At 38.8% G+C, this 72,089-nt stretch overlaps 3 protein-coding genes and 1 pseudogene across 3 annotated transcripts; all 4 read left to right on the top strand.

Annotated features, from left to right (window-relative positions):
- The first annotated feature begins 18,013 nt into the window (after positions 1–18,013).
- On the top strand, positions 18,014–18,946 carry LOC128048786 (olfactory receptor 6C2-like; annotated as a pseudogene).
- Positions 18,947–29,695: 10,749 nt separating this feature from the next.
- Positions 29,696–30,640, top strand: LOC128047686 (olfactory receptor 6C2-like). Its single transcript, XM_052640023.1, has one exon. The coding sequence runs from the start codon at positions 29,696–29,698 to the stop codon at positions 30,638–30,640; it is 945 nt and encodes a 314-aa protein (XP_052495983.1).
- A 10,058-nt stretch (positions 30,641–40,698) lies between these two features.
- On the top strand, positions 40,699–43,344 carry LOC128048154 (olfactory receptor 6C4-like). Its single transcript, XM_052640579.1, is given in 4 exon segments — positions 40,699–40,759; positions 42,368–42,442; positions 42,445–42,583; positions 42,615–43,344. Coding segments are annotated over 4 exon segments (1,005 nt in total).
- An 11,325-nt stretch (positions 43,345–54,669) lies between these two features.
- Positions 54,670–55,599, top strand: LOC128047470 (olfactory receptor 6C4). The gene has a single exon (XM_052639682.1). The coding sequence runs from the start codon at positions 54,670–54,672 to the stop codon at positions 55,597–55,599; it is 930 nt and encodes a 309-aa protein (XP_052495642.1).
- Positions 55,600–72,089: the final 16,490 nt, after the last annotated feature.

Here is a 72,089-nt window from a genome sequence, read left to right as displayed (position 1 = left end):
TTGAGGTTAGTTGTATGTCAGTTGCTTCATTTGCTATTATTTTCTCCCATTCAGAAGGCTGTCTTTTCACTTTGCTTATGTTTTCCTTTGTTGTGCAGAAGCTTTTAATTTTAATTAGATCCCATTTATTTATTTTTGCTTTTATTTCCAGAATTCTGGGAGGTGGATCATAGAGGATCCTGCTGTGATTTATGTCTGAGAGTGTTTTGCCTATATTCTCCTCTAGGAGTTTTATAGTTTCTGGTCTTACAGTTAGATCTTTAATTCATTTTGAGTTTATTTTTGTGAATGCTGTTAGAAAGTGATCTAGTTTCATTCTTTTACAAGTGGTTGACCAGTTTTCCCAGCACCACTTGTTAAAGAGATTGTCTTTACTCCACTGTATATTCTTGCCTCCTTTGTCAAAGATAAGGGGTCCATAGGTGTGTGGATTTATCTCTGGGCTTTCTATTTTGTTCCATTGATCTATATTTCTGTCTTTGTGCCAGTACCATACTGTCTTGATGATTGTGGCTTTGTAGTAGAGCCTGAAGTCAGGCAGGTTGATTCCTCCAGTTCCACTCTTGTTTCTCAAGATTGCTTTGGCTATTCGAGGTTTTTTGTATTTCCATACAAATCTTGAAATTATCTGTTCTAGTTCTGTGAAAAATATGGCTGGTAGCTTAATAGGGATTGCGTTGAATTTGTAAATTGCTTTGGGGAGTATACTCATTTCACTATATTGATTCTTCCGATCCATGAACATGGTATATTTCTCCATCTATTAGTGTCCTCTTTGATTTCTTTCACCAGTGTTTTATAGTTTTCTATGTATAGGTCTTTAGTTTCTTTAGGTAGATATATTCCTAAGTATTTTATTCTTTTCGTTGCAATGGTGAATGGAATTGTTTCCTTAATTTCTTTTTCTACTTTCTCATTATTAGTGTATAGGAATGCAAGGGATTTCTGTGTGTTGATTTTATATCCTGCAACTTTACTATATTCATTGATGAGCTCTAGTAATTTTCTGGTGGAGTCTTTAGGGTTTTCTATATGGAGGATCATGTGATCTGCAAACAGTGAGAGTTTTACTTCTTTTCCTATTTGGATTCCTTTTATTTCTTTTTCTGCTCTGATTGCTGTGGCCAAAACTTCCAGAACTATGTTGAATAGTAGCGGTGAAAGTGGACACCCTTGTCTTGTTCCTGACTTTAGGGGAAATGCTTTCAATTTTTCACCATTGAGGATGATGTTGCTGTGTGTTTGTCATATATACTTTTATTATGTTGAGGTATGTTCCTTCTATCCCTGCTTTCTGGAGAGTTTTTATCATAAATGGATGTTGAATTTTGTCAAAGGCCTTCTCTGCATCTATTGAGATAATCATATGGTTTTTATTTTTCAATTTGTTAATGTGGTGAATTACATTGATTGATTTGCGGATATTGAAGAATCCTTGCATCCCTGGGATAAAGCCCACTTGGTCATGGTGTATGATCTTTTTAATGTGTTGTTGGATTCTGATTGCTAGAATTTTGTTGAGGATTTTTGCATCTATGTTCATCAGTGATATTGGCCTGTTGTTTTCTTTTTTTGTAGTATCTTTGTCTGGTTTTGGTATTAGGGTGATGGTGGCCTCATAGAATGAGTTTGGAAGTTTACCTTCCTCTGCAATTTTCTGGAAGAGTTTGAGTAGGATAGGTGTTAGCTCTTCTCGAAATTTTTGGTAGAATTCAGCTGTGAAGCCGTCTGGACCTGGGCTTTTGTTTGCTGGAAGATTTCGGATTACAGTTTCAATTTCCATGCTTGTGATGGGTCTGTTAAGATTTTCTATTTCTTCCTGGTTCAGTTTTGGAAAATTGTACTTTTCTAGGAATTTGTCCATTTCTTCCACGTTGTCCATTTTATTGGCATATAACTGCTGATAATAGTCTCTTATGATCCTTTGTATTTCTGTGTTGTCTGTTGTGATCTCTCCATTTTCATTTCTAATTTTATTGATTTGATTTTTCTCTCTTTGCTTCTTGATGAGTCTGGCTAATGGTTTGTCAGTTTCATTTATCCTTTCCAAGAACCAGCTTTTGGCTTTGTTGATTTTTGCTATGGTCTCTTTTGTTTCTTTTGCATTTATTTCTGCCCTAATTTTTAAGATTTCTTTCCTTCTACTAACTCTGGGGTTCTCCAATTCTTCCTTTTCTAGTTGCTTTAGGTGTAGAGTTAGGTTATTTATTTGACTTTTTTCTTGTTTCTTGAGGTATGCCTGTATTGCTATGAACTTTCCTCTTAGCACTGCTTTTATAGTGTCCCAGAGGTTTTGGGTTGTTGTGTTTTCATTTTCATTAGTTTCTATGCATATTTTGATTTCTTTTTTGATTTCTTCTGTGATTTGTTGGTTATTCAGAAGTGTGTTGTTCAACCTCCATATGTTGGAATTTTTAATAGTTTTTCTCCTGTAATTGAGATCTAATCTTAATGCATTATGTCAGAAAAGATGCTTGGAATGATTTCGATTTTTTTGAATTTATCAAGGTTAGATTTATGGCCCAGGATGTGATCTATCCTGGAGAATGTTCCATGAGCACTTGAGAAAAAGGTGAAATTCATTGTTTTGGGGTGAAATGTCCTATAGATATCAATTAGGTCTAACTGGTCTATTGTATCATTTAAAGTTTGCGTTTCTTTGTTGATTTTCTGTTTAGTTGATCTGTCCATAGGTGTTAGTGGGGTATTACAGTCTCCCACTATAATTGTGTTACTGTTGATTTCCCCTTTCATACTTGTTAGCATTTGTCTTACATATTGCGGTGCTCCTATGTTGGGTGCATATATACTTATAATTGTTATATCTTCTTCTTGGATTGATCCTTTGATCATTATGTAGTGGCCTTCTTTGTCTCTTTTCACAGCCTTTGTTTTAAAGTCTATTTTATCGGAAATGAGTATTGCCATTCCTGCTTTCTTTTGGTCTCTATTTGCATGGTATATCTTTTTCCAGCCCTTCACTTTCAGTCTGTATGTGTCCCTTGTTTTGAGGTGGGTCTCTTGTAGGCAGCATATATAGGGGTCTTGTTTTTGTATCCATTCAGCCAGTCTTTGTCTTTTGGTTGGGGCATTCAACCCATTTACGTTTAAGGTAATTATTGATAAGTATGATTCTGTTGCCATTTACTTTATTGTTTTGGGTTCAGGTTTATACACCCTTTTTGTGTTTCCTGTCTAGAGAATATCCTTTAGAATTTGTTGGAGAGCTGGTTTGGTGGTGCTGAATTCTCTCAGCTTTTGCTTGTCTGTAAAGCTTTTGATTTCTCCTTCATATGTGAATGAGATCCTTGCTGGGTACAGTAATCTGGGCTGTAGGTTATTTTCTTTCATCACTTTAAGTATGTCTTGCCACTCCCTCCTGGCCTGAAGAGTTTCTATTGAAAGATCAGCTGTTATCCTTATGGGAATCCCCTTGTGTGTTATTCGTTGTTTATCCCTTGCTGCTTTTAATATTTGTTCTTTGTGTTTGATCTTTGTTAATTTGATTAATATGTGTCTTGGGGTGTTTCGCCTTGGGTTTATCCTATTTGGAACTCTCCGTGTTTCCTGGACTTGGGTGATTATTTCCTTCCCCATTTTAGGGAAGTTTTCAACTATTATCTCCTCAAGAATTTTCTCATGGTCTTTCTTTTTGTCTTCTTCTTCTGGGACTCCTATAATTCGAATGTTGGAGCCTTTCATATTGTCCTGGAGGTTTCTGTGATTGTCCTCATTTCTTTTAATTCGTTTTTCTTGTTTCCTCTCTGATTCATTTATTTCTACCATTCTATCTTCTATTTCACTAATCCTATCTTCTGCCTCCATTATTCTGCTATTTGTTGCTTCCAGAGTGTTTCTGATTATTATTTATTTATTTATTATTCATTATATATTGACTCTTTTTTATTTCTTCTAGGTCCTTGTTACACCTTTCTTGCATCTTCTCAATCCTTGTCTCTAGGCTATTTATCTGTGGTTCCATTTTGATTTCAAGATTTTGGATCATTTTCACTATCAATATTCAGAATTCTTTCTCTGGTAGATTCCCTACCTCTTCCTCTTTTGTTTGATTTGGTGGGCAACCCTCCTGTTCCTTTACCTGCTGGGTATTCCTCTGTCTCTTCATCTTGATTATATTGCTGCGTTTGGGGTGGCCTTTTTATATTCTGGTAATTTGTGGAGTTCTCTTTATTATGGAGCTTCCTCACTGTGGGTGGGGTTGTATTAGTGGCTTGTCTAGGCCTGGTTAGGGAGGCTTGTGTTGGAGTTCTGGTGGGTGGAGCTGGGTTTCTTCTCTCTGGAGTGCAGTGGAGTGATCAGTAATGGGTTATGAGACATCAAAGGTTTTGGAGTAACTTTGAGCTGCCTGTATATTGAAGCTCAGGAGTGTGTTCCTGTGTTGTTGGAGAATTTGTGTGGTATGTCTTGTTCTGGAACTTGTTGGTCCTTGGGTGGAGCTTGGTTTCAGTGTAGGTATGGAGGCATTTGATGAGTTCCTATTGCTTAATGTTCCCTGAATTCAGGAGTTCTCTGATGTTTTCAGGCTTTGGACTTAAGCCTCCTGCTTCTGGTTTTCAGTTTTATTTTTACAGTAGCCTCTAGACTTCTCCATCTATACAGCACCAATGATAAAACATCTAGGTTAAAGATGAAAAGTTTCTCCACATTGAGGGATACCCAGAGAGGTTCACTGAGTTACAAGGAGAAGAGAAGAGGGAGGGGGTAGTTAGAGGTGACTGGAATGAGATGCGGTGAGATCAAAAGAGGAGCGAGCAAGCTAGCCAGTAGTCACTTCCTTATGTAGGCTCCATAGTCTGGACCGCTCAGAGGTATTTACGGAGTTATACAGGGAAGAGGAGAGGGGGGAAGTAGACAGAGGTGACCAGGAGGATAAGAGAGAGGAATGAGAAGGAGAGAGACAAATCCTGCCAGTAACCAGTTCCTTAGGTGTTCTCCACCGTCTGGAACACACAGAGATTCACAGAGTTGGATAGAGAAGAGATGGGGGAGAAAAGAGACAGAGGCCACCTGGTGGAGAAAAAGGAGAGTCCAAAGGAGGAGAGAGTGGTCAAGCCAGTAATCTCGCTCTCAGGTAAACTTGGGTAGTGAAGTTTGGGTTTTTAAATGTGCAAAATTGACAACAAAAACCGAAGAGCAAAGATTAAAAATCTAGAGAAGAGGTTGGATTTTCAAAAATACAACATTAAAGAAAAGAAGCAGAAGGAAAAAGGAAAAACGAAAAAAAAAAAGCCACAAGAATTATTAAAAAAAAACACACACACACACAAACAAAGAAAACAAACACCAATAACCACCCAAAGACTATATATGGTGTTTGCCTTAAAAAAAAAAAAAAAAGTCTTTTTTTTGAATATTAATAATAGGTTATAGAAATAAAAATTAGAGGAGAAATAGACTTAACTATTTAAAAAAAAGTCAGAAAAAAGAAAAAAAGAAAAGAAAAAAAAAAAGGAATGATTTTAAAAATAGTAAAAATATATCTGGCCCTTCTCTGATATTGTGGGCTTTGTGGGGTCACTTCCAAGGCAGTTCCCTCTGTTTAACTTCTTCTTTATGCTGGTTTTTTAGGATCACTAGTTCAGTCGCGCTGTGGGGAGGGGGGATGCTGCAAACAAATAGCGCTGTCATGTGCACACAGTGTCTCAGCCCTGCTGGACCTGTCCCTTCTCTCGGTGTACAAACCGCTCCGGCTCTACGATGCTCAGCTGGGAACCGTCTGAGGCCGGCCCTGGGCTGAGTGCACTTCCCAGGTCTAAGCCGCTCAGGTTCGGGCTCAGGTAGCCCTCAGAGGCACAGATTCGGTTGGGACTGCGTTTTGTGCCCTTCCCGGGTCCGAGCAGCTCAGGAGTTTGGCGAGTGCGATAGCTGCAACTTGTCGCCTTTTCTGCCTCTGCTGCTCAGTTTTCTGGGTGGACCTCTGGCGCCCCTTGTGAGGCAGATGATGACTGTCCAGCACCCCCAGAAGTCTTAGCAAAGAAGCCTGCTTGCAGTTAGGTAAGTGAATTCTCTCCGGGTCTGCAATTGCCCCTTTCCAGCCCTTACGGCTCTGGCTGCCTGTCCTCGGCGGGGGGATGGTCTGCAGCCGGCTTTTTCCTTTCCATCCTTTGTTCTGTGCTCGGTCCTGGAGGTGTCTTATGTTCGAGCTTTTCGCGTGGTAGCTATCCCACAGTCTGGTTTGCTAGCCCAAGTTAGATCGTTCTGGTTGCGCATGGGGCGTTCCTGCCCGATTCTTACAAAGCACTGCAGCCCGCGCCTCCCGCGCGTCCCTGCCCTGCCCCCACTTCCCAGTGGCGGATGCAGGCGTCTGTGCTGCTTTTCCGCTGGGGGAGTTACTGTTGGGCTTGTAATCTCTTGGTTTTAATTATTTCTTTATTTTTCCCTTCCTGTTATGTTGCCCTCTGTGTTTCCAAGGCTCGCCACAGACTCGGCAGGGAGAGTGTTTCCTGGTGTTTGGAAACCTCTCTTCTTAAAATTCCCTTCCCGGGACGGGCTTCCCTTCCCGGGACAGAGCTCTCTCCCCACCTCCTTTGTCTCCTTTTTCATCTTTTATATTTTTTCCTACCTGTTTTTGAAGACAATGGTCTGCTTTTCTGGTTGCCTGATGTCCTCTGCCAGCCTACAGAAGTTGTTTTGTGGAGTTTGCTCAGTGTTGAAATGTTCTTTAGAGGAATTTGTGAGGGAGAAAGTGGTCTTCACATTCTATTCCTCTGCCATCTTAGGACCGCCTCGATCCATCCACTTTTGAAAAATAATTGCTTCTAACATAAAATTGTAAATCAACTATACCTCAATAAAAAGAATTTTAATAAATAAAAAATAACAGCTTTATTGATACGTAATTCACAAACCATAAAATTCATCCTTTTTTATTGAATGAAAGATTCTTTAAATTGCATAGTGCTTTACAATTTTCAAAAATTCCACACATATGCTTTCATTTAATCCCATAATAACCTTTCTTTTCCCTTTCCCTCTCCTTACTGGTAACCACTAGTTTGTACTCTAGATCTCAGAAGTAGAAAACAAACATATGACTCTACCAGGGTGAAAAAAGAGTAGGGCTAAATTGGGAGATTGTGATTGACATATATACCTTACTATATACATAAAATAGATAACTAATAAGGACCTACTGTATAACACAGGAAACTCTACTCAAAATTCTATAATGACCTATATGGGAAAAGAATCTTAAAAAGAGTGGATATATGTATGTATATAACTGAGTCACTTTGCTGTACAGCAGAAACTAACACAACATTGTAAATCAACTATGAAAGTGTTAGTCGCTCAGTCGTATCTGACTCTTTGCAACCCCAGGGACTATAGCCCACCAGGCTCCTCCATCCATGGGCTTTCCCAGGCAAGAATACTTGAGTGGGTTGCATTTCTTTCTCCAGGAGACCTTCCCAACTCAGGGATCGAACACAGAGTCTCCTGTGTCTCCTGCATTGACAGCTGGATTCTTTCCCTTCTGAGTCACCAGGGAAACCATAAATAAATCAGTCTGGCTTCCCTCAGGGAATTCTGAGCAGCTTCTCTCCTAAATTCATCTGAACTATCTCTAGGCCATGTGGAGTGAATCAAGTCTTTTGACTTTTCATCTGATTCTTTTTGTTTTGCAGATGACCTGTTGTTGCATCTTCCTTTCTCCAAAGACTCGCCTCCCACTGATGTATGATGAAAACTTCTATTTCAAAGAATTTCTTCAAGTTCAATACCCTGTAGATTAATTAGTGACTTTTGAACCTGGGCTCCCAATGGAACCTTGAGTTTGTTTGGTCTGTTTTTCCCTCCACATCTGTGGTGGACTCAGCAGATATAACTAATCCTGTTCTTGTAAATTTTAGGAGGAAACCTGTCTCCCTGTTTGAAAAGGCCAAAATCTCAATTTCTCAAACTGGAGAGAGTTCCAATCAGTTTCCACAGTCTTTCCATCTTCTCAGTTAACCATAATTCAGTTCGGTTCGGTTCAGTCACTCGGTTGTGTCTGACTCTGCAACCCCTTGAACGATAGCACGCCAGGCCTCCCTGTCCATCACCAACTCCCGGAGTTCACCCAAACTCATGTCCATTGAGTCGGCGATACCATCCAACCTTCTCATCCTCTGTTGTACCCTTCTCCTCCTGCCCTCAATCTTTCCGAGCCTCAGGATCTTTTCAGAATACATGAACATTTTTTGCTACTGATAGAGTGGAACCATAAAACTGAAATTTGTTTCTTTAAAATTTCTTAAAAGGAGAGGTGACTGGAAATTAATAGGCATTGGTTACTAAGGAGAACATTCTCACATAATTTTTGTGAAATACTAATGTGAGGTGCACACAAATAATGTGGTGAAATCTACACTTATTTGCCTTCAGTCATCCATTCTTGTCTAGCTTTGAGTCACACGAAGGACTTTTGTGATTAAAGTGCACTCAGAAGCCATGAAGGACCATCAAAGAGGTGAGTATATTCAAGCTGATATTTTTATCAGCATAATGAGTTTAGCAGAAGACTGTAATTTGGAACAAGCTGCTATAGCAAAAATTATAGTCAAGTCTAACAAGCAAATAAGAGAAACATTACTTTGTAGAGAAAAGAGTGGAAGTTGGGAGGGGTTGTTTCAAATGAAATTCCTTGGAAGGAAAGTGAGAGTTTATTTTTTTTATTTTATTGAAGTATAGTTGATTTACAATGTTGTGTTAATTTCTTCTGTACAGCAAAGTGACTCCATTATACATATATATATATATTCTTTTACATATTCTTTTCCATTGTGATTTGTCAAATGATATTGAATATAGTTCTCTGTGCTGTAGAGTTGGTCCATTTGTTTATCTGTTTATCCATAGGTCCATTGTTTATCTACCCTATATATAATAGTTTGCCTCTGCTAATCCCAAATTCCCATTCCTTCCCTCCCTTACCCACTGCCCTTCAGCAATCACAAGTCTGTTCTTGGTAAGGAAAGGAGTTCAATAAGTAAATAAGTATAGTGCAGTAGTTTCCATTGGCTGGGCTTGTTCCTGGGCAAGGAGAATTCTTCCTGTCAGGGTCTGTGATTGATGTCAAGTTGTAGTGCATGAAGGTTCTTACTTCTGGCCTTCTGCCTCCATTTTAAATGAAGTTTCCTCACCTTATTTCACAACATCCTGTTTCCTTCATCCTGTATCATTGCTCTCCTCTGCTGACATATTTGTTTTTGAATAATTAAACTTTACAACTGTGAAGTATAATAAAATTTGTTCTGTAAGTTTTGATTTTGACAGATATTCACCACTCAAAACTAATAGACTCAAATTTAGGTACTAAATAATGTTGATAATATTCCAGAAGAAGAATCAACAGATAGTTCTGAGATATTGCCTTGTCCTATGACATGTGACATGATTTTGCACCAGATCTTTTTTTAATATAAATTTATTTATTTTAATTGGAGGTTAATTACTTTGCAATACTGTATTGGTTTTGCCATACATCAACATGAATCCACCGCAGGTATACACGAGTTCCCCATCCTGAACCCCCCTCCCTCCTCCCTCCCTATATCATCCCTCTGGGTCGTCTCAGTGCACCAACCCCAAGCATCCAGTATCATAAAAGATCTTTGAATAGTGTTCATGAAAGGGAGAAGGGATAAGAACAGAGACAGATGATTTATAGAGGATATACTCAATAGGAAAAGTTCCAAGAAAGCCCTTTCCTCTCAATCTGAGGACAATGTCTCCCTCACGGTTCTCCACTACACAATCTAAATCTCCAAACTAAGAATATAATCTTCTTTAATGAGCTTTATATTTTATAACACATTTGTCCGCATGTATGTAAACACATTAAGCTATTGGTCAATGAATACATTAAGTTAGGACATTTCTATGCTATTGCACAGGAGTTTATTAATTTATTTCCCAGATGAAATTGAGATATGGAAAAAGTAGCTACTGACAGGGAAAAATAAGGAAATTTTCAGGGACCAGACAAAAGTCCAGGGCAAGGTATCATATGAGGGCACCTGAAGCCAGAATCAAAAATAAGAGATAGAATCAAGTAGATAAGATGGAAAGACAGTTGGAGGTCAGAGATTTGACCTTGCACATGAAGTCTCCTATGATCAGTCCCTGAGTTACTGTATTACCTAGAATGGCAGCATCTAGCAAATAACAAAAGCCATTCCACTTCCCTATAATGCTATCTGAAAATTAGATGCATCTGAAAACTCTGCAACTGGACACAGACCATTCCCTCACCGTGGTGGGCAAAGCCATGTTTCCTTAGACTCAAGGGAAACCCACCTCAAGGCTCTTTGTGGGAAATATTTTCCAACAACCAAGTGAAAACCATTCTTGCAAAAAACTAGTTGGTGTTCACTGGGAGGATCCTGTTCTAAAAGGGAAAAATCAAGAGCCCTGGAGATAGAGTACAGATGGGAAACATTTGAATAGCTATAGTGTGATTAATCATAGTTTTGAAAGAGCAATTGTCTGCCTACTACTGGTCCTAATTCAGATACAATTAGTTAACTGACATTTACTTTGGTCAAATAGGCAGAGGTGGCATCATATAAAAGATTGATTCTCTACTCAAAAAAACAGGGGAAATGAGAACATGGAGAAGTCAGTTATCCATGTCCTCCCATCTACCCAATAATGAAAAGCTATACACAGGCAATGGCACCCCACTCCACTACTCTTGCCTGGAAACTCCCATGGACGGAGGAGCCTGGTAGGCTGCAGTCCATGGGGTCATGAAGAGTCAGACACAACTGAGCGACTTCACTTTCACTTTTCACTTTCATGCATTGAAGAAGGAAATGGCAGCCCACTCCAGCGTTCTTGCCTGGAGAATACCAGGGACAGGGGAGCCTGTTGGGCTGCTGTCTATGGGGTCGCACAGAATCAGACACGACTGAAGTGACTTAGCAGCAGCAGCAGCAGCATACACAGGTAAAGTGGAAGGAAGTTTCAATGGCAGTATTCTTAAATGTTTAAGAACTGAATTTCTGGAATCAAATTATTTGTCTTCATATCCCCGCTTTACCATACCCTTGATGGACGGTAATCTAGATGGATAATTTAGGTTCCCTAATACTTATGAGGGGCTTCGTTCAAGGCTCACTGGTAAAGAATCCACCTGCCAACGCAAGAGACACAGGTTCAATCCCTGGGATGGGAAGATCCCTTGGGGAAAGAAATGGTAACCCACTCCAATATTGTTGCCTAGGAAATTCCATGGACAGAGGAGCCTGGCAGACTACACTTCATGGTGTCACAAAGAGTTGGATACAACTTAGCAACTAAACAATACTTACTCCTCATCTTCAAAGTGTGAATTACAATGCTACAGACCACAAAGAGTTGCTACATTCAGTTCAGTTCAGTTGCTCAGTCGTGTCCGACTCTGCAACCCCATGAACCACAGCACACTAGGCCTCCCTGTCCATCACCAACTCCCAGAATCTATCCAAACCCATGTCCATTGAGTCGGTGATGTCATCCAACCATCTTATCCTCTGTCATCCCCTTATCCTCCTGCCCTCAATCTTTCCCAGCATCAGGGTCTTTTCAAATGAGTCAGCTCTTCCCATCAGGTGGCCAAAGTATTGGAGTTTCAGCTTCAACATCAGTCCTACCAAAGAACACCCAGGACTGATCTCCTTCAGGATGGACTGGTTGGATCTCCTCACAGTCCAAGGGACTCTCAAGAGTCTCCAACACCACAGTTCAAAAGCACCAGCTTTCTTTTTTTTTTTTTTTTTACTTTATTTTACTTTACAATATTGTATTGGTTTTGCCATACATTGACATGAATCCGCCATGGGTGTACATGAGTTCCCAATCCTGAACCCCCCTCCCACCTCCACCCCACATCATCTCTCCGGATCATCCCCACTAACCACCCCAAGCATCCTGCATCCTGCATCGAACATAGACTGGCGATTCATTTCTTACATGATAGTATACATGTTTCAATGCCATTCTCCCAAATCATCCCACCCTCTCCCTCTCCCTCAGAGTCCTAAAGTCTGCTCTACACATCTGTCTCTTTTGCTGTCTTGCATACAGGGTCATCATTACCATCTTTCGAAATTCCATATATATGTGTTAGTATACTGTATTAGTCTTTTTCTTTCTGGCTTACTTCACTCTGTATAATCGGCTCCAGTTTCATCCATTTCATTAGAACTGATTCAAATGTATTTTTTAATGGCTGACTAATACTCCATTGTGTATATGTACCTCAGCTTTCTTATCCATTCATCTGCTGATGGACATCTAGGTTGTTTCCATGTCCTGGCTATTATAAACAGTGCTGCGATGAACATTGGGGTACATGTGTCTCTTTCTATTCTGGTTTCCTCAGTGTGTGTGCCCAGTAGTGGAATTGTAAAGACAATCTCTTTAACAAGTGGTGCTGGGAAAACTGGTAACCACTTGCAAAAGAATGAAATTAGATCACTTTCTAACACCACACACAAAAATAAACTCAAAATGGATTAAAGATCTAAACGTGAGACCAGAAACTAGAAAACTCCTAGAAGAGAACATAGGCAAAACACTCTCCGACATACATCACAGCAGGATCCTCTATGATCCACCTCCCAGAATACTGGAAGTAAAAGCAAAAATAAACAAATGGGATCTAATTAAAATTAAAAGCTTCTGCACAACAAAGGAAAATATAACCAAGGTGAAAAAGACAGCCTTCTGAATGGGACAAAATAATAGCAAATCAAGCAACTGGCAAACAGGTTATCTCAAAAATATACAAGCAACTCCTATAGCTCAATTCCAGAAAAATAAACGACCCAATCAAAAAATGGGCCAAAGAACTAAACAGACATTTCTCCAAAGAAGACATACGGATGGCTAACAAACACATGAAAAGATGCTCAACATCACTCATTATTAGAGGAATGCAAATCAAGACCACAATGAGGTACCACTTCACACCAGTCAGAATGGCTGCAATCCAAAAGTCTACAAGCAATAAATGCTGGAGAGGGTGTGGAGAAAAGGGAACCTTCTTACACTGTTGGTGGGAATGCAAACTAGTACAGCCACTATGGAGAACAGTGTGGAGATTCCTTAAAAAATTGCAAATAGAACTGCCTTATGAACCAGCTTTCTTTATAGTCCAACTCTCACATCTATATATGACTACTGGAAAATCCATAGCCTTGACAAGACGGACCTTTGTTGGAAAAGTAATGTCTCTGCTTTTTAATATGCTGTCTAGGTTGGTCATAACTTTCCTTCCAAAGAGTGAGCATCTTTTAATTTCATGGCTGTAATCACCATCTGCAGTGATATTGGAGCCCAGAAAATAAAGTCAGCCACTGTTTCCCCATCTATTTGCCATGAAGTGATGGGACCGGATGCCATGATCTTAGTTTTCTGAATGTTGAGCTTTAAGCCAACATTTCACTCTCCTCTTTCACTTTCATCAAGAGGTTTTTTAGTTCCTCTTTACTTTCTGCCATAAGGGTGGTGTCATCTGCATATCTGAGGTGATTGATATTTCTCCCAGCAATCTTGATTCCAGCTTGTGCTTCCTCCAACCCAGCTTTTCTCATGATGTACTCTACATATAAGTTAAATAAGCAGGGTGACAAGATACAGCCTTGATGTACTCCTTTTCCTATTTGGAACCAGTCTGTTGTTCCATGTCCAGTTCTAACTGTTGCTTCCTGATCTGCATACAGGTTTCTCAAAACGCAGGTCAAGTGGTCTGGTATGTTAAGATAAATGTGATGTGTAATGTAATGTGTTTAACACTACATCTGGCACCTAGTTTAAGAAATGTTAGCTGTTAGCCTAATAAAATTTGAAAGTTAATTTGAAGGAAGAAAAATGGACTTCCTTATCCAGAAGCATCTTTTCAATGATTAAAATTTATTATCAGAAATGTGCTTTCCAATTAAAACAAAATATCTCTAGAATCAATAGTTCAAAATATTTTGAGTTTTTAAAAACTTAATGAAGCTTTTGAAAATTTAATATTGAACCATTTTCTGACTCTACAACAAGAAAGCTATTAGAAAGAAGCGTTCTGAATAAGAAGACACCCTCAGTAAGCGGTTAACCTTTCACATAGTAAATAATTCACTTATTAAGTTTTCCAGAGAATTTTAGAGACCAAGAAACAGAAATAGGTGAACTAGTAATTGTTGGAAGCTAGAGAACACTTTAGAGTTAGAAAATCTGAATATCACAAAACAGATTCCTAAAACTTTTTCCCCTATGCCTTTATAGGAAAGAAAATATATAATTAAGATTCAGGAGACAAATTTATTTTCTTGCCAAATATGAGACAGTTATACATATACTTCCAACAATTTGTTCTCAACATCAAAATCAGGGGACTGAACAAAACGGTTGACAGTGTCAGCTGCATTTAAAATTATATCAATCTGTTCATAATTTATAAATAAAAATTTTATATAAAGGGGACTGGTATTCATTAATTTTGAGTGCTTTTTTTAATAAACAAAGAGATAAAAGGAAATAAAAAAGAGTGTGGAAGAGAGAGCTAAGTTTGCAGCACAGTCTGAACGAGGTATTCTGATTTGGCAGAAGGTTTTGAAAGGTCAGGGTACCAGGATAAGTCAAGAAGGAACTTAAAGTTATGTGCATTTGTGTGAGTTCAAAAAGAGGTGAATGGATTAAGAAATATGGTCAGCATGTTATGCCACAAACTGCAAACAGTAAATGACAAACCTAAGTACTTCTTTCTCTCTTGGAAAGAAGAGATCGTACTGTGTGCTACATATACAAAGAGCTCTATTAATAATTAGACTTTCCAAGGAAGCACTACTTGTGAGATTCCAGAAGTCCTCAAAATAAAAGTGGATAGAAAAGTTTATGGAAGTCTGGGAAATAAGGAGGATAGAACTATGATCACAGTGAAGGAAAGAATGGAAAGGGTACCAAACTTCACTTAACCAAAGAGGGAAAGTAGGAGACTTCCCTCGTGGTCCAGTGGTTGAGAATTTGCCTTCTAATGCAGGAAATGCAGGTTCAACTCCTGGTAAGGGAACAAAGAGCCCATATGTCATTGTTGTTTAGTTGCTAAGTCATGTCTGACTCTTTTGCAACTCGCCAGGTTCCTCTGTCCATCAGGCTTCCCAGGCAAGAAGACTGTACTGGAGTGAGTTGCCATTTCCTTATCCAGGGGATCTTCCCAATTCAGGGATCAAACCCAGGTCTCCTGCATTGGCAGGTGGATTCTTTACCGCTGACCCACCAGAGAAGCCCAAGATCCCACATGCCACAGGGCAACTAGGCCTGCATGCCACAACTAGAGAGGCTGAGAGCCACCAACTAGTGAGCCTGTGTATTCCAAAGCCCGTGTTCTGCAAGAAGAGAAGCCTGCAGGCTGCAATGAAGACACAGCACAGCCAAAAACAAACAAAGCCAAAGAGAGAAAGCACTTAGCACACACAACTCCTTTTTAAGGGAAAAAGAAGAGTAAAAATACTCAGGCTTTATTTAGTATTAACAATGTCCCTAAAACTATGCTAAGAACCTTGGGTTTGCTGCTAAATCACTTCAGTCATGTCCGACTCTGTGCGACCCCAGAGATGGCAGCCCACCAGCCTCCCCCATCCCTGGGATTCTCCAGGCAAGAACACTGGAGTGGGTTGCCATTTCCTTCTACAATGCATGAAAGTGAAAAGTGAAAGTGAAGTCGCTCAGTCGTGTCGACTCTTAGCGACCCCATGGACTGCAGCCTACCAGGCTCCTCCGCCCATGGGATTTTCCAGGCAAGAGTACTGGAGTGGGGTGCCATTGCCTTCTCCGAAGAACCTAGGGTTTAATCTTAATTCTCACCATAATTCAATGAGGCATATGATATTAATATTTGCACTTTTTGAGTGATGAAACAAAGAAAGCAGAGGGCGGCAGATCCATTATTTGGCTCATTACCCTGATCATTACCCTAATCCAACTGATTCCAATACCTCAGTCCTTCACCATCACCATTTACAAAATGACCCAGGTAACTGAACTCTGCCTATTCAGGAATTACCTTTCCTGAAGTCTCAACCAATCTCCTAGAGAAGAATTGGGAATGGGGGTAGACTCAAGGGCTGGAACAGAATTCAGTCCTATAGCAGCTCATTTCCACAAAACATTTCCACACATTAATCTATAATAATGTAAAAACTTTTGTCTGACTTACTCTTGAGCCAAGGCAAAGACACCTGGTGTCAGTTGAGGAGAGGGGCTTCCCAGGTGGCTCAGTGGTAAAGAATCCGCCTGCCAATGCAGGAGCCATGGGAGAGGTTCAGTCCCTGGTTGGGGGGATCCCTTGGGGGAGGAAATGGCAACCCACTCCAGTATTCTTGCCTGGAAAATCCCATGGACAGAGGAACCTGGTGGGCTACAATCCATGGGGTCACAAAGAGCCGGACAAGACTTAGAGACTGAGCGAGCATGCACCCACGTCAGTTGAGGGGACTCAGGTAAAAGTGATCTCTTTACCCTTGGTGCCAAAAATAGCTTCAATAAGTTTCGAGACTGGCAGGTAAGAAAGATTATATGGAAATAGATGAATGATGTTTCGATTAAAGGGAAATCAGCCAACTTATTTCCATGTATGAAACGCTTGGTCCTTCTTATTGACTTGAAAAATGTTTATTTAACTCTTCCTGAGTGCCAGGCGTGTTGCAAAGCAATCCACCGAGAATAGTGAGCAAAATAAACATGATCTGTGTTCTTGTGGGTCTTGCAGTGGGGTAAGAGAACAAAGATGAAGAAGTTTAAAAGAAAATACATAATTGTGAATAGCAATGGTGTGCCATAAGATAAACAGTGATGTTCGAAAACCTCAAGTTGACAGGTTTGTTTAGGAGAGCATAGGACCTCCTCTCTGAAGCTGGAGGAACTAAAAAAGGGCGTGCTAAATGGGACCTGCCGAGTGAGAGAAAGAGTAGAAAAACTGAGGTTGGAGAGAGATAAGGGAGCCAGGTCACATGGGAATTTTCAGACCAAAGTGAAAATTTTTCTTTAATTCTAAGTTCAGAAGGAAACCATGGAAGGAACTGAAACCAGGAAATGACATAGTTCAATGTATCAGCTTAAAAGAGCATTCTAGTTAATATGTAGAAGATGCCTCATTTTGTTGTTGCTAGTTTTGAAAGTAAAGAGAGTAGAAAAGCTATCTTTTTTTTCTTTTTTTCTTTTCTTTTTTTTTTTTTTTTTTTTTTTGCAATTGTTAAATGAGCATATTTGGCTGTGGAATTCAGAAAAGACAGAGAGTGATAGAAAAAGCTTTAGGAACATCCCACCTTTCATTATAGTCAACTCTGTTTGCATTCCACTGAAAGAACATACACAATATTTATGACCTATTGGCATTCATTCTGAAGTCTTGTATAGAATAATAATAATAATAACATAATCGTATATGGTGTTGATTATATTTCAGATAATTTTCTAAGTGGTTTAAACATATTGACTCATTCATTCCTTTAACAACACTATGCAATAAATTCAGTTATTCTCCATGGAATAATTTTTCTATGTGAAGAAAAAGATATACAGAGATGAATAGTTTCCCTAAAGTCATGTGCTAAATAATCATAATTTGAGCCCAGAAAATCAAGCTCCAGAGTCCATTCCCCAAGACAATGTGTTGTGCTGCCTCTCTGGTGTCTTTATATGATTCATGATAAATAATGCTTTTGCCTTTATTATTTCCTTTTCTACGTGACTGATGTCATCTGAAAGAGGTTCGTTCTCTAGAGGGCTTTATCTGGGAGTCCTTGTACCACAGACTTATAAGTATAATGATAAGAATGTTTAATACCAGCTTTTGGCCACACTATTGTATGAATCTTGGAGGAGCATGAGTCACCAATGCAATCACATTATCAAATACAATTATTATATTGTCTTCCTGGCGTTCTTACTCTACTCACATTTTTAAGCCATTTGAACCCTACGTATATCCAATTTCTACCTTATTTTAACCAACGAAAGGTGCAAAAGTCAGAGGTCAGTGATGAAAAATTACACTGTGTTAACAACATTCATCCTGGTGCGACTGACAGATGACCCAAATCTAAAGATTTTGCTTTTTATCTTTTTGTTCATCACCTATCTATCTGCTGAGTATGATTGGGAACCTGACAATCATCACCCTCACCTTTATAGATTCTCACCTTAAAATACCTATGTATTTCTTTCTCCGGAATTTCTTCATTTTAGAAGTCTTTTACTGCTGTCTGTATTCCCAGATACCTGTATACCTTGCTTCCGGAGACAATACAGTTACCTATAATCTTTGTGCCACTCCATTATTTTTTCTTATTGTCCTGGGTGTGCCTGAGTTTTTCCTCCTGACGGCCATGTCCTATGACCACTATGTGGCCATCTGCAAACCCCTGCATTACACGACCATCAGGAACAACATGGTCTGCATCAAGTTCCTCATTGGCTGTTGCATGATTGCTCTAATCATCATAATCCCACCATCTGGCATGGGCTTTGAGCTTGAGTTTTGTGACTCTAATATCACTTTGGCTGTGATGCTGCTCCCATCCTGAAGATTACTTCCTCAGACACAGAGTTCCTAGAGTGATTCTTCTTGGTCCTGACTGTGTTGAGACTCATTTTCACCTTGGTGTATGTAATCATGTCCTATACATACATCATCAGGACCATTCTCAGATTCCATTCTGCCCAGCAAAGGAAAAAGGCTTTTTCTACATGTTCTTCCCATATAATTGTGGTTTCTATCACTTATGGAAGCTGCATTTTCATCTACATCAAACTACATGCAAAAGAAGTGGTTGCTATGAATAAAGTGGTGTCAGTGCTAACAACTTCAATTGCCCCCGTAATGAATCCTTTCATTTATACTCTGAGGAACAAGCAAGTGGTACAAGCTTTCAAAGATATGATCAAAAGGGTTGCATCTATTTCAAAGAACTAAGATTAGTGAACTTAAAAGATCAAAGTGTAAAACAACTTCTTATAATTTTACCAGTTTTATTAAGATGTAATTTAACTATTATAAAATTCACAAGTTTTAATTGCACCATTGAATACACTCAGATAAGTTAATAGAGCTATCCAATCACCACTATAATCCATTTTAGAACATTTCCATCACCCCAAATACTTTTCTGATGACCATCGGCAGTCAGTCACCACTTTCATCCCCTCACCTCCAGTACGAACACTGATCTCTTTCCCTACTCTATAAATTTGCTTTTTCTGGACATTTCATACAAATGGAAACATATATGTATTTGTGTCTAACTTCTTTTATTTGGCATAATGTTTTTGAGGTTCATTCATATTGTAGCAGTTATTAGAAGCTTGCTCCTTTTTATAGCAAATAGTATTCCATCACATGGATATATTACATTCAGTTTTTCCTTCACCAGTTGAACATTTGGGTTGGTTCCATGTCATTGTGAGACATATGTTTTCATTCTTTGTACCTAAAGTGGAATTGTTGAGTTGTATGGTACCTATAGAGCTGTTTTCTAAATCTGTAACATGTTAGTCCCACCAGCAATGTGTAAAGGGTCCAGTTTCATCACATACTCACCAACACTTGAATTTTGACTCTTTTTATAATGGCCATTCTCATGAGTGTGTAATGGCACCAGATTATGGGTTTGATTGGTATTTCCCTAATGATGAATGATATTGAGCATCTTTTCCTGTGTTTATCATCTGTTTATATATCTTCTTTGGTGAAATTTCTATTCAAATAATTCGCCCATTTTTAATTGGGTTGCTTGTCTTTTTTTTTAATTTTTTATTGCACCACATGGTATGCATGGTTCTTAGTTCCCCCACCAGATATTGAACCCATGCCCCCTGCATGAGGAACCTGAAGTTTTAACCACTGGAATGATAAGGAAGTTCCAGGTTGCTTGTCTTCTTACTGAGTTGTAAGAACTCTTTGTATATTTTTTAATATAAATTTATTTATTTTAATTGGAGGCTAATTACTTTACAATATTGTATTGATTTTGCCATACATCAACATGAATCCAAGTCCTTTATCAGATATTTGATATTCAAAAATGAAATATTTTCTCCCAATTTGTGGTATGTGAATAAATCTGTGAAGTAATATTCATTTAAAGTCATTCTTTTCAGCATTGCTTGTAATAGCAAAAGGCATTAAGTGCAATGTTTTTCAATAGAAGACTGCTCTATTCAACAGAAGTTCCATTCTGTAGAATATCTTATATCTATTTAAAAAAATAAAGTAAGCTTTTTGTGTATTGACATAGAAAATTTTCCATTATGCTATATATTTAAAGTAAGAAAGATGCAAAACAGTGCATACATCCTTTCTGTTGAGAAAAAGATGAAAATTTATCATCTAATTATGCATATGCCTAAAAATGCATTCAGTTCAGTTCAGTTCAGTCGCTCAGTCATAACAATGGAAAAATAGTGAAAATATATGGATAGGTAACCAAGCATATAAGGATAAGGTGATAAAAATGAGCTTTAGCTGAATATCTTTTTATACATTCTGCTGTTACAAAGCTTCAAAAACTCATATAATGAATATGAGTATTCATCATGTAAGTATATAAAAGTACTATATACAAGTACAATTTATACAATATATTCCATCAAAAATGAAATTATAGATACTATATAAAATACACTTATATTTCATTAATATTAAAATCTTATATCTACATTTTATTCACATCTGTATTTAATTCATATTCATCATTCATGCAAGTTCAGTCATAATTCATACAATTTAAAATATGTTTATATTGAATGTATCTAACATAAAACTGAATACCAATATGACACACTCAAACAGGTATCATGCTCTGAAAGTGTTAATTTGAGGCATTTTTTAAAATGAATATTTCTGTTTATTTGAAATTTAAATGTCACTGGAGATCCTGTATCAGCAGCCAAATTTTAGGGGTGTTTTTAAACTTAAATGCACATATTTGGAAAAGATGACCAAAGTTAAACTTTCAACTTTAATGGAATTTTTTTAAACTCTAAGTAAATATATTAAAATATAAAGATAAGATATAAAGACAGGATCAGAAATTAATGAAATGAAAAACAAAGATACAGCATGAGGGAAATTAATAAAGTGAGCTCCCAAAAAACACACCTAACAAGGGTTTCATATTCTGGTAAAATTGTTAAGTAAATAATAAGGGGGATATAGATAATATTAAAAATGGAGAGACTTTGAAAGCTACAACTTAGCAAAGATAAAAATGTCATAAAAATAGTATATCAGTAAACGTAAATCTTAGTAAAATGAACTACTTCTTTTTATTTTTTTTTATTTTTATTTTTACTTTATTTTACTTTACAATACTGTATTGGTTTTGGCATACATTGACATGAATCCGCCACGGGTGTACATGAGCTCCCAAACATGAACCCCCCTCCCACCTCCCATCCCACAACATCCCTCTGGATCATCCCCGTGCACCAGCCCCAAGCATCCTGCGTCCTGCATCGAACATAGACTGGCAATTCGTTTCTTACATGATAGTATACATGATGCTGCTATTTTCAATGCCATTCTCCCAAATCATCCCATGTTTCAATGCCATTCTCCCAAATCATCCCACCCTCTCCTTTTCCCTCAGAGTCCAAAAGTCCGCTCTACACATCTGTGTCTCTTTTGCTGTCTTGTTAAAAAGAATACATTTGAATCAGTTCTAATGAGATGGATGAAACTGGAGCTGATTATACAGAGCGAAGTAAGCCAGAAAGAAAAACACCAATACAGTATACTAACTACTTCTTTTTAAAATGACCTGAAAAAATAAAAAGCCTAAATAGTACTCTAAAATTTAAGGAAATTAATCAATAGTTTTGGTTTTTCCAGTTGTCATGTATGGATATGAGAGTTGCACCATAAAGAAGGCTGGGTGCCAAAAAATTGATGCTTTTGAACTATGATGTTGGAGAAGATTCTTGAGAGTCCCTTGGACTGCAAGAAGATCCAACCAGTCAACCCTAAAGGAAATCAATCCTGAATATTCATTGGAAGGACTGAGGCTGAAGCTGAATCTCCAATACTTTGGCCACCTGATGCAAAGAACTGACTCACTGGAAAAGACCCTGATGCTGGGCAAGACTGAAAGCAGGAGGAGAAGGGGATGACAGAGGATGAGATGGTTGGATGGCATCACCAACTCAATGGACATGAGTTTGAGCAGGCTCCAGGAGTTGGTGATGGATAGGGAAGCCTGACGTGCTGCAGTCCATGGGGTCCCAAAGAGTCAGACACAACCAAGCAACTGAATTGACTGAATTTTGTTGTTGTTCAGTTGCTAAGTCTTGTCCAACTCTTTTTGACCCCGTGGACTGCAGGATGACAGGCTCCCCTGTCCTTCACCATCTCCCAGAGCTTGTTCAAATTCATGTCCATTGGGTCTAATTACTAGATATTTTTAAAACTGATAAAATTCAAAATTCATTCTTGATCATTCTTAGTGAGTTATGAATGGAAGTGAATTGTGGAGTGTCCAAGTAGACCTGAAATTGTTAGTTTTGCTCTTTCCTACCATGTTACTTACAAAAAAATAAAACCATCTGATAGTGAGGTATATTGTTTTACTTTAGAATTATGAGTGTGCAGTCTCCTAAGTCCTTGTAATAACGAGTTGTGTAATTGGGCAAAACACACATGAGATGAATGGTGCCCAAAATCAAGGGAAGAGCTAATTCTCCCACAATAGAAGAAGGTGTGGTTTCACCAAGAGCAGCAACTTTGCATTCCTGAGAGCTTCTTCCCTGAACTCAGCAGAATTCCTTAAACAATGAAAAAAAAAATGGTGAAAAGAAACCACACTTATGATTCATCAACAACAAACACTTACTGTTTTGCACCTGACCTATTTCTGATTCTATTGTTGCATCTTCCTTTCTCCAAGGACACAGTCCCAATTGAGAACAGTATTTTTTCTACCCAAAGTTAATTACACTATAGGTTAATTAGTGACTTTTGAACCTATGATCCCAAGGCGTCATATTGTTTCAGATGATCCCTGCTAACCTGTTGAGGACCAGATATAACTTATACCATTCTTGTTAATATGTAATTGGCAGAGAGTGCTCTCTTTCTGTGCAGAGGTCAAGATATCAGTTTGCCCAAACCAAAAAGAGCTTCTCACCAACAACAAGAGTCTTTAATTCTTTTAACTATACAGAACATATGAGCATTTTTCCTAGAATTAAATCAGAAAATATCCTTCATTTGGTATCCTTATAAGACCATAGAAGATAAAAGGACATCTGAGAAAAATCCCTGGGTAACTGTGGGCAATGGGACTCTAAGAGATCTCTGCTCACTCACACACTTGCCAGTGAGTGCAAGTGTGTGAGTGTGTGAAAAACATTGTAGGACACACCATCAGCTAACAAAGTCTTCTCAGCTCTGAGTCACCCTAAGGATCTTTGTGGTTAAATTGCACAGAAGCCATGAGCAGCTATCTGAAAGGTGAGTATGATTTACTTGGTTCAAAGTTACAAGACAGAAAGCTTTGACCTAGGTGTTTCAAAACACAGGTCCAAAAGAATTAAAAACGTGTTTCACAATAGAAATCAATAGTTATATCCAATGTTATTCTATTCTCTGTAAAGTGACATTTGAATTCTAATAAAACTTTAGAAAGGTGTCCTCTGGAAAAATTTGAAGGCTAGGACAGTAAATTTTTAGGGGAAGAATATAGTCTCCCATGTGGGAGACCCTAAGACTTCCTTTTCTCTTAATCCAGCAAAAATGTCTCCCTAATGTTTCTGTTTTGCTCAAAAGCTTGAATATCTACCATTGGAGATAATTCCCTGTATTTAATGAGCAGTACCACAAAATATACTTGAGAGGGTAAAATATTGTGCCATTAATAAGTGTGTGTTAGTCACTCAGTCATATCTGACTCTTAGTGACCCCCTGGACTGTAGCCTGCCTGGAGTAGGTTGCAATTTCCTCCTCCAGTTCAGTTCAGTTCAGTTCAGTTCAGTCACTCAGTCATGTCCGACTCTTTGCGACCCCATGAATCGCAGCACAACAGGCTTCCCTGTCCATTACCAACTCCCGGAGTTCACCCAAACACATGTGCATTGAGTCAGTGATGCCATCCAGCCATCTCATCCTCTGTCGTCCCCTTTTCTTCCTGCCCCCAATCCCTCCCAGCATCAGGGTTTTTTCCAATGAGTCAACTCTTCTCATGAGGTGGCCAAAGTATTGGAGTTTCAGCTTTAGCATCATTCCTTCCAAAGAACACTCAGAACTGATCTCCTTTAGAATGGACTGGTTGGATCTCTGTGCAGCCCAAGGGACTCTCAAGAGTCTTCTCCAACACCACAGTTCAAAAGCATCAATTCTTCGGCACTCAGCTTTCTTCACAGTCCAACTCTCACATCCATACATGACCACAGGAAAAACCATAGCCTTGACTAGACGGACCTTTGTTGGAAAAGTAATATCTCTGCTTTTGAATATGCTATCTAGATTGGTCATAACTTTCCTTCCAAGGAGTAAGCAGGCATCTTTTAATTTCATGGCTGCAATCACCATCTGCACAGGGGCTATTAATAAGATGCCACAATACATCAGTGAACTTTCGTATGTTATTCTGCATGAGTTTACCCAATATGTTTCAGGTGAGACTAAGATAATAACAGATATTTGCAAGGAGAGAAGTTAGAATATTGTGAGTTCACAGGGCTTATCCCAGGTTGAGGAGAGTTTGGTGGACACCATATGTGAGCACTGGGATTCTAGACCAGAAGACAAGGAAAGATAATAGGAATGCTACCCAACTTCAACATCTGGTCGGGTGTGGTCACTCCCTGAGTGGTTCCACAGTACCTGAGAAATAAGCAGTTAATTGACCAGCCATTTATTACACACCCAATTCAGACCCCTGTCCATCAATGCAAGACAGTGGACTCTGAAGTGAGATCTGAGCACATATTGGAAAGGGACGCTGCACCCCCAGTGGGAAGGGAAAAGCCACATTTCCCTAGTCTCAGGGGAAACTCACCTGAAGATCATTATGGGAAATAGGTGGAAACATCCAAGAGAAAACATTCATGTTCTAAACTAATTGAGCTCTCTTAGGAAGATCTTGTTCCATCCCAATGATGAGAGAAACCAGAGGCCCTAGAGACAGTGACTGCAAATGGGACACATTCCATTGGCTGCAAATGTGTGCATTAGTTGCTCACTCTGTGTGATTCTTTGCAACCCCAAGGACTGTGTAGCCCACCAGACTCCTCTGTCCATGGGATTTCCAAGGCAAGAATATTGGAGTGGGTTGCCATTTCCTTTTCCAGGGTATCTTCTTGACCCAGGGATCTTCCTGGGAATCGAACCAGCATCTCCTGCATGGCAAGCAGATTCTTTTACTGTCCGAGCCACCAGGGAAACCCTACAAATGTAATGAATTATTACTGTTGAAGACCAACTATCATTCTACTATAACCCTTAACTCAGAAATAAATACACCCTTGACACTGATTTATTTCATTCCCTGAAAGTTACTTGACAGCATCACAGAGAAGATGTTGGTAATTTTCTGTTTCTCAAAAGATAAAGAGGAGAAATAAATCAGTCAAATAAAGAGTTGAGAAGGCAGTGTCTTATAGTGGTTATGAGCTGGGTCATATAGACAGATGGTTAATATTCCTGCTTTACCGCATCCTAAGTCATTGGCCCTGGGCACAATTCTAAACATTTCTGGACTGTGATTTCCTTAGTTGTAAAATGAGGATTAAATTACAACCAGCCTCAGAGAGCTGCTTTGAGAATTAAATGATGTACTCTAAATGTTTAACGTAATTATTGACATTTAGTACCTGCCTTATTTGAATTAAATTGAATAAAATGAAAAGGGGATTCTCTACACTGGTATCTCCATTAAAAGCCTATTCTTATCCCAGGAATTTCTTCATAAGAAGTTTATTCTTCAATTAAAAACATAAATATGCCTGAAGTGAGTAACATAAATATGGCTACCAGCTTATAAAACCCTAGGTGAACTTATTTCCTCCCACAGCACTGACGGTAAGTGTTCCCTGAAGTAATATAGAGACTGAGGAATCAGCTAGAATGGACTGAGTACCCTTGGAAGATTAAAACACACACACATTAAAAGTGGCAAACTTCCTAAGGGGTGAGTGGAAATCAGGGAAACCAAAAAAAACCCTAAAATTCTCTCCTAATTTTGGCACAGTGCAAAAAGAGCATAGAAATCAGATTTAGAAAACTGATATTCTTCCTTAGACTTTGCTCCTAGTGAGCCTGGTGACTGCTGACCCTCTGATTTCTATCTTTAAAATTAGAGGGTTGGCTAAAACAATTATTAAGGTGATTTGTATCGCAATTTACTTCGCTCTCTTAAGTCCTTGACCATTTCATTTACTGTAAGCTGGCATCCATTCAACTAAGGTTTTGTGGTTTTTGTTTTTTGGGTTTTGTTGTTTTTTTTTTTTTTTTTTTGCTTTTTTTTTTTTCCTCTCTTGTTCCTTTGCAATAGTTCAAAGAGAAAGACATAAGGCAACATGTAGAGGTCATAAAAGAGATTTCTTATAAATTAGTGGGGGGAATTTCTGGGGACTTCTCAAGTACAATGAAATGAGACAAGAGGACCCTAGGAAAAGGAGAGAATATGAAAGCTGCAGTTACTGAAAGGAAGTGAATATCCAAAGGAACAATGCTTAAATTAAGAGACTTGGGCAGGAAATCACATTAGAAAGCATAAATAGTGTAGATCATGAATGTAAGAAATTCAGAGAGAATAAGTCACATGTTACATTGTATACAGCTGAATTACTTCCATGTAAATAGGCTTATCAATGAATATTACATTTGTGGAACTTAAGAGGACCTTATAGTTTTGTATTTAATCTCAAAGATAGCAGCAAACTTAAAATATGTATACAGAAAACAATAAGAGGTGAGAGGTAAATCTAGGGATAAGGTGGGGAAAAGTATGAGACAGTATGTGAACACAGAGAAAGGCAGTAGGTCCTGGAAGAAGAAATGGAGTGAATAGAGTGTCTTTGATATCTGTTCTATGCCAGGCAGGATGCTAAGAGCCAGAAGAATTAATGCATTTAGTCTTTATACTAACCCTTGAAAAATATACAATTATTATTTGCATGTCACAGACCAGGAAACAGAGCCCATTACTGAAATTTCCAAAGTTTCATGACCATGTGTGAACCCAAGTATCAAGCCCTGGTATCTATTTTATTCCAGAACTTCCACTCTTAACCCCTACCTCTTTTTTTTAAGCTTCTCTGGGTCTTCATTGCTGTGGGTGGGCTTTCTCTAGTTGCACTGAGCAGAGGCTAATCCCTAGTTGTGGTGTGTGGGTTTCTCGTCGTGGTGGCTTCTCTCGGTTGTGGAGCACAGGCTGTAGAGCCCATGGGCTTCAGCAGCTGCGGCTTGCGGGCTCTAGAGTGCAGGCTCAGTAGTTGCGGTGCATGGGCTTAGTTGCCCTGCAGCATGTGGGATCTTAGTTCCTGAACCAGGGTTCAAACCCATATCCCCATATCTTGGCCACCAGGGAAGTCCCATACCCTCCTGCTGGACCACCAGGGAAGTCCCATCCCTGTGTCTTATAATTAACCCAGGTGGGCTCTCTCAGAGGAGACCTAGGACTGGGTGGCAATTCTCCTCAGCCAAGTTCCTTCTGAGAAAATGAGGCAAAGAGATGAGCAAAGTGAAAACCTTACCACCAGGCCACCTCCTTCCCTCTGCAATCCTTCCTTCAAGACACCACTGTTAACCCCAAGTAGCTTTAAAAGATTAACTCTGATTCAATCTTAGGTATAGATGATGTAGTTTCGTGTAATCATGGGAGATGATGCCTAAAACTGATCACTTATCTTTCTGATTTCTAGAATTGCCTCAATACACTGAGATCCTTAAGTGAAAATTAAAACCTAAAATACAAATGAATGCTGTAACTTTTCAGTTACACTTTAAATGAAACGAGTCAATCAATTATCAAGGACAAAATGCCTGGCCTCATTCACTCAGTAAACTTATATTGCATATCTGCTACGTGCCAGGAAAAAAATCTAGCCCTGGGTTTACAGTGGTTTACAAAATAAAGCCATCTGTGTTCTCATGGAACTTGCTATCAAGTAGAGGATGAAAGTAAAAAGTAAATGGATAATAAGGATGCTTGGGGCTGGTGCACTGAGATGACCCAGAGGGATGGTACAGGGAGGAAGGAGGGATGGGGGTTCAGGATGGGGAACACATGTATACCTGTGGCGGATTCATGTTGATGTATGGCAGAGCCAATACAATATTGTAGAGTAACTGATCTCCAATTGAAGTGAATAAATTTATATTAAAAAATAATAATAAAAGAAATAAACAGAGAGTGTGCTCACAACACTGGAGGTAGAAACAATACAGATAGGATTCTCAGAGATGCATCTTTGAGGGGATTATGTTTAAGTTGGCACCTGAAAAATAAGATCCAATCACACAAGAATGCAAACAGAGCATTTCTAGAAGAGAGAAAACTGCAAAAGGTCGGGGATGGAAAAGAATTTGGCATCTTCAAGGAACAGATGGAGAAGGCGATGGCAACCCACTCCAGTACTCTTGCCTGGAAAATCCCATGGGCGGAAGAGCCTGGTGGGCTGCAGTCCATGGCGTCGTGAAGAGTCGGACACGACTGAGCAACTTCACTTTCACTTTTCACTTTCATGCATTGTAGAAGGAAATGGCAACCCACTCCAGTGTTCTTGCCTGGAGAATCCCAGGGACGGGGAGCCTGGTGGGCTGCCATCTATGGGGTCGCACAGAGTTTGACACGACTGAAGCGACTCAGCAGCAGCAGCAGCAGCAAGGAACAGAAGACCCAAACAGCTAAGCTGGAGACAAATTAGGAGCATTTCACAACAATGAGATCATGAAATATCTTATAAACCAAAGTAAGGAGTCTGACTTTTATTCCAAGGGTTATGGAACTCCAGTGAGTGATTGTAAACAGAGAAATGGATCTTATGCAAGGTTTTGAAAATTGCTCTGATTCTATCTTTCGAATAGACTTATGAGCGCACTTCTGTGTGGTTTAAAAGGGAAGAGAGCAGAGAGATGTGAGGCACCTTAGAGGAGAATGTGGATTATCATCAGAAGCAAGGAAGCAGAGGCAGAGAGGAGAAAAAATTTAATTTCACAACCTTAATTGTAGTCACCCCTGTATCCCACATAGAACCAAGATGACAGCACAGCTTGAAGTTTTATTGTCGGGAAATTACAAACCATGTGTATTTTTATGACAGTGTTTTTCTGTTCATTAACACTGATAATAAAGCCTGGCTTCCTTTCCATTTGGTTGTTAACCAAATAATTCCTTTACTATTGAATTAATACTACATTGATATAGTAATAAGAATCTTTAAGTAGAGCCTTCTGACTAGTATCCAATATAATGCTCAGCAGTGAGAATCCAGTAGCAATAATGATTAATTAACCGCTGCTCCAATAGCATTCTTTATTAACAGGTAAATAAAATAGCATTTTTGATTCACAGGTAAATAAAATAAAACCTTGGCTTATGTAACTAAGTTAACATTAGCTAGGAATTTCATGTCATCCCTCTGCTAACTCATGTAACAGTCTAGTTCTCTGATCTAATTTCTCTCTTTTTTAACACACAGACACAACCACAGTCAGGAACCAGGGATGAAAAATTACACAGCAATAACAACATTCATCCTTGTGGGACTAACCGACGACCCAAATCTAAAGATTCTGCTGTTCATTTTTTTGTTTCTAACCTACCTCTTGAGTGTTGTTGGGAACCTGATCATCATCACTCTCACTTTGGTAGGTCCTCACCTCAAAACACCCATGTATTTTTTCCTCCGGAATTTCTCCATCTTGGAAGTGTCATTCACAACCGTCTGCATTCCCAGGTTCCTCTACACAATGGCCTCTGGGGACAATACTGTTACCTACAATGCATGTGCCACTCAATTATTTTTTGTTGTTATCCTGGGTGTGACTGAGTTTTTCCTCCTGACGGCCATGTCCTATGACCGCTACGTGGCCATCTGCAAACCCCTGCATTACACGACCATCATGAACAACATGGTCTGCATCAAGTTCCTCATTGGCTGTTGCATGATTGCTCTAATCATCGTCATCCCACCATTTGCCATGGGCTTGGAGCTTGAGTTTTGTGACTCTAATGTCATAGATCACTTTGGCTGTGATGCTGCTCCCATCCTGAAGATTACTTGCTCAGACACAGAGTTCCTAGAGCGATTCGTCTTGGTCCTGGCTGTACTGACGCTCCTGTTCACCTTGGTGTGTGTAATCATGTCCTATACATACATCATCAGGACCATTCTCAGATTCCCTTCTGCCCAGCAAAGGAAAAAGGCTTTTTCTACATGTTCTTCCCATATAATTGTGGTTTCTATCACTTATGGAACCTGCATCTTCATCTATATTAAACCACATGCAAAAGAAGGGGTAGCTATTAATAAAGTGGTGTCAGTTCTTACCACCTCTGTTGCACCAGTATTGAATCCTTTCATTTATTCTCTGAGGAACAAGCAAGTGGTACAAGCTTTCAAAGACATGATCAAAAGGGTTTCATCCTATTTCAAAGAACTAAAATGATTACTGAGTACAAAAAAAAAAAAAACAAATTGTAAAAGTATTCCTTGGTATTCATTTTATTGTTCTCTAATGGTATATTAGCCATGGTTTTATACATCACAACCTCATTCCATTACACTTAGTACCTACAATTAATACATGTATTGATAATCCTTTTAGCTCAATCTATCTCCAGGAATACATGGAGGGGAATTCTCTGTAAATATTTATAACAATATGTCTGTTAGTTAGAGAACCAAGAAATGTAGGCAATATCAATGTACTATTACATTGGTGCTCAGCTACTCCTCTTTTACTGACTGATATGTCCTAAGCTGAGTCCCAGATCTCCCAGGAACAGCAGTGACAATGGTTTCACCAGTGTATGAATATGTCTGAACTCATTATATACATTAAATAATGTGAATTTCTGTGAAAATATGTAATTTGCACATATGTTAAATGTGAATATCAATTATAACTCAATAAAGCTGTCTTCAAAAGGGAAAATTATTTGTGAAGTCATATGCACAGATTCATTTCCTTCTAGGATACACTTTCTGTCAAGTATGTGCTTGTTTGCCACTTTGATATTGATGACTGTATCTCTAAGACAACATATTATGGTAATTAATTATAACACCTTAAGGCTTTTTTCTTTTTTAATATAAATGTATTTATTTTAATTGAAGGTTAATTACTTTACAATATTGTATTTGTTTTGCCATACATCAGCATGAATCCGCCACAGGTATACATGTGTTCCCCATCCTGAACCCCACTCCCTCCTCCCTCCCAGTACCATCCCTCTGGGTCATCCCAGTGCACCAGCCCCAAGCATCCAGTATCATGCATTGAACCTGGACTGGTGATTCCTTTCATATATGATATTATACATGTTTCAATGCCATTCTCCCAAATCATCCCACCCTCTCCCTCTCCCACAGAGTCCAAGAGATTGTTTTATACATCTGTGTCTCTTTTGCTGTCTCGCATACAGGGTTATCGTTACCATCTTTCTAAAATCCATATATATGCGTTAGTATAGTGTATTCATGTTTTTCTTTCTGGCTTACTTCACTCTGTATAATCGGCTCCAGTTTCGTCCACCTCATTAGAACTGATTCAAATGTATTCTTTTTAATGGCTGAGTAATACTCCGTTGTGTATATGTACCACAGCTTTCTTATGCATTCATCTGCTGATGGACATCTAGGTTGCTTCCATGTCCTGGCTATTATAAACAGTGCTGCAATGAACACTGGGGTACACGTGTCTCTTTCAATTTTGGTTTCCTCAGTGTGTTGGGGTACACGTGTCTCAATTCTGGTTTCCTCCATGTGTATGCCCAGCAGTGGGGTTGCTGGGTCATATGGCAGTTCTATTTCCAGTTTTTTTAGGAATCTCCACACTGTTCTCCATAGTGGCTGTACTAGTTTGCATTCCCACCAACAGTGTAAGAGGGTTCCCTTTTCTCCACACCCTCTCCAGCATTTATTGCTTGTACACTTTTGGATCACAGCCATTCTGACTGGCCTGAAATGGTACCTCATTATGGTTTTGATTTGCATTTCTCTGACAATGAGTGATGTTGAGCATCTTTTCATGTGTTTGTTAGCCATCTGTATGTCTTCTTTGAAGAAATGTCTGTTTAGTTCTTTGGCCCATTTTTTGATTGGGTCATTTATTTTTCTGGAATTGAGCTACAGGAGTTGCTTGTATATTTTTGAGATTAGTTGTTTGTCAGTTGCTTGATTTGCTATTATTTTCTCCCATTCCGAAGGCTGTCTTTTCACCTTGTTTATAGTTTCCTTTGTTGTGCAGAAGCTTTTAATTTTAATTAGGTCCCATTTGTTTATTTTTGTATTTATTTCCAACATTCTTGGAGGTATGTCATAGAGGATCCTGCTGTGATGTATGTCAGAGAGTGTTTTGCCTATGTTCTCCTCTAGGGGTTTTATAGTTTCTGGTCTTATGTTTAAATCTTTAATCCATTTTGAGTTTATTTTTGTGTGTGGTGTTAGAAAGTGTTCTAGTTTCATTCTTTTACAAGTGGTTGACCAGTTTTCCCAGAACCACTTGTTAGAGAGATTGTCTTTACTCCATTGTATATTCTTGCCTCCTTTGTCGAAGATAAGGTGTCCATAGGTGTGTGGGTTTATCTCTGGGCTTTCTATTTTGTTCCATTGATCTATATTTCTGTCTTTGTTCCGGTACCATACTGTCTTGATGACTGTGGCTTTGTAGTAGAGCCTGAAGTCAGGCAAGTTGATTCCTCCAGTTCCATTCTTCTTTCTCAAGATTGCTTTGGCTATTCGAGGTTTTTTGTATTTCCATACAAATCTTGAAATTATTTGTTCTAGCTCTGTGAAAAATACTGTTGGTAGCTTGATAGGGATTGCATTGAATCTATAGATTGCTTTGGGTAGTACGGCTTTTTTCTTAATAAATGATCAGACTCTAATCTTAAAAATGTGAAAAGAAAAATAATAAATCTTCTAGATAAAAATTAGAATAATATTTCCATGATCTAGGGGTAAAGAATTTTTTTATATATTGGAGTATAGTTGATTAACAATGTGGTGTTAGTTTCAGGTATACAGCAAAGTGACTCAACATATGCTGTTGTTGTGATTATTTTAGCTGCTTAGTCATGTCCAACTCTAGTGGAGCAGGTTGCCATTTCCTTCGCCACCAGTTATACATATACATGTATCTATTTTTTTCTAATCTTTTCTAATTCTTTTCCCATTCAGATTCTTACAGAATATTGAGCAGAGTTCCATGTGGTTAAAAATATATTTTTAAACTAAAAACAGAAAGCATTAATCATTTTTTTAAAGCCTAAAAAATTAACTTTTTTAAAGTATGGTAAACTGAACTATTTTACAATTAGGAAGGTTCCATTCATCAAAAAACATTAGAGAATGAAAAGCAGATATATGAGTCTAGAAGAGTATTCAGATAAATGTGGGAGTATGAATTTTTCCTGGATTTCTTATGGTTCCCGTAAAATGTCAACTTTTTTGGTTGGCATTTGGGAATGCTAATTGGCAGTTGAGAATGCCAATTCCCAGATCTTCTCCTGCCTTAAGAATTAGGTCTACAGCCATTTGGCTAGTTAATTGCTCTGATCCAAAAAGATAATAGTAAATTTCTATCTCCTCTAGCAAGTCAAATGGTTACAGCCAAAGACTGTCTTTAGGTTAAACACCAAGGTTCCAGGAAGACTAGAATTGTTTCCCTAATTATTTTACACATCAAGGAAGAAGGAAACTCAGGAACTTGGCTGCCATCTCTAAATTGTAAAAGCTAAGACCTGCATGGATCTATCTTACTCCTGGAGACATTTCATTTACCTATCAAATGGCTAGAGTAAAAGAAGACCCTTTCTGGAAGGGAGCAGACAACTGCCTCTTTTTCCTTTATAAGCAGAGAATTATTTCTCCTCATCTATTGCCTATAGGCTTCCCAGGTGGCGCTAGTGATAAAGAACCCACCTGCCAATGCTGGAGATATAGGAGAAAAAAGTTCAATCCCTGGGTTCAGAAGATTCCCCAGCAGGAGGGCATGGCAACCCACTCCAGTATTCTTGCCTGGAAAATCCGATGGACAGAGGAGCCTGGTGGGCTACAGTCAATGGGGTCGCACAGAGTCAAACACGACTGAAGTGACTTAGCATGCATGCATTGCCTGTGGGTTTAGAATTGCTCACACAGGATACCTGACTTGGCTATCTTCATGTCACTGCAGTGATTAGACTTAGGGTGAGGAGATCTAATATACTTATTATTTATTTGTGTTAGTCGCTCAGTCACGTCTAACTCTTTGAAACCCCAAGGACTGTAGCCCACCAGGTTCCTCTGTCCTGTGGGCTAATAAAGGTTGAGGGTTTCCCTGGTGGCTCAGAGATTAAAGTGTCTGCCTGCAATGCAGGAGACCTGGGTTCAATCCCTGGGTTGGAAAGATCCCTGGAGAAGGAAATGGCAACCCACTCCAGTATTCTTGCCTGGAGAATCCCATGGACTGAAGAGCCTGGTGGACTACAGTCCACAGGGTCGCAAAGAGTCAGACACGACTCATATGCACTTTCTTAAGACCAGAGGATTACATACCTACTCACCAAATGTTAAAAATGTTAGTCACTCAGGCATGTCCCAACTCTTTTCGACCCCAGGGACTGTAGCCTGCCAGTCTCCTCTGTCCATGAGATTCCCCAGGCAAGAATACTGGAGTGGGTTGCCAATTCCTTCTCCAGGGGATCTCCCCAACCCAGGGATCAAACTGGAGTCTTCTGCACTGCAGGAGGATTCTTTACTGTCTGAAACACTAGGAGAACCCCATATTTATTTACTGAGAGGTAAATAAGCAGGTCAGGAAGCAACAGTTAGAACTGGACATGGGAACAACAGACTGGTTCCAAATAGGAAAAGGAGTACGTCAAGGCTGTATATTGTCACCCTGCTTATTTAACTTCTATGCAGAGTACATCATGAGAAATGCTGGGTGGGAAAAAGCACAAGCTGGAATCAAGATTGCTGGGAGAAGTATCAGTAACCTCAGAAATGCAGATGACATCACCCTTATGGCAGAAAATGAAGAAGAACTAAACAGCCTCTTGATGAAAGTGAAAGAGGAGAGTGAAAAAGTTGGCTTAAAGCTCAACATTCAGAAAACGAAGATCATGGCCTCTGGTCCCATCACTTCATGGAAAATAAATGGAGAACCAGTGGAAACAGTGTCAGACTTTATTTTTCTGAGCTCCAAAATCACTGCAGATGATGACTGCAGCCATGATATTACAAGATGCTTACTCCTTGGAAGAAAAATTATGACCAACCTAGACAGCATATTGAAAAGCAGAGACATTACTTTGCCAACAAAGATCTGTTTAGTCAAAGCTATGATTTTTCCAGTAGTCATGTATGGATGTGAGAGTTGGACTATAAAGAAAGCTGAGTGCTGAAGAATTGATGCTTTTGAACTGTGGTGTTGGAGACAACTCTTGAGAATCCTTTGGACAGCAAGAAGATCCAACCAGTCAATCCTAAAGGAAATCAGTCCTGAATATTCATTGGAAGGACTGATGTTGAAGCTGAAACTCTAATACTTTGGCCACCTCATGTGAAGGGCTGACTCATTTGAAAAGACCTTGATGCTAGGAAAGATTGAAGGCAGGAGGAGAAGGGGATGACAGAGGATGAGATGGTTGGATGGCTTCACCAACTCAATGGGCATGAGTTTGAGTAAACTCTGGGAGTTAGTGATGGACAGGGAGGCCTGGCGTGCTGTGGTTCATGGGGTCATAAAGAGTTGAACACTACTGAGTGACTGAACTGAACTGAACTGACCTGAGAGGTAAATAATAAGAAATCTGCCTCTGATCTAGAATACCTCAGTGTACATTCAAGATTAAATTAATAGAAATAAATATTTTAAAATCAACAATAAAATAGTATTATATTCCATACTTTAGTTTCAATTTAAAGTTACTGTGTATAACATCAACATACAAAAATCAGTTGTATTATATATATGCCAAAAACAAACCAGTAGAATATGAAACTAAAGTAAGACACCATTTACAAATCAAATAGTGGTGAGTGAATATATGCAAGATTTATTGGAGAAAAATATAACATTCTATTTGTAGACATTTTAAAGATTCAAATAAATGGGTGTACCATACTTATGGGCTAGAAAACAAAACATCTTAAAGATAACAATTTTCACAAGTTTACTATAGATATAATGCAATCTCAGTAAGGATTTCAACAGATTTTTTTGTAATACTTGATAGGCAAAATTTTCTGCTGAGTTACAAAGGATAAAAATTAATGACACATTCTAAAAGAAGGATAACAAAATGAAATTATCAGAGATCACTAATTATTCTAAAGTGAAAAAGTGAAAGTGAAAGTTGCTCAGTCATGTCCAACTCTTTGCAGTCCAGTCCATGGAATTCTCTAGGCCAGAATACTAGAGTGGGTAGCTTTTCCCTTCTCCAGGGGATCTTCCCAACCCAGGGATTGAACCCAGGTCTCCAGCATTTTGGGCAGATTCCTTACCAGCTGAGCTATCAAGGAAGCCCTAGTTAATTAAGACAGCATATTACTGTTGTAGGAATAGACAAATAGACCAATGGAAGATAATTGAACTTAGAAACTGACTCGTATATATGTGAACCCTTAATTTATGATAAAGTTATCACTAAAATGGAAAAGGACAGTCTTAACAGCAAACAACTGGGAATATTTGATGTCTATATGGGAAAAAGTGAAATTGGATATCAGTTACAGAAGAAATCAATTTCAAATGAATTATAGACATAAACCTAAAAGTCAAAAAATTAAAGAAGATTATATGGAAGAATATTTTCATGGCGGTGGGTTAGGGAAAATTTTTCTTAACTTGCTGTTGCTGCTGCTGCTGCTAAGTCGTTTCAGTTGTGTCCGACTCTGTGAGACACCATAGACGGAAGCCCACCAGGCTCCCCCGTCTCCGGGATTCTCCAGGCAAGAACACTGGAGTGGGTTGCCATTTCCTTCTCCAATGCATGAAAGTGAAAAGTGAAAGTGAACTCGGTCAGTCGTGTCCGACTTTTAGCGACCCCATGAACTGCACCCTACCAGGCTCCTCCATCCATGGGATTTTCTTAACTCAAGTACAACAAAAAATTGATAACTTTGACTGCATTAAAATTAAGAATCTGTTCACAAATGAAAATCATTAACAGAGCAAAAAATAGTAAGATATCTGCAACTCATATAATCCAAAAAGTATTTATCTTCAGAATATATAAAGAATTCCAACATATCAATAGAGAAAAGACAGATAACCCAATGAAAAAGAAGTGAGCAAGAGACCGGAAAAAGGACTTCAAAAAAGAGAAATATAAATGGCTAATATTGCTATAGAAAATTCTTCGCCTACACTAACAATCATGGAAAAAGCAAATTAAGATCACATGAGTTCAACATCACATAGTCAGATAGGTAAATGTTGACAATCTGAAGTCCAAGTAAGGAAGCTATGGAGCAGAGAGCAATTGGATATTGTAAACAATTCAACCACTTTGAAATCAATTGAGCATTACTATTAAAGTTGAAATAATACATACCCAATAACCCAGCAATTCCACTTGTGGAATACATGTGTCAGTAGAACTGTACATTTCATAATGTTTCCAAAATGAAAAATAAATCCCTGCTAACTAGATGAATGAATACATGGTGGCAGATTCATGCAATGGAATGCTGCTGCTGCTAAGTCACTTCAGTCATGTCCGACTCTGTGCGACCCCGTAGACGGCAGCCCACCAGGCTCCCCCGTCCCTGGGATTCTCCAGGCAAGAACACTGGAGTGGGTTGCCATTGCCTTCTCCGATACAATGGAATATTATAATGCAAAAGAATGAGTCACAGCTATCAGCAGCAACACAAATGAACTGTATGCATACAACTGAACAAAAGAAGTGAGACACGAAAAATACATACAATGTAAATCCATTTTTATAAAGGTTGAAAACAGGCAACACAAAACTATATTGTTTAAGGATCCATAAAGTAATAAAACTGTAAATGTAAGAAATTTAATTTGTTGAAATTTTCTCATATATAAATGGAGATACAAATAAGTCCATTTTCAAAATATTTCTGAGATAACTGAAGAAGTTAATCCATGTAACAGACTCACCCCCGCCCCACCTCTGCTTAAAAAGAAGTAGAGATCACTTAATAGCACAGTTATTCATAATTTTCTCCTTGGCCTTGCTATTAATATTTGTGGTGTTAGTATTGCCATTGTTTTTTATCTTTTGAAGTCTCTGAGAACACAAACAGTTATCCAAAATGAAATTTCTCACAACATTTTTTCCTTTTTGAGTATAATCTTTGTACTTCGTTCTTATAATATAATATCAAAAAGACGAACAAGAAGAAAAAGTGAACAGAAAATAGGATAATATTTGATTATCTTTGGGGGTAGGTGGTGGATGAATGACAATCATAATGTGAGAGATGGCTTAATTTCTAATGAATTTAGAAGTACTGTACAGGGCCACTCACACCTCTACAAATGCAGATTAATTGTGCAGATTTTAGAAAAATGATTCACAAAGTATTTTCAGAATGTGGGGCTCTTCAATGACCCTCAAATTGTGTCACCAATGTGGTAGCATGTTTCAATGATAACCAAGTGGTAATTTTTCTGGCCATCTTCAAAGGTCTCACCTCATTACGCTCATCTTCTCTCTCAGATACTTAGGCTGTAGCTGACTCTCTCGCTGTACCATTTTTTTTATCTTTTTTTCCCAAATATATTGAAATATAATTGACATGTAATATTGAGTAACTTTAAGATGTACAATGTGATAATTTAATACTCTCATTGTACTTTTAACATAGTCTCCTTGGCCCTTCTTCTCTCAAATATGTGTCCACAACTTGCTCACAAAGTTGTCAACAATTGATGCTCATTAACACCTCTGCCTCTTGAAAAACCTATATGCAGGTGAAGAAGCAACAGTTAGAACTGGACATGGAACAACAGACTGGTTCCAAATAGGAAAAGGAGTATGTCAAGGCTGTATATTGTCACCCTGCTTATTTAACTTATATGCAGAGTACATCATGAGAAACACTGGGCTGGACGAAGCACAAGCTAGACTCAAGATTGCCGGGAGAAATATCAATAACGTCATATATGCAGATGACACCACCCTTATGGCAGAAAGTGAAGAGGAACTAAAAAGCCTCTTGATGAAAGTGAAAGAGGAGAGTGAAAAAGTTGGCTTAAAGCTCAACATTCAGAAACGAAGATCATGGCATCTGGTCCCATCACTTCATGGGAAATAGATGGGGAAACAGTGGAAACAGTGTCAGACTTTTTTTTTCTGGGCTCCAAAATCACTGCAGATGGTGATTGCAGCCATAAAATTAAAGGACGCTTACTCCTTGGAAGAAAAGTTGTGACCAACCTAGATAGCATATTCAAAAGCAGAGACATTACTTTGTCAACAAAGGTCCATCTAGTCAAGGCTATGGTTTTTCCAGTAGTCATGTATAGATATGAGAGTTGGACTGTGAAGAAAGCTGAGCGCCAAAGAATTGATGCTTTTGAACTGTGGTGTTGGAGAAGACTCTTGCGAGTCCCTTGGACTGCAAGGAGATCCAGCCAGTCCATTCTGAAGGAGATCAGCCCTGGGTGTTCTTTGGAAAGAATGATGCTAAAGCTGAAACTCCAATACTTTGGCCACCTCATGCGAAGAGTTGACTCATTGGAAAAGACTCTGATGCTGGGAGGGATTGGGGCCAGGAGGAGAAGGGGACAACAGAGGATGAGATGGCTGGATGGCATCACCGACTCGATGGATGTAAGTTTGACTGAACTCCAGGAGTTGGTGATGGACAGGGAGGCCTGGCATGCAGCGATTCATGGGGTCGCAAAGAGTCAGACACGACTGAGCGACTGAACTGAACTGAACTGAACACCTCTGAACTTGAGTCCACAGGGCACCTTTAGCTTCTTAGGGAAACTGATCCCCATGTGCATTCTCTAAAAGGAACAGATAAAACCTGGGTCACTGTTGATAACACAGGATCTGCAAAGAAGTCCGTATCTTGGCTTCTAAGGAGAGCAACATAATTTCTCACAGATTAGAAAATTTAGGGTATTTTCAGTCTGATCAGTCCTCCTTTTTAATCCTATCACTGCTACTTTTTACAGTTTTTTGGTATGCTATTTTGCCCCTGTTAAATAGAACCCTGTCTCTCAAGAACTGAAGTTTAATCTAATTTGAATTATTTGACATAATAGAGAAAATAATTCTCTTACTATTTAGTTAAGCCTTACAAAGTTGAATACTTCCATGAAAGAGTGTGGCGGGATAAGGCAAGACAATACAAATAAATTACGCTAATTTTTTGCTATTTGTAGACTACGTGGATCTCACCTTTGATTCATCTTTTAATATCAACCAGGTAAACAGACCACCACTGTCATTCAAACTATGAACAGTATAAGCCCTTTATGTTTCTAGTTTCCAAAATCACTGATGTAAGCATTAGTGGACACAGACCATGAAATTTTACCACTGTGAAATTCTGAAAGAAAATGTAAAGCTACTGTTAAAAATTTCAGGTGAGTACAACCAGGGAAATAAGATCCAGATCTGAGAAAACCAGATTCAGGTTTCACCTTACCTGGTCTCTCAATATTCATGTATGGCCATTATGGGATATTAGTGATGTCTGAAAGTATATGAATTTTCTAACTAACCATACAGGTTGATTAAAGGATCCCTTAAAATGTCCTTTGCCACAAGAATATTTTTAATATTCTATCAAGTGCAAAAATATGTAACTATCAAGTTTGCCTTCCTTAGTGACTACCAGTATATCTACAAAGAACAATTATAACCATTAATACTGGCATCAATTTCCTCATTTCTGTGCTCTAAGAACAGTGGAAACACATATTTTTGTGATTTATAACCAGCCTCTATTCCTAGATATCATTCAGCAGTCTTCAAAACTTTGAGCAAAATCCATTCTGGGAGCTATGTCCTATGACTGCCACAATATCTCTCTCCCCAGTTGTATGCCAAATCAGTGCCCAGAAGACTCTGGCAATGAAATGTAAGTGAAAAGTGAAAGTGTTAGTCACTCAATCATGTCCAACTCTTTGCAAACGCCATGGACTGTAGCCTGCCAGTTTCCTCTGTCCATGCAATTCTCCAGGCAAGAATATTAGAGTGGGTTGCCATTCCCTTCTCCAGGGGATCTTTCTGACCCAGGGATCAAACCCAGGTCCCTGGTATTGCAGGCAAATTCTTTACCATCTGAGCCAACAGGGAAGCCCATAAAGCATAAGGCTTAATGCATATCAATACAATTTAGTGATGGCAGAAGCCTGGACATAGGAAAAAACTCATGGTATAAAATGATAGCATTCTGAAACAGTCTCATAATCTTAAAGGCCAAATAGACGTTCATCCCAAAAAAATTCAGGAAGGTAGCAAAAACAAACAGCTTTGGATTTGGGGTTTATAGCATTGCCTGTATTGGGAGAATGTCCACAGGTTACTTTAAAGAGGAAACCAGGCAACTAGACTGTGAAGGAGATGAGGGTCAGCTACATATATCATGAAGTATCAGGTAGTGTGTGAAGGGGAACACAAAAAGAAGAGAAAAGAAGAACAAAGAGAAAAACTTATACCAAGAACATAGAAGTAAAAAAGACACAGAGAACTAAAATCAGATAAAACTATTTAAATGTAGGAAATTTATGAATATTTCATAAGTAAGTAAGGGAAAGACAGAGTCATTCTTGTGTGACATGTCTGTGTTAAGAACTCAGGAATCAGAGAAATGACAAAAGCTTTATTAATTGAAACAATATTTTATGTTTTAGTGTTTTTACCCCATTATATAAATTCTCTATGCACATCATTCCTGTGTGTATTTTAGATCATTCTTTGTGTTTAATCAATTTTATTCATGTTTTAATGTGAAAATACTGATCCATTAAAATATTCACTTGCCAAAAAAAGAGCTTTATGAATGAAGCCACTTACACAGGAACCCTGGGTCTTTCAATGAGCCATCCCTAGTCCAGAGGGATGCCACTTTGGGCCAATTTGGATGAAGAGTTGATAATATGACCTGATTCTGTTGGTTGCAGTTAACTTCATTTTTCCTAGCCTGAGAAACTCCAGTTTTCATCACTGACCTTCCCTTTTCCCTTTAGATCTACTGAAGGTCAACAATGAAAACCAAACCACATTTACTGACTTTATTTTGTTGGGCCTCACAAATCAACCTGAACCCAGGTGGTGATATTCATCTTTCTGTTCCTTGCCTACTTGCTAAGCATCTTAGGAAATGTGACTATCATCATACTCACTCTGGTGGACGCTCAACTCAAGACTCCCATGTATTTCTTCCTCCAGAATTTCTCCTTCTTAGAAGTTTCCTTAAAAAAAAAAAAAAAAAGAAGAAGTTTCCTTCACATCCATTTTTATTCCAAGGCTTCTGACCAGCTTGACAACAGGAAATAAATTCATCAGCTTTGCTGGCTGCATGACTCAGTATTTTTTTGCTATATTCCTTGGGGCAACAGAGTTTTACCTCCTGACTTCTATGTCCTATGACCGCTACGTGGCCATCTGCAAACCCCTGCACTACCTGACCATCATGAGCAGCAGAGTCTGCATACAACTTGTGTTCTGCTCCTGGCTAGGGGGAGCCCTGGCTATCTTGCCACCAATTATCCTGATAAGCCAGATGAATTTCTGTGCCTCCAATGTTCTGAATCAATATTACTGTGACTATAGACCCCTCCTAGAGGTTGCCTGCTCAGACACAAGCCTTTTAGAATTAATAGTCATCTTCTTAGCAGTTGTGACTTTGGTGGTTACTCTGGTGCTGGTGACACTTTCTTATACATATATTATCAGGACCATTCTGAGGATTACTTCTGCCCAGCAAAGGACAAAGGCTTCTGCCACTTGTTCCTCCCACATGATTGTCATCTTGCTCTCTTATGGCAGCTGCATCTTTTTATACATGAACCTATCACCAAAAAAAGGAGGGAATTTCAACAAGGAAATATCTCTGCCCATGACTTCAGTTAGCCCTTTGTTGAACCCCTTTATTTATACCTTAAAGAATCAGCAAGTGAAGCAAGCTTTTAAGAACACAGTAAAAAAAAATACAAATTTTTAATAATCAGAATTTATTATTTTAATTAATAAAATTAACAAATAATTGAGTTAATACATAGCTAATAAGTGTTGACTATGTTTCAAGGGATATTCTGGGCATTGAGAATAGAAATACAAGAAACATAGCTCCCAAATTTCTAAGAACCTCCAGGCCAGTATCATAGAGAGATATAAAAACATATAAATTATAATGAAACTTATTAAATGCTATTACAAAGAAATAAATGAGATGCCATAAAAAATTTGAGACAACTTTGCCCTTGATATCATGATTTCTCACTTTTGAGATATTTGAGAGGCAAAAATGGTGTATAATGGGAACAGTAGGAGGATATTAATTTAGAGTGAATGGTAGGAGCCCAGTAGTGAAGATATTTATTGCACATTTAAGAGTTAACTAAGTATTACTGAGCCAAGAGAAATTATAAGAAAGTGATATATCAATTTTGCTTTATGAGGAATATAATAAAGCAGTGAATAAATTAACTTTTACATACAAGATGAGTAACAAGCAATTAATCAAGAATAGCATTCATGCAAACAATAGTAAAGGTTTCATTATGGCCCATAAGATAGAGAGAAAGGACACAATTACTATCTCAATTCAAGCAATGTAGTGGACAGAGATGAGAAAGTTTTCCAGCTTGAAAGACTGCATGGTTGATAAAGCCATAAATCAAATGAAGGATTAAAGAGAAAAACATATACTCACAAGTTATATTTAATCGTTTGATTTGAAATACAGATGAAAAAATAAATGTATGAGAAGTATTTGTTTATCAGTGTGCCAATGGACCCAGCTTTAGGACATGTGAAATATAAGATTAATTTAAAGGTAAATTTGAGCAAGCTATCCAAGGAACAAGTGAGGTTTGAACATAAATGTCTGGTTTTTATCTCAGTGACTGAAGAGCACAGACTTAGGAAACAGTATGAAAAATAGTTTCTAATCAAGGATATTCTGAAATAAAGTCTGCCAATAGTAGCCATCAGAGAGATGAAAGAGGAGGAGAAGGAAGGAGACAGTGGAAAGAGAAGAAGGGAAGGAGAAAGGAAAGAAGGGAGAAAGGAAATAAAGAGATACTATAGAAAAAGAAGTAAAACGTCCCCCTGGAAGTCAGAAATTATAGGCTTAAAAATTGTCAGAAGTGGAAGCAAAGCAGTTGAATTGGCAGTGTTTAAAAGGTTCACTATACTTTCAAAGTTTTATAAATGAAGTTCAAAATTATTTCAATCTAGTACCAGACAACTAGAGGTCATGTAGAAAAGGAAAAGACTGTCATACCTAATTTAAAAAGAAATTAAAGTTTTAGACATGCAAGGTAGACACTGAAGGAAATAATGAGAACAAGAAAAATCTTGAATCTACTTGCCTGGCAAGGGGAAGCATTTCACTGTGCCTCTTTTCATAATAATAATAATCCACCATCTGTGCTGTTTGATATTTTCCCTAGAATTAGTGTCTTATGATTTCTTCTGAAAAGCTTCCTCAATTGTGTTTTTTAAATTTATTTCTAATTGGAGGATAATTGATTTCTGCCATAGAACAACATTAACCAGCCATAAGTATACATATGTCCCCTGCCTCTTGAATCTTCCTCCCCTCCACCCCCATCCCACCCTTCTAGGTTGTCACCTAGCACTGGGTACAGATCCCTATGTTATAGATCAATTGTATTTTAAATGCACAGGTGGGAGACTTTGAACATTTTAAAGAAATCAGCTCCATCACTCCATCGTGTCCAACTCTTTGGCAACCCCATGGACTGTAGCCCGCCAGGCTCCTCTGTCTATGGAATTTTCCAGACAAGAGTACTGGAATGGGTTGCCATTTCCTTCTTTAATAAATACAAGTGGTACCATACAATTACATTATTTTCTTGAACAGCTTTTTTACTTGTCTGAAAGTGAAGTCGCTCAGTCATGTCCGACTCTTTGCGACCCCATAGACGGTAGCCTACCAGGCTCCTCCGTCCATGGTATTTTCCAGGCAAGAGTACTGGAGTGGATTGCCATTTCCTTCTCCAGAGAACCTTTCCGACCCAAGGATCGAACCCGGGTCTCCCGCATCGTAGGCAGACGCTTTACCGTCTGAGCCACCAGGGAAGCCATATCTTATTTTCAAATATTTGTCTGTTAAACATTCTACTGAGTTCTCTTTCATCCTGAAGACCTCACTTCTAAGTCTTCCATCCTCCTATTCCATCTGTGCAAGTGGCCTTCTGTGTATGTTCAACAGTTGTCCTATATTCACTGTTGATTAATGGATTAAAATGTGAAATGAGATGTAATTTTTAAGAGTAAAATGGGTTATAACCACTCAACAAGAATTACAACAATGGGAGAACATTACAAAAAGGTAATAAATCAAAAACCAAGACTCAAAATACATTTGTGTATCATAAAATTAAGCAATAAGATGTTTCAACATGTAAGAACAATTTCTGAGACCCACAGATAAGAGTTATTCTTAGATAAAGATTATCTCAGATGCTACAAATACAGCAGGTAATATTGTCCAGATAAATGCCTTAAGAGGAAGTGAGTTGTACCCACCAACAATTGAGCCTTTACCTAGCATATATCATCAACTGGGAGAGTAGGTAATGTGAAATTTTGGAAATCCTTTATAATCATTCCCATAAGCTTATAAAGATTGGATTGTGGCAAACCAGTGAATGTCTGGTCCCCTCAAAGTAAGCAGACTCCAAGAGTACACATATAAAATGTGTACATATCATTGCTGGAATGTTCTATGATTACTACAAGAGTCCTCCAGTCATTTTGATCCACAGGAGAAGAAGTTTGCTTTGTGTAGTTGAACAATTTTTATAGGACAAGCTTGAGAGGTAGAGATAAAAATAAATAAACTAGTGTTCATGTAATTGGTCCCATATTTGCCTCTTCTTCATTGGTTAATTCTGTGTTTTGAATTTGTCGAGTTACTTCCTCAATGGTATTATGTTTACCTAGGAGGATAAGAATGTTGCAAGGATGGTGCATAATGTGATTTCCTATTATATCTTCCATGGTTGGCCTTAAGACTTCTTTGGATTCTGGTTTTAGAAGGTATTATAAAAACTTGGAAAGAGATTTTAACAGATTGCTCTGAACCTCAATAGTCTCGGCTCCAATCATGGTGCCAATGTCAGTGGAATGTCTGATTAATAAGGAATCTAGGGCTTCATGGAGTTCCTCCAATGTGTTTTACTTAGACATAAGGACAAACTATCTCAACTATCAAGGCAAAACAACCTTAAATTTCCTTTGGTCAAGAGAATGTATGCACCATTGTAAACATACCCTGCTGTACAATGACAAATTATTCTTACAAAATTAAACAATATACATCCATATTTTAAAATATATAGTTATCTAAGATAGAACCAAATAAAAAAAAACAAAGATATGCTTTTGTAGCCCAGATTTAGAAATCCAGGGCAATGACAATTTGCAAACTTTAATAGAATCCCAGGGATGGGGAAGCCTGGTGGGCTGCCGTCTATGGGGTCGCACAGAGTCGGACACAATTGAAGTGACTTAGCAATAGTAAACTTTATCTAAGTTTGTCTGCCTTAAAATACCTGATATGTGGTCTTCAGGGTTGTAAAAGTCATGCAGTATATGCCATGGCAAATGATTCAGGAACTGGATTATCTAATATAAAGAAATCAACAAGATCTATGCAGCAGGAGATTGAAATGACTACTGTTGAAAACACTATATGATCACAGCCCACTCAACAGCAATACAGAACCAGCTGATCACACACACACACCAAAAAAATGATCTATTTTCCATCACAGGCTGGAAATTACATAGTGTAGATGGTACAGTTTTGTTATTCTTTTCAAAATTGTTTATACTCTCCAAGTTTTTTTGCCTTTCTTTATATGTAAGTTTTAAAATTAACATCTATATCTACAAAAAATCCTGCTAGAATATTGACTGGATTACTTTTTCTTGGTAAATATTTATTTACTAATTTATTTATTTGGCTGCACTGAGTCTGAGTTCCGGCATGCAGGTTCTTTGGGCTCTTTAAGTTGCGGTGTGTGGAATCTAGTTCCCTGACAAGGAATCGAACCCAGGCCCACTGCATTGGGACCTTGAACAACCAGGGAAGCCCCAACTGGAGCTTCACACTGAGAAGAATTTATTTCTTAACAGCATTAGAACACCTTTCCACTACAGTTGTTATAGAGGGCTGCCACTACAGGAAATTGTGGTTCCCCAAAGGCCAGGACCCTTTTCCCCAGGATCACAGCAGAGAGTGCACTAGTCTGAGGGAGCTGGATTTCAGACCCGCTGCAGGATATTGAAGACAGGAGCAGCACACCCCCAGGAGATAGCAAATCAGCAAGGGTCCCCAGTACATGATCACCAGCATGTGAGTATTAGAACAAGAATCATTTTCTTCTCATCAGGTTTTAGAGAACTGAGAGCTGAATAGTGAACAGCAGTACACAGATTTTGAGAGCTGGCAGCAGCAGCAAGTTGGCCCAAGATGCAATGAACCACAGAATAGCAACCATGCTGAAGCAGGGGCAGAATCTGAAGTCTCAAGAACTGTGGTCCCCATCAGTTTAGACTCTGATGACCTCAATGGCTTCAACATTTAGGCTAACAATGTGGGGACACATGGCCAATCTGTGCTGAATATCAGAGAGACCATTCTTATCATCAATAGAAGCAAGAAATGTGTTGGGCAACATTGTTCTGGGTCAGACTCCCTTGAGATCATTCATTAATTCATGCATTTTCTAGCATAGTCTCTTGACAAACTACCAACAAGAGCTTTAGTTCATTTTACTAAAAGTATAAGAAGAGCCTCATTGAGGTCTTGTATTGTGGCTTCAATGGTAGCATGTCTGGAAGGAGAGGGGAATACTATTTCCAATTGTCTACCATGATCCAAGAATAGTAACTGACAGCAGAGGGAGTCAGTGGCCTCATAAATCTATATGGCCACTGACTAAGGGCCATCCCCCATGCTTCCCTGGTGGCTCAGACAGTAAAGCATCTGCCTGCAATGCAGGAGACCTGGGTTTGATTCCTGGGTCGGGAAGATCCCCTGGAGAAGGAAATGGCAATCCACTGCAGCACTCTTGCCTGGAAAATCCCATGGACGGAGGAGCCTGATAGGCTACAGTCCATGGGGTCACAAAGAGTCGGACATGACTGAGCGAATTCACTTTCTAAGGGCCATCCCCCAGGGAGATAATCTTCCATTATACAGGCAGGGGCACATTTTCCCTCATAAGATTCATGGGTTAGTCACTGCGTTATCTTATGTTCCCACTGGGAAAGGGAAGTCCCTTTAATTCTTCTCAGGCCTTGATGGCAGAGGCCATACTGTGGACTGGCATTTCATGGGCCCACCAGGAAGATATTAGTGGCATCAGATCTAAGACTGTACCAGTGTGTGTTTCAGAAATCCAAGCTAATTTATCACCCTGTGCATTGTAACGAGGCTCTGAAAATTGAATTTTAGTATGCGACGTTGATTTTCATTTTGGGTATCTGTGATGCAAGAAATTCCTGGAGTTCTTTACCCCAAAGGAGAGTGTGAAACAACTTAGATAAGGGATTGTTGTTGCTGCCATTAGCCAGACCATGTGACCATATCGTCGGCAACAGACCAAGAGTCTATAAAAATGTGAAGGGACCAATTGTTGTCCATCACATCCTCCAATATTAAAATGACTGTGCTGTGGTGCACTGGGATGACCCAGAGGGGATGGGATGGGGAAGGAGGCGGGAGGGGTTTTCTTGATGGGGAACACATGTACACCCATGGCTGATTCATGTCAATGTATGGCAAAAACCACTACAATACTGTAAAGTAATTAGCCTCCAGTTAAAATAAATAAATAAATAAAATGTGCTGACCCTTGGGTCCCACCTTTGATTAGGGATGTCCCAGTGCAGAAGATTTTCAGTGGGCTTCATCCTGTGTGATGTTGGTGCTGAATCTATAAAGTATACAAATTCCATTTCCTGATCACTCAGTTGATCCCAAGAGGCTCCCCAAATGACAAATGGATATGGGGGAGGGGTAACCTGTTCAGGCACCCTGCATCTAGCAAAGAATTGAGGACATGGAAATCGTTTCCTCCTCCGGGTGAGATATGCCAGAAGGCCCAGGTTTGGCTCTCTAAGTAGCATTTTCATTTGAATAATGAGGCCTCTGCGGCCATGCCAAGTTTGTGGGGTGGTGCCTCAAAGACCCAAGGCATAACGAACAACTGAGTTCAGAGTCAAAGTTTCAGGATTTGTAAAAGCACTTATTCCAAGAAAGATCCACTATACAGCCAACAGTTGCCATTCTAATATTGTGAAATGTGCAGCCAGAGAGGGCAGTTTTTTGCAGCAGAAACCCATGAACAATGACTGATTCAGGGACTCCAAAAAGAACAAGATAAGGTAGCCAAAGCCTCTACAGTGAAGAAGTTTGGGGGGTTTGGACAGTTGAATGACACTAATAGAAGTGCCTGTTTTATTGCAATTTAGAGATTTTTGGTTTGGGGTGGCAAGCCATTCAAAGCAAGCTAATTGACATTCAGCCACTATGAAAAACAGTATAGAGTTTCCTCAAAATTTTAAAAATAAAAAAATCATATGATCCATCAATTCCACTTCTGGGTATTTATTTGAAGAAAATGAAAACACTAACTTGAAAAGGTGCCTGTCCCTCCACATTCTTTGCAGCATTATTTACAATAGCCAAGATATGGAAACAACCTAAGTATCCTCTAACAGATGAATGAATTAAGAAAATATGAAAGAAAATCTTGCCATTTGCAACAACATAGGGAGACTTTAAGGGCGTTATGCTAAGTGGAATAGATCAGACAGAGAAAAACAAATAATGCTTGATCTCTCTTACATGTGTTCGCTGCAGCACTGTTTACAATAGCCAAGATATGGAAGCAAACTAAATGTCCATTGACAGAAGAATGAATAAAGAAGATGTGGTGTATATAGATAGATAGAAACAATGGAATATTACTCAGCCATTAAAAAGAATGAAATTATGCCACTTGCAGCAATATGGATGGATCTGGAGATTATCATACTAATTTAAGACAGGCAGAGAAAGACAAATATCATATGATACTCCTTATGTATGGAATCTAAAAATAAAGTACAAATGAACATACTTTAAAAAACAGAAATAGAGTCACAGATATAGAAAACAAACTTACGGTTACCAGGTGGAGTAAGGGGGAGTGGAATAAATTGGGAGACTGGGATTAATATGTACACACTACTACTATATATAATATAGATAACTAGGACTTACTATATAGCACAGGGAACTCTGTTTAATGTCATGTTTCAGCCTGGATGGAACAAGAGTTTGGGGTAAAATGGATACATGGATATGTGTGTGTGTATGTACATATATGTACATGTATATACATATAGGTATATATATGTGTGTATGTGTATGTGTGTGTGTATATATGTGTAGCTAAGTCCTTTTGCCTTGGTCTACCTGAAACTATCACATTAATTGGATATATTCTAACACAAAACAAAACATTTAATAAAAAGTAAAATAGATGACTATTAAGGACTTATTGTATAGCCCAGGGAACTCTACTCAATACTCTGTAATCATCTATATGGGAAAAGAATCTAAATAAGAGCAGATATGTGTTTATGTATAACTGAGTCAGTTTGCTATACACCTGAAACTAACAGCACTGTAAATCAACTATTCTCTAATAAAAATTTTTATAATCAATAAATAAAATTAAACTGATAGATACAGAGAACAGACTGGTGATTGCCAAAGGTGGGGGATGGAGCTGGGAGAAATGGGTAAAGAGAGCCAAAATATACAAACTTCCAGTTATAAAATAAATTGATTATGGAGATGTACTATATAGTATGGTGACTGTAGTTATTGGTACTGTATTGTATATTTGAAAGTTGCTAGGAGAGTCTATCTTAAAAAGCTTTTATCATAAGAAAAAAAATTCTATAACTATGTATGGTGACAGATATTAATTGGACTTATTGTGGTGATCATTTTGTAATATATATATATACTTATTATCTTGTATTAATGCAATGTTGTATTCAATTATGCTAATTCTAAAATTAATTAATTTTTTAAAGCAAAACAAAATGAGTCCATTTGTAAGAAGCAGCATAATGGACTGAAATCAAATTCCTAAATGACGAACATTTTGCTTCTGAGAATCAATTAAGCATGTAAATATTAAGACTCCTTTAAAATAACAAATGCTAATAAAACTGGAGAATTTGTTCCTTACTACATCAGGTATAAATCATTCCTGGGCTGAGGAGTATTGTTCAGAAATTTTAGTGCAGTAGCAGGGCCTTGAATTTTATAGGATGCAGTGGACCAATTCTGATTAGAAAGTTCTATGAAAAGTTTTGTTTAGCCCATGTGAAAGCATTGTTTGAATTTCCTTGCAGAAGGATGTTATCAATATAATGTCACAGCTGTATTCCTGGAATAAGTTGGATGTGGTTAAGATCTTGCCTGTAGAGTTATGAGCAATAGGCAAGGTTGTTGAAATATCTCACAGGGTGGCAAGTGAAAACATACTATTCCTTCAGAAGGTGAAGGCAAATAGCCTCTGAGAGCCTGTAGAACTCTAGAATGTATACATAAAATCAAATCTTCCATAGAAAAATATTTTTCAGGTGCTGATTGGATGGAGTATTAATTTCAGAAATAATAAGTATGCAGATCTTAATGGAGGATACCATGGCATTAAAGTTGTTGTTGTTTAGTTGCTAATTGGTATCCAACACTTTTGAGACCCCATGGACATAGCCCGCCAGACTCCTCTGTCCATTGGATTTTCCAGACAAGAATACTGGACTGGTTTGCCATTTCTTTCTCCAGGGGATCTTCCCAACCCAGGGATCGAACCCACATCTCCTGCATTGGCAGGTGGGTTCTTTACCACTGAGCCATCAGGGAAGCCCCAAGGTTGTGATAATCCACTGTGAAGTGACATTCATTTATATCAAGTTTGAGACCTGGCCAACTAGTTTATTAAAGGGAAAAATAATGGGAATAATGACTGGCAGGCACACCAATCCCATGGGTTCTCACTCCATCACTCTCAACATCACAAACCTCTTGACTGTGGCGGATTCTTTCATGACAACCTTACGGTCCCTCAGGAACTTCTCTCCTCAGCCACATGTTTGCAATTTGTTCTCCAAACTCTCAACTGAGGTTTATTTGCACCTTTTATACTTGGGTCCACAGGGCATCTTTAACTTCTTTAAGAAATTGATCCCCATGTGCCTGCTCTAAAAAGAGCAAATAAAGTCTATGTCACTCTAATGAACGTAGAAACTGCAAGAAGCCCACCCATATCCTGCCTTCTAAGGACTCTGCAATAATCTTTCTTAGAAAAGAAACATTTTCAGCTTATTAAAATCCTCTTTTTTAATTCTATTATTGCCAGGAGAAGGGGGTGCTTATTTGCTCTTTTTTTATTATACATGTGAAGGACTCTATGTCTCAGAAACTGTGATTTGATTCTCATCCAGATTCAAAGAATGGAAGCAATACACTTCCTTCCCAGTTAAGCTCTAAAAACTTGGGTACTTCCATTTAAAAAATAATTGATGGGAAGCCAGTTTTAAAAAATACTAAATTTTATACAACTCAAAGACTCACATGGCACATCTCACCTTTGATTTACCTCTTGAGGACAACAAGGTAAACAGCCCACTACAGTCAATCAGATCAATGAGAGTGAGAATACTGGATGTTTTAAAGTAAACGATGTTATTATTCTATAAATATCGATCGATTAAATCCTCCAACTGTGAAAATCTGGATGAAAATGAAGCATTTGCCAAAGACCACAGGTTAGTACAGACAAGGAAGTCATGGTTGTAGCGGGATACAGGTCAATACCTCCAAAAGCTATATGGAATAATGGGGAGGTTGACAAAAATGATTGTGAAGGTCTAATTTTTCTTACTCTTACACGTGTGAATTAGAGTGGCATTTTACATTGTTTCTGCTTCTTAATCAGAAAAACCTAAAGAGGCACATAGGATACCACCAGTAAAATTTCCTTCCTTGGGGATTACTTTATGTACAAGGACTCATTGTCAAAAACATGAATGTTCCTCTTCCTGGGTTCTGTATGCCAAGAAAATCTGAAGCATGATAAATTTATCATCCTTAGTTTGCCACTGAGGACTCTTTGAGGCTTTGAGCAAAATCTACTCTGAGATGCTGTCTGTGGATCTCTCAAGATTTCTATTCTCAGAAATATAGTCCAAATCAGTGTATAGGAGACTTTGAAAATGGCAGAGAAATAAAAGTAAATGCTAATGAATATGATTTATTAATGCCTTAAACTTGTTCATGTAGTCAAAATAAAATGATAGAATATTGAACTAAAGGTCTTTAAGTCCTAAAGCACTGTTACAAATTCACCCTACAAGAACTGATGTGTGCATGCTTAGTCATGACCAACTCTTTGTGACCCCATGAACTGTAGCCCACCAGGCTCCTCTGTCCATGGAATTTTCTGGCAAAAATACTGGAGTGGGTTGCCATTTTCTACTCCAGGGGAATCTTCCCAAACCAGGAGTCAAACCCATATCTCTTGTGTATCTTGCAATGAGCAGGCAGATTCTTTACCAAATGTGCCACCTGGGAAGGGGGAGGGGTCTAGAAATATCAGTTATGTATCAAGATCTTCAGAATTATCTACTTGGGGAAATTTCTATTGGTTGCTAGAACAAGGGAAGTCAGAGATTTATATAGTAATGGAGATGAGGATCTGTGGCAGGTATCCATCTAAACATTAAATAGTACAAGGAGGGGGAATATTACAGGGAAGGGGAAATAATATAGGGAAAGCACCAGAGGGGAGAGGGAAGCACAGAAAATAGAATCAGATAGAGATATTTCTACCAAGTGCCCAGAAGTAGGAGATTAATAGAGTCAGAGAAATGTGACTTCAATATGGAGACTTTATAAACATTTTGGAAGGAAAAGATGGGTACAAAAATTTATTCTTCTGAAAAAAATTAAGTAATTATTCTCTAGTAATTCTCTTATGTGTCCAGGAATAGATCAACTTGAGGAATTACAAAGACTTTAGGAATAAGGTCATTTACATGAGTAACAGGAGGGCTTCCATGGAACAATTCTAATCCAGTGGACACTGGTTTGGGTCAACTGAATGGAGAGTTATATACGACCTGATTCTGTTGATTACAAAGAGTTTTATCTCCCCAGCCCCAAGAAACTTTAGTTTTCATCATTTTCACCTATTCCGTTTAGATCTACTGAAGGTCAACAATGAAAAACCGAACCACATTTACTGAGTTTATTTTGTTGGGCCTCACAAATCAACCTGAGGTCCAGGCAGTGATATTCATCTTTCTGTTTCTCACCTACATGCTAAGTGTCCTAGGAAATCTGATTATCATCATTCTCACTCTAGTAGATTCTCACCTCCAGACCCCCATGTATTTTTTCCTCCGGAATTTCTCCTTCTTAGAAGTTTCCTTCACATCCATTTTTATTCCCAGATTTCTGACCAGCATGACAACAGGAAATAAAGCCATCAGCTTTGCTGGATGCTTAATTCAATATTTTTTTGCTATATTTCTTGGGGCAACAGAGTTTTACCTCCTGGCTTCTATGTCCTATGACCGCTACGTGGCCATCTGCAAACCTCTGCACTACCTGACCATCATGAACAGCAGAGTCTGCATACAACTTGTGTTCTGCTCCTGGCTAGGGGGATTCCTAGCTATCTTTCCCCCGATCATCTTAATGAGCCAGGTGGATTTCTGTGCCTCCAATGTTCTGAATCACTATTACTGTGACTATGGGCCCCTCCTGGAGCTTGCCTGCTCAGACACAAGCCTCTTAGAACTGATGGTAATTTCCTTGGCAGTTGTGACTTTGGTGGTTACTCTGGTGCTGGTGACACTTTCTTATACATATATTATCAGGACCATTCTGAGGATTCCTTCTTCTCAGCAAAGGGCAAAGGCTTTTTCCACTTGTTCCTCCCACATGATTGTCATCTCACTCTCTTATGGCAGCTGCATGTTTATGTACATTAATCCTTCTGCAAAAGAAGAAGGTGCTTTCAACAAAGGAATAGCCGTGCTCATTACTTCAATTACTCCCTTGTTAAATCCCTTCATTTACACTCTAAGAAATCAGCAAGTGAAACAAGCCTTCAAGGACACCATCAAAAAGATTATAAAGCTTTAACAAAACACAATACACTTCAAGGAAAGATATACTTCATTTAGTAAATATGTATTGAGTGTCTACTATAATTCAAATGCTGACCTGGCATTTAAGGATAAAAATATGAAAGGCATATGTCCTAATTTCAGGGAATCTATGGTGTAATGTGATAGAAATGTATATAAACTGTAAATTGTCAAGTTTGCGGTTTACTTATAAGTCATAAGCTTGAGTGCGTGCATGTGTGCTAAGTTGCTTCAATCATGTCTGACTCTTTTTGACACTATGGACTGTAGCTTGCCAGGCTCCTCTTTCGGTGGGATTCTCCAGGCAAGGATACTGGAGTGGGTTGCCATGCCCTCCTCCAGGGGGTCTTCCCCACTCAGGAATTGAACCAGCATCTCTTATGTCTCCTGCATTAGAATACGGGTTCCTTACCACTAGCTCTATCTGGGAAGCCCCAAGTCATAAGTTTATAAAAAATAAAAGAATATGGTAAGAGAAGGATGAATGAGAAAGTCCAAAAAGAACAACTGGAAAGAACTGGCTGTTTTCTGGAGTAAACTGGACATTGTGAGTCAGTAGATGTTTTAAGAAAAGAAGTGATGCTATGAGCATTGTTTCTAAAGAAATCTAGCGTTACTGTTCATTATGGAGCTGTGGAGCCATGCTTCTATTAAAGTGAAAATATTTTTTATTCTCCTTCTCTTTTTCATTTATCTTACAACTGTAGCCGTTGAAACTACGATCCTCCTGTAAATTAGGTCCACTTTTCTCCAAATGAGGGAAAAACTCTCAAGATTTTGTCAACTTACACATTCATTTTCTAAAAGTTGTAGTTAGAGTTCTAGAGGCAAGGTTTACATCCTCTTACCTGTTGTTGCTGTTCCTAGCTGACATCTTTCTAAGTTAATGACTGAGTTACCCACTCTGTCTCTCTTTCTCTCTTTGGTAGTCTTTGAAAACATTTTTTCAATCACAATTTAATTTTCATCTTTTTGTTTACTTTTGTTAGGTATTATAAAGGACAAATTTTGTGATGTGGCTTCATTCTTTCAACTTTTCCCCAAATTTTTGCTTTTTTTACATAACCCATGGATACCTGTTTTATAAAGTGAAAAAAATATAAAGTATCACACAGTTTTATATGTAAAATGTTCCAAATTATGAATCTTCACAGCCAACTGGGAACAGATTACCCTACCAAGAATTCCACACATGGATTTTAGGTAACAACAAACTGAATTTGTAGAGGTGATGGTAGAAATTCAACATCAATGGAACTTAGGACATTTTGGAAAGCTGATTATTTATACATAGTTTAGTAACATCCTAATTCATTGCAGAATGCTGATTGAGGTGCAAACGGTGCATCATCTGATGTATTCACATGTTTTATATGTGGTAATAATATTGAGTGGAATGATGCTTCTTAGTCACTTAAGGAAAAAACTGTACCAGCCTGATCATGAGAGAAAATTTCCAAAACCACAGAAGAGAGTGAAGAGTGTATAATATTTTTAATAAATGACCTTTTTATAAGCCATGGCTATTTTGAATATCTGGGTTTCCTTGATGGCTAAGCTAGGGATTGTGTTAGTTGCTCAGTCATGTCTGACTCTTTGCAACCCCACTGACTGTAGCCTGCCAGGCTTCTCTGTCCTTGAAGATCTCCAAGCAAAAATACTGGAGTGGATTGCCATTCCCTTCTCCAGAGGAAATTCCCAGTCCAGGGATCGAACCCTGGACTCCTGCATTACAGGCAGATTCTTTATTGTTTGAGCTACAGGGAAGTCCAAGCTAGGGATTAATGATGCCTTTTAATTTATTCCAAATTTACTGAATTATTAATTAATAGAGAAATGTTCTCAAATGATCACACCTGAATCATTAACTTCCCCCATATCCACATTTCTACCAAAGCCCATGGTGAAATGGAAGACAATGCCATATTGTGGTTGAAAATACAAGCTTTAGTTCAAATCCCAGATTTTCAACCTTCTACCCAAGTCTCCTTGAAACAGTTTTTAACCTGCCTAAAGCTTATTTTTCTCAACTCTAAAATGTGGATAATATAGTGTCTATCTTATAGGGTAGTTTTGAGAATTAAATAAAATGATAGTCATAAAATTTCTAAGTCATTATTTGTTATGTTTAAGAAATGACATCCATTATAACAATATGGATGTCAATATAATCAATGTCTTTTTTTCAAGAAACTCAGGCTTAACTAGTAAGAATAAGCATTAAATTGATTGGTGTAACATAAGCAGGACTGTAAAAATGCTGGTCATTCGATTTGAAATCCCTGTGCAACAAGACCAGTTTATTTCTATTCCTCTTATGTCCATTTGCATAAGACATATGCATCCTTGGATAGCTAGATTATTGCATCCTTGGATAGCTAGATTAGTCACACATTTGATAAAGCAAGGCAGAACACATGGCAGCAGATTGTTAGGACTAGGCTACCATCAACCCCATGTGACCTGGATATCTCTGAGTATAAATGAGATGAAGAAGAGTACTTTGTGTAAATCAGAGTACACGGACACTAGCCAGGGCTTCACCTAGTCTTCATAATATAAACATTTAGAAATGAATTTTGGAAGAAATGTATCACATTTTAAATGTACTTGTTTAAAAAAGAGAGAAAAATAAAAAGACAAGTCATGCTCTCCTGAAACTGTTCATCTTGCTAGCTTTATATCAATAGTTACTGGGTATGTAACTCAAGTCACAAAGCAAAGGAATGAATTTACTGATCCTGCAGCTGAATCTTTGAAATGTTCAATGTCTAAATGTGTAGGTTGGTAGGCTTTAACTCTCCTGTCACCACTGTAGACAGGAATCAAAAGAATACCTACCTAGTATTCTCAAGATAATATCAAAGAAATGCTAGGGTAAGGAGATAATAAAAACACTGGGCGTTCATTCCTCCATCCTCTCCCCAAAATCCCCAGGTTGTGGACATATGAATTACAAATCTAAACAGATGGTCTTTTCTGAATGCTGTTTATTGCAAAGAGTTTAAAATGAAATTTAAAAAAATTTTAAAGAACTTTTTAAGAAGCCAAGTAAGGTAAGAACTGTTTTATAATGACTTGGACATTCTGACCTGAGGATCAGCTTTGTCATTTCTTTAAATTCATCCAGAAGTTCACAGACCAGGGCTTAAGCTTCAGCCCACACACATAATTGGACAGGATAGCAGAAGCTATGCAGAGGGCATGAGTTCAGAAGCCAAAAGAACTACCCATCTGAAGAATGCATCCACTGTGGGGTGCAGTAACGACTGGGGACAAGATTACACAAAAGACAATATATGATCCAGAGAACAAAAGCATCAAGAGATTAAAATAAGTATCAGTTCAGTACAGTTCAGTCGTTCAGTCCAGTTCGGTCGTTCAGTCATGTGCAACTTTTTGCGACCCCATGAATTGCAGCATGCCAGACTTCCCTGTCCATCACCATCTCCCAGAGTTCACGCAGACTCACATCCATCGAGTCAGTGATGCCATCCAGCCATCTCATCCTCTGTCGTCCCCTTCTCCCCTGCCCCCAATCCCTTCCAGCATCAGAGTCTTTTCTAATGAGTCAACTCTTTGCATGAGGTGGCCAAAGTACTGGAGTTTCAGCTTCAGCATCATTCTTTCCAAAGAACACCCAGGGCTGATCTCCTTTAGAATGGACTGGCTGGATCTCCTTGCAGTCCAAGGGACTCTCAAGAGTCTTCTCCAACACCACAGTTCAAAAACATCAATTCTTTGGCGCTCAGCTTTCCTCACAGTTCAACTCTCACATCCATACATGACCACTGGAAAAACCACAGCCTTGACTAGATGGACCTTTGTTGGCAAAGTAATGTCTCTGCTTTTGAATATACTATCTAGGTTGGTCATAACTGTCTTTCCAAGGAGTAAGCGTCTTTTAATTTCATGGCTGCAGTCACCATCTGCAGTGATTTGGGAGCCCAAAAAAATAAAGTCTGACACTGTTTCTACTGTTTCCCCATCTATTTCCCATGAAGTGATGGGACCAGATGCCATGATCTTCGTTTTCTGAATGTTGAGCTTTAAGCCAACTTTTTCATTCTCCTCTTTCACTTTCATCAAGAGGCTTTTTAGCTCCTCTTCACTTTCTGCCATAAGGGTGGTGTCATCTGCATATCTGAGCATATTGATATTTCTCCCGACAATCTTGATTCCAGCTTCTGCTTCTTCCAGCCCAGCATTTCTCATGATGTACTCTGCATATAAGTTAAATAAGCAGGGTGACAATATATAGCCTTGAAGTACTCCTTTTCCTGTTTGGAAAATAAGTATAAGTTCCTCAAAAGGATAGGAATGATACTGATTAAATGAAGGATAAAACATTATAAACATAACTAGGTAAAAAATACTGCTGAAAAACATAAATGAAATAAAGATGAGACTAATACCAGGAAAGAAAGAACTAAAACAAAAATAATGAGCTAGAAAATCAGATCAAACCAGTCAATCCTAAAGGAAATCAGTCCTGAATATTCATTGGAAGAACTGATGCTGAAGCTGAAACTCCAATACTCTGGCCACCTGATGCAAAGAACCGACTCTTCTGAAAAGACCCTGATAAGATTAAAGGTGAAAGGAGAAGGGGATGACAGAGGATGAGATGGTTGGATGGCATCACCGACTCGATGGACATAAGTTTGAGTAAGCTCCAGGAATTGGTGATAGACAGAGAAGCCTGGCATGCTGCAGTCCATGGGTTGGCAAAGAGTCGGACACGACTGAGTGACTGAACTTAATTGAACTGAAAGCAGTAGAAAACAAGACGTTAAGTTGATAATGGAAAACAATAGATAGGTAGATAGATAAGCACCAAAAAACAAATGCAGATGCCAAAATCTAGATAATAAGTGTTGCAGGTATAGAGAAGATTAAGAGAAGGAAATAATAGTATATTTCCTACACTAGAGAAAGATGGATATCTCCAAGAATGCTGAAACAAGATGTGCTGAGTCGGGTCAGTCATATCCGACTTTGTGACCCTATGAACTGCAGCCTGCCAGGCTCCACTGCCCATGGGATTTTTCAGGCAAGAATACTGGAGTGGGTTGCCATTTCCTTCTCCAGGGGATCTTCCCAAGCCAGGGATCGAACCCAACTCTCCTGCGTCTCCTGCATTGTAGGCAGATTCTTTACCCACTGAGCCATTGGGGAAGCCCTGAAACAAGACAGAAAAGCAAATACATCTTAAGAAATCAGACACTTCAATGTGATCATAAAATAAAAGAACACCGCAGAAGCCTTGCCACACAAAAGACAAATTTGAAGACCCTTTTAAAAGACATATTCAAATGCTCGTGTCATTAAGCAAGTTAGAAGGTAGTAGTTAAACTAAAATAAATGGTGAAGACAGTAAACAAAAATATTAATCATACAACAGTCTCTTAGTTTATTAAGAATATAAATTTTACTTTCATGTACTCTGGTAATTATGAAATGAAAGGAAAGAAATGAGAAAAGAGTCTTATGAGTAGGACTTAAAAATAGCACTTTGGAAGTTTCCTGTGTGGTCCAGTGGCTAAGACTCTGCTTTCCCAATGCAGAGGTCTCAGGTTCAAATCCTGATCAGAGAACTAGATCCTCCATGCCTCAACTAAAGATCAAAGATTCCATGTGCCATAAACTAAGATCCAGCACAGACAAATAAATAAATAGTACTTTGGTCCTACAAAAAAATTTAGATGCTACTATCTTGAGAAACCTATATGCAGGTCAGGAAGCAACAGTTTGAACTGGACATGGAACAACAGACCGGTTCCAAATAGGAAAAGGAGTACCTCAAGGCTGTATATTATCACCCTGCTTATTTAACTTATATACAGAGTACATCATGAGAAACGCTGGGCTGGAAGAAGCAGAAGCTGGAATCAAGATTGCTGGGAGAAATATCAATACCTCAGATATGCAGATGACACCACCCTTATGGCAGAAAGTGAAGAGGAGCTAAAAAGCTTCTTGATGACAGTGAAAGAGGAGAGTGAAAAAGTTGGCTTAAAACTCAATATTCAGGAAACAAAGATCATGGCATCTGGTCCCATCACTTCATGGGAAATAGATGGGGAAACAGTGTCAAACTTTATTTTTTGGGCTCCCAAATCACTGCAGATGGTTACTGCAGCCATGAAATTAAAAGACGCTTACTCCTTGGAAGGAAAGTTATGACCAACCTAGATAGTATATTCAAAAGCAGAGACATTACTTTGCCAACAAAGGTCTGTCTAGTCAAGGCTATGGTTTTTCCAGTAGTCATGTATGGATGTGAGTTGGACTGTGAAGAAAGCTGAGCGCCAAAGAATTGATGCTTTTGAACTGTGGTGTTGGAGAAGACTCTTGAGAGTCCCTTGGACTGCAAGGAGATCCAGCCAGTCCATTCTAAAGGAGATCAGCCCTGGGTGTTCTTTGGAAAGAATGATGCTGAAGCTGAAACTCCAGTACTTTGGCCACCTCATGCAAAGAGTTGACTCATTAGAAAAGACTCTGATGCTGGGAGGGATTGGGGGCAGGAGGGGATGACAGAGGATGAGATGGCTGGATGGCATCACCGACTCGATGGATGTGAGTTTGAGTTAACTCCAGGAGTTGGTGATGGACAGGGAGGCTTGTCATGCTGCGATTCATGGGGTCACAAAGAGTCGGACATGACTGAGCGACTGAACTCAACTGAACTGATCAAAGTTTCAGAAATGTGTTCAAAACTAAGACATTTTAATCAAAATGCAAAATGTCATTCATATCTATTTGTATTCTAAAGCAGTTGTTGCTTGAATGTAATTTATGAAATGGAGTGGAGGAAAAGTGCTATTTTGGTGATATGTTTCTTTTGAACTGGGGGCTTCCCTTGTGGCTCAGCTGGTGAAGAATCCACCTGCAATGAGGGGGACCTGGGTTCCATCCCTGGGTTGGGAAGATCCCCTGGAGAAAGAAAAGATTACCCACTCCAGTATTCTCGCCTGGAGAATCTCATGAACTGTACAGTCCATGGGATCACAAAGAATCAGACACAACTGAAGGACTTTCCCTTTCACTTTTCGCTGGAACTGAATATTTCCTACCTTGTATTGCAAAGGAAATGCCTGAACTTCATTTATCACAATGAATAAATGATAAATACCTCCCTCTACCAAAGAAAGGGAAAAAAGTCTAACTTACTTGATTGGAGAGCAGTCTGTAAAATTATCTGGATGATCTTCTTGAGCACTTTTGCCTTCATTTATATTTGTTTATTATATGCATCAACCACTTGATAGGTCATACACTCAGGTTATGCACTCATCTCATTCAGTTCAGTTCAGTCGCTCAGTCGTGTCCGACTCTTGCAACCCCATGAATTGCAGCACGCCAGGCCTCCCTGTCCATCACCAACTCCTGGAGTTCACCCAGACTCACACCCATCGAGTCAGTGATGCCATCCAGCCATCTCATCCTCTGTCATCCCCTTCTCCTCCTGCCCCCAATCTCTCCCAGCATCAGAGTCTTTTCCAATGAGTCAACTCTTTGCATGAGGTGGCCAAAGCACTGGAGCTTCAGCTTCAGCATCATTCCCTCCAAAGAAATCCCAGGGCTGATCTCCTTCAGAATGGACTTGTTGGATCTCCTTGCAGTCCAAGGGACTCTCAAGAGTCTTCTCCGACACCACAGTTCAAAAGCATCAGTTGGGGGGCGGTCCTAAGATGGCGGAGGAATAGGACAGGGAGACCACTTTCTCCCTCACAAATTCATCAAGAGAACATTTCAATGCTGAGTAAATTCCACAAAACAACTTCTGAATGCTGGCAGAGGACATCAGGCACCCAGAAAAGCAGATCATTGTCTTCAAAAACAGGTAGGAAAAAATATAAAAGACAAAAAAGGAGACAAAGTAGGTAGGGAGGGAGCTCCATCCCAGGAAGGGAATCTTAAGAAGAGAGGTTTCCAAACACCAGGAAACACTCTCGCTGCTGAGTCTGTGGCGAGCCTTGGAAGCACAGAGGACAACATAACAGGAAGGAAAAATAAATAAATAATTAAAATCAACAGATTACGAGCCCAACAGTAACTCCCCCAGTGGAGACGCAGCGCAGACGCCTGCATCCGCCACTAGCAAGTGGGGGCTAGGCAAGGAGGCGTGGGAGGCGCGGGCTGCAGTGCTTTGTAAGATTCGGGCCAGAACACCCCGCGCGTAGCCAGAGCAAACTAACTTGGGCTAGCAAACCAGACTGTGGGATAGCTACTACACGAAAAGCTCAAACATAAGACACTGCCAGGACCATGCACAGAACAAAGGACAGAACAGAAATAGGACGGCTGCAGACCATCCCCCTCCGGTGACAGGCAGCCAGAGCCGTAAGGGCTGGAAGGGGGCAATCGCAGCCCAAGAGAGACATTACCTACCAAAATGCAAGCAGGCTTCTTTGCTAACTAAGACTTCTGGGAGTTCTGGACAGTCATCAGCCACCAGAGAAGGGACCCCAGCGATACACCCAGAAAAATGAGCAGCAGAGACGGGAAAGGTGATAAGTTGCAGCAACTGCGCTCACCAAACACCTGAGCTACTCAGACCTGGGAAGGGCACAAAATGCAGGCCCAACCGAATCTGCGCCTCTGAGAGCTACCTGAGTGCCAAGCCTGAGCAGCTTAGACCAGAGGTGCATGCAGCCTAGGGCCGGCCTGAGACGGTTCCCGGTGGAGCGACGTAGAGCCTGAGTGGTGTGCGCCGCGAGCAGGGGCAGGCCCAGCGGGGCTGAGACACTGCATGCACACAACAGTGTTACTTGTTTGCAGCATCCATCCCTCCCCACAGCGCGACTGAACAAGTGGGCCTAAAAAAAAAAAGTGTCCACCACCGCCCCCCCGTGACAGGGCGGAAATCAGACACTGAAGAGACCAGCAAACAGAAGAAGTTAAACAGAGGGAACCGCCTTGGAAGTGACCCCACACTGCCCACAACACCAGAGAAAGGGCCAGATATATCTTTACTATTTTTACGATCATTCTTTGTGTGTGTGTGATTGTTTTTTCTTTTCTTTTTCCTCTTCTTTTTTTTAACCTTCTTACATTTTTAAGCCCTCTATTTCTCCTTTAATTTTTATTTTTATAACCTACTATTACCTTTCAAAAAAAAAAAAACCTCTATTTTTAAAGCAAACACCATATATACTCTTTTTGTGGTTGTTGTTGTTGTTTTTAAATAATTCTTGTGGCTTTGTTTTTTTTTTTTTTCTTTCTTCTCCTTTTTCTTCTTTTCTTTAATATTGTATTTTTGAAAATTCAACCTCTACTCTAGATTTTTAATCTTTGCTTTTTGGTATTTGTTGTCAATTTTGTACATTTAAAAACCCAATCTTCAGTACCCAATTTTACCTGAGAGTGAGATTACTGGCTTGACCACTCTCTTCTCCTTTGGACTCTCCTTTTTGTCCACCAGGTAGCCTCTGTCTCTTCCCTCCCCCTTCTCTTCTCTACCCAACTCTGTGACTCTCTGTGTGTTCCAGACGGTGGAGAACACTCAGGGAACTGGTTACTGGCTGGATCTGTCTCTCTCCTTTTCATTTCCCTCTTTTATCCTCCTGGCCACCTCTGTCGACTTCCTCCCTCTCCTCTTCCCTGTATAACTCCGTGAACACCTCTGAGTGGTCCAGACATAAGGAAGTGACTACTGACTAGCTTGCCCTCTCCTCTTTTGATCCCACTTCATCTCATTCCTGTCACCTCTAACTACCCCCTCCCTCTTCTCTTCTCCATGTAACTCAGTGAACCTCTCTGGGTGTCCCTCGGTGTGGAGAAACTTTTCATCTTTAACCTAGATGTTTATCATCAGTGCTGTATAGATTGAGAAGTCTTGAGGCTACTGTAAAAATAAAACTGAAAACCAGAAGCAGGAGGCTTAAGTCCAAATCCTGAGAACATCAGAGAACTCCTGAATCCAGGGAATATTAATCAATAGGAGCTCATCAAATGCCTCCATACCTACACTGAAACCAAGCACCACCCAAGGGCCAACAAGTTCCAGAGCAAGACATACCATGCAAATTCTCCAGCAACACAGGAACACACCCCTGAGCGTCAATATACAGGCAGCTCGAAGTTACTCGAAAACCATTGACATCTCATAACTCATTACTGGTCACTTCATTGCACTCCAGAGAGAAGAAATCCAGCTCCACCCACCAGAACTCCAACACAAGCCTCCCTAACCAAGAAAACTTGACAAGCCACTGATACAACCCTGCCCACAGCAAGGAAACTCCATAATAAAGAGAACTCCACAAATTCCCAGAATATAGAAAGGCCACACCAAACACAGCAATATAACCAAGATGAAGAGACAGAGGAATACCCAGGAGGTAAAGGAACAGGAGAAATGCCCACCAAACCGAACAAAAGAGGAAAACATAGGGAATCTACCTGAGAAAGAATTCCGAATATTGATAGTGAAAATGATCAAAAATCTTGAAATCAAAATGGAATCGCAGATAAATAGCCTGGAGACAAGGATTGAGAAGATGCAAGAAAGGTGTAACAAGGACCTAGAAGAAATAAAAAAGAGTCAATATATAATGAATAATGCAATAAGTGAGATCAGAAACACTCTGGAGGCAACAAATAGTAGAATAATGGAGGCAGAAGATAGGATTAGTGAAATAGAAGATAGAATGGTAGAAATAAATGAATCAGAGAGAAAAAAGAAAAACAAATTAAGAAATGAGGACAATCTCAGGGACCTCCAGGACAATATGAAAGGCTCCAACATTCGAATTATAGGAGTCCCAGAAGAAGAAGACAAAAAGAAAGACCATGAGAAAATACTTGAGGAGAAACTGGAGCCGATTATACAGAGTGAAGTAAGCCAGAAAGAAAAACACCAATACAGTATACTAACACATATATATGGAATTTAGAAAGATGGCAATGACGACCCTGTATGCATGACAGGAAAAAAGACGCAGCTGTGTATAACGGACTTTTGGACTCAGTGGGAGAGGGAGAGGGTGGGATGATATGGGAGAATGGCATTCTATCCTGTATACTATCATGTAAGAATTGAATCACTAGTCTATGTCTGACACAGGGTACAGCATGCTTGGGGCTGGTGCATGGGGATGACCCACAGAGATGTTATGGGGAGGGAGGTGGGAGGGGGGTTCATGTTTGGGAACACATGTAAGAATTAAAGATTTTAAAATTAAAAAAATAAAAAACTTAATACTAAAAAAAAAAAAATAAATAAACCAAACAATGTAAAGAAAGCACTAATAAAGTAATCACTCAATAAAAGTTGGCTATTATTAGCTATATAATGTGATGATCAATAAAAATACTATCCTGTGGAAAATCAAAAAAAAAAAAAAAAAAGAAAATACTTGAGGAGATAATAGTTGAAAACTTCCCTAAAATGGGGAAGGAAATAACCACCCAAGTCCAAGAAACCCAGAGAGTTCCAAATAGGATAAACCCAAGGTGAAACACCCCAAGACACATATAATCAAATTAACAAAGATCAAACACAAAGAACAAATATTAAAAGCAGCAAGGGAAAAACAACAAATAACACACAAGAGGATTCCCATAAGGATAACAGCTGATCTTTCAATAGAAACTCTTCAGGCCAGGAGGGAGTGGCAAGACATACTTAAAGTGATGACAAAAAATAACCTACTTCCCAGATTACTGTACCCAGCAAGGATATCATTCAAATATGAAGGAGAAATCAAAAGCTTTACAGACAAGCAAAAGCTGAGAGAATTCAGCACCACCAAACCAGCTCTCCAACAAATGCTAAAGAATATTCTCTAGACAGGAAACACAAAAAGGGCATATAAACCTGAACCCAAAACAATAAAGTAAATGGCAACAGGATCATACTTATCAATAATTACCTTAAACGTAAATGGGTTGAGTGCCCCAACCAAAAGGCAAAGACTGGCTGAATGGATACAAAAACAAGATCCCTATATATGCTGCCTACAAGAGACCCACCTCAAAACAAGGGACACATACAGACTGAAAGTGAAGGGCTGGAAAAATATATTCCACACAAATAGAGACCAAAGGAAAGCAGGAGTAAGAATACTCATATCCAATAAAATAGACTTTAAAACAAAGGCTGTGTAAAGAGACAAAGAAGGCAACTACATAATGACCAAAGTATCAATCCAAGAAAAAGATATAACAATTATAAGTATATATGCACCCAACATAGGAGCACCGCAATATGTAAGACAAATGCTAACAAGTATGAAAGGGGAAATTAAAAATAACACAATAATAGTGGGAGACTTTAATACCCCACTCACACCTATGGACAGATCAACTAAACAGAAAATTAACAAAGAAACACAAACTTTAAATGATACAATAGACCAGTTAGACCTAATTGATATCTATAGGACATTTCACCCCAAAACAATGAATTTCACATTTTTTCTCAAGTGCACGCGGAACCTTCTCCAGGATAGATCACATCCTGGGCCATAAATCTAACCTTGATAAATTCAAAAAAATCGAAATCATTCCAAGCATCTTTTCTGACATAATGCATTAAGATTAGATCTCAATTACAGGAGAAAAACTATTAAAAATTCCAACATATGGAGGCTGAAAAACACGCTTCTCAATAACCAACAAGTCACAGAAGAAATCAAAAAAGAAATCAAAATATGCATAGAAACAAATGAAAATGAAAACACAACAACCCAAAACCTGTGGGACACTATAAAAGCAGTGCTAAGAGGAAAGTTCATAGCAACACAGGCATACCTCAAGACACAAGGAAAAAGTCAAAAATAACCTAACCCTACACCTAAAGCAACTAGAAAAGGAAGAAATAGAGGACCCCAGAGTTAGTAGAAGGAAAGAAATCTTAAAAATTAGGGCAGAAATAAATGCAAAAGAAACAAAAGAGACCATAGCAAAAATCAACAAAGCCAAAAGCTGGTTCTTGGAAAGGATAAATAAAATTGACAAACCATTAGCCAGACTCATCAAGAAACAAAGAGAGAAAAATCAAATCAATAAAATTAGAAATGAAAATGGAGAGATCACAACAGACAACACAGAAATACAAAGGATCATAAGAGACTACTATCAGCAATTATATGCCAATAAAATGGACAACGTGGAAGAAATGGACAAAATCTTAGAAAAGTACAACTTTCCAAAACTGAACCAGGAAGAAATAGAAAATCTTAACAGACCCATCACAAGCACGGAAATTGAAACTGTAATCAGAAATCTTCCAGCAAACAAAAGCCCGGGTCCAGACAGCTTCACAGATGAATTCTACCAAAAATTTCGAGAAGAGCTAACACCTATCCTACTCAAACTCTTCCAGAAAATTGCAGAGGAAGGTAAACTTCCAAATTCATTCTATGAGGCCACCATCACCCTAATACCAAAACCTGACAAAGATGCCACACACAAAAAAGAAAACAACAGGCCAATATCACTGATGAACATAGATGCAAAAATCCTCAACAAGATTCTAGCAATCAGAATCCAACAACACATTAAAAAGATCATACACCATGACCAAGTGGGCTTTATCCCAGGGATGCAAGGATTCCTCAATATCCACAAATCAATCAGTGTAATACACCGCATTAACAAATTGAAAAATAAAAACCATATGATTATCTCAATAGATGCAGAGAAGGCCTTTGACAAAATTCAACATCCATTTATGATAAAAACTCTCCAGAAAGCAGGAATAGAAGGAACATACCTCAACATAATAAAAAGCTATATATGACAAACCCACAGCAAACATTATCCTCATTGGTGTAAAACTGAAAGCATTTCCCCTAAAGTCAGGAACAAGACAAGGGTGTCCACTTTCACCACTACTATTCAACATAGTTTTGGAAGTTTTGGCCACAGCAATCAGAGCAGAAAAAGAAATAAAAGGAATCCACATTGGAAAAGAAGAAGTAAAACTCTCACTGTTTGCAGATCACATGATTCTCTACATAGAAAACCCTAAAGACTCCACCAGAAAATTACTAGAGCTCATCAATGAATATAGTAAAGTTGCAGGATATAAAATCAACACACAGAAATCCCTTGCATTCCTATACACTAATAATTAGAAAGTAGAAAAAGAAATTAAGGAAACAATTCCATTCACCATTGCAAAGAAAAGAATAAAATACTTAGGAATATATCTACCTAAAGAAACTAAAGACCTATATATAGAAAACTATAAAACACTGATGAAAGAAATCAAAGAGGACACTAATAGATGGAGAAATATACCATGTTCATGGATCGGAAGAATCAATATAGTGAAAATGAGTATACTATCCAAAGCAATCTACAGATTCAATGCAATCCCTATCAACCAACAGTATTTTTCACAGAACTAGAACAAATAATTTCAAGATTTGTATGGAAATACAAAAAACCTAGAATAGCCAAAGCAATCTTGAGAAAGAAGAATGGAACTGGAGGAATCAACCTGCCAGACTTCAGGCTCTACTACAATGCCACAGTCATCAAGACAGTATGGTACCGGAACAAAGACAGAAATATAGATCAATGGAACAAAATAGAAAGCCCAGAGATAAACCCACACACCTATGGACACCTTATCTTCGACAAAGGAGGCTAGAATATACAATGGAGTAAAGACAATCTCTCTAACAAGTGGTTCTGGGAAAACTGGTCAACCACTTGTAAAAGAATGAAACTAGAACACTTTCTAACACCACACACAAAAATAAACTCAAAATGGATTAAAGATCTAAACGTAAGACCAGAAACTATAAAACTCCTAGAGGAGAACATAGGCAAAACACTCTCTGACATACATCACAGCAGGATCCTCTATGATCCACCTCCCAGAATACTGGAAATAAAAGCAAAAATAAACAAATGGGACCTAATTAAACTTGAAAGCTTCTGCACAACAAAGGAAACTATAAGCAAGGTGAAAAGACAGCCTTCTGAATGGGAGAAAATAATAGCAAATCAAGCAACTGACAAACAACTAATCTCAAAAATATACAAGCAACTTATGCATCTCAATTCCAGAAAAATGAACAACCCAATCAAAAAATGGGCCAATGAACTAATTAGACATTTCTCCAAAGAAGACATACGGATGGCTAACAAACATGAAAAGATGCTCAACATCACTCATTATCAGAGAAATGCAAATCAAGACCACAGTGAGGTACCATTTCAGGCCAGTCAGAATGTCTGTGATCCAAAAGTCTGCAAGCAATAAATGCTGGACAGGGTGTGGAGAAAAGGCAGCCCTCTTACACTGCTGGTGGGAATGCAAACTAGTACAGCCACTATGGAGAACAGTGTGGAGATTCCTTTAAAAATTGCAAATAGAACTGCCATATGACCCTGCTATCCCACTGCTGGGCATACACACCGAGGAAACCAGAATTGAAAGAGACACATGTACCCCAATGTTCACTGCAGCACTGTTTATAATAGCCAGGACATGGAAGCAATCTAGATGTCCCTCAGCAGATGAATGGATAAGAAAGCTGTGGTACATATACACAATGGAGTATTACTCAGCCATTAAAAAGAATACATTTGAATCAGTTCTAATGAGATGGAATAAACTGGAGCCGATTATACAGAGTGAAGTAAGCCAGAAAGAAAAACACCAATACAGTATACTAGCACATATATATGGAATTTAGAAAGATGGTAATGATAACCCTCTATGCAAGACAGCAAAAGAGACACAGATGTATAGAACAGACTTTTGGACTCTGAGGGAGGAGAGGGTGGGATGATTTGGGAGAATGGCACTGAAACATGTATACTATCATGTAAGAAATGAATCGCCAGTCTATGTTCGATACAGGATACAGGATGCTTGGGGCTGGTGCACAGGGATGATTCAGAGAGATGATATGGGGTGGGAGGTGGGAGGGGGGTTCAGGATTGGGAACTCATGTACACCCGTGGCTGATTCATGTCACTGTATGGCAAAACCAATACAGTATTGTAAAGTAAAATAAAGTAAAAATTAAAATTAAAAAAAAAAAGCATCAATTCTTCAGCGCTCAGCTTTCTTCACAGTCTAACTCTCACACCCATACATGACCACTGGAAAAACCATAGCCTTCAGTAGATGGACCTTTGTTGGCAAAGTAATGTCTCTGCTTTTCAATATGCTATCTAGGTTGGTCATAACTTTTCTTCCAAGGAGTAAGCATCTTTTAATTTCATGGCTGCAGTCACCATCTGCAGTGATTTTGGAGCCCCCAAAAATAAAGTCTGACAGTATTTCCCCATCCATTTCCCATGAAGTGATAGGACCAGATGCCATGATCTTCGTTTTCTGAATGTTGAGCTTTAAGCCAACTTTTTCACTCTCTTCTTTCACTTTCATCAAGAGGCTTTTTAGTTCCTGTTCACTTTCTGCCAAAAGGGTGGTGTCATTTGTATATCTGAGGTTATTGACATACCATTATCCAAATGATGGGAGTTGCTTACTGGGAACATCCCATATAAACA

Source organism: Budorcas taxicolor, chromosome 5, assembly GCF_023091745.1.
Source record: "Budorcas taxicolor isolate Tak-1 chromosome 5, Takin1.1, whole genome shotgun sequence".
Lineage (NCBI taxonomy): Eukaryota > Metazoa > Chordata > Mammalia > Artiodactyla > Bovidae > Budorcas > Budorcas taxicolor.
Note: the sequence above shows the minus strand (reverse complement) of the source record. Positions and strands in the feature narration are given on the sequence as shown.

What these genes read in the sequence shown, in the direction of transcription:
- LOC128047686 (XM_052640023.1), top strand. Translation starts at nt 29,696, where the DNA reads ATGAAAAATTACACAGCAATAACAACATTCATCCTTGTGGGACTAACC.
- LOC128047470 (XM_052639682.1), top strand. Translation starts at nt 54,670, where the DNA reads ATGAAAAACCGAACCACATTTACTGAGTTTATTTTGTTGGGCCTCACA.